The following is a 59,425-nucleotide window of genomic DNA, read 5'->3' as shown; positions in this document are numbered from 1 at the left end:
CGATAACCAATTTTTTACTTTATTAGTTGATGCTGCAATAGACCTCTTGAGGAATCAGTATATCAAAGGACTTGGGAAGAGAGTTTTGGCAAAAGACTTGGGTTCCTCTCTCACCTCTTTCATTTACTAATTTTGGTGTTGGCCAGTATATTTAACTTCTCTGAATCTAGGTTTCTTTATTTGAAATTAAGGTAATATTAGTGCCTACCTCATAGGTACCGTGAGGAGTGAATAAAAATAATACATGCAAAATGCTTAGCACAAAGGCCACAAAACAAGAGCAAGTAACATTAGCCATCCATTACCAGCACTCTGAGTACAGTCAAGCCTTGATGACAGAGTGGTTTAGAAGGTGTCTTTGAAGAGTTAACATCTCAGTTGAGAAGGGGAAGACTATTCTAGGCAGAGCACACAGCATGTGCAAAGGTCCTGAGGTGGGTACTACAAAGAGGGCTTTCAAAACCTGGCAGAAAAGGGTCTCCAGGGGTTGTAAGTTCAGACAGCCATTTCAGACTGTCTTGAGCAGTGGACTCTTCCCTCCATCTCAGGCTGATTTTTCTTATAAGTTCAGCTACACTTTTCCACCTGTCTGCTGGTGGATGCCACAGAGTGGTCACCTCAAAGTCATGTGTCTTCCCCAACCAGCTTCCTAGTTCCAATTGTCCTTCTATTTCTCTACACTGTCCCAGGCTGTTGCCAAGCTCCTTAATTCTTCCTTCTTCATTCTCTCACTTCTGTCTCGTCTTTGGTCACCTTCCTAGACCAGGAAAGCAGCCGGATTCTGTGGTCCAGTGGGCCATACATAGCAAGCACTTTGGAAACACACAGATCTGGGTTCAAATCCCAGCTTTGCCATTTAGTTAACTTCATTGGGTCTTGGTTTACTGGTCTCCAAAAGGGAGTTATACCTTGCTGGTAGCTAGGGAGTCAAATGAGATGATGATGTTAGTGACAGTAGCTAGCACATAGTAGGTATCTGATAAATGATAGTGTTTTATCTTTGCCCTAACAATCTTGGGAACTCTTGTTTTCATACCTTGGCTCTTCATATTTGGGAAACCAGAGAGTTGGTAAAGTTCTGGAGTATCCACTGGCTCCCTAAATATCTTTCTGGAGGGAACCAAATCCTCAAGTATCCCCTTTCAAAATTATTTTAAAAAAATAATTTTACAAGTTTAATGTGAAATTAAAAAACCCACAAATAGAAAGAAGTCCACTTTATTTAATGTACAAAACCGTACGAGTGGAAACAAAAGCAAGTTAAACATTATCGTATTTGTTTACACCACTATCTAGTTCTTCATATCAACATTACTATTCAAACAATAGCAAGCAGGTGGCAATTTAGGCGTTGGGAGAGAGATAAAACAAAACTTTTCTACCATGTTTATTCTATACGGTGTAGAGCTGTGCTCACAGAGACGGCTTCTTTGACTTCTCCATGAACCTGCTCAAAAGCTGAAGCAGACTAGAAATGATGGATCTGTGTCCTGGTGTATTGTCATACAATTCTAACAATGGTGCGGCTACCAGCTTGTAATTTTTAGGGATTGCAAACAAGGCTTTCTGTTGAAGTTGAACTGAAAACAACTTCGTATGTTCCTTTGGTTTTGTAGTATGTGCAGGAATATATGGATACTGAGGAGGTTCAAAATTCGGTTTCCACTAGTTACCAATGTAGTCATCAATGACCCAGTCCTGTAGGACTCCGCCATGATGACCAAGTGTCTGTCACTAAGCATTTCAGTCCTTCGACTTCATCTTCGGGGTTAAATTCACCATCAGGTAGTGTGAAGAAAGTTGTTCCCAGCTGTAGCAGTAACACACGGGGTAGCCAGTGCTCATGTACAATCAGAACCCCTTCCATAGTCCTTCTTATTCCAACTTTATCAAATTCCTCCCTCATGCATTGACACCTGGCTGCAACAGAGCTGTACTTCTCAGAGAAGGGCTCTTTGTACCCAAAGTATAATGGGTAAGAGGGTACAGGGGGGTGGTTCGCTCCAAGGGGAGGGGCTTGGTTTGTGGGATGTATTGTTGCCAAACTGGTTGATACCCCTCTGTCCTCCCCCACCGCATTCCCCCTGGGCCAGCTGGTCTGTGAGTGATTGGGTGGCACCATGACAAGTTGGCAAGTACTGGCAGCTAGCAGAAAGGGGTGAGTCAGGGAGACTTTCTCTGTGCGGCAGCGGTTATCTGCAGCCTCCACCTGTCATTAACATGAGAACCTTATAGTATTTTAAACAGACTTTGATTTGTAATCGTAATGCCGTTCATTACCCGAGGGTCTACTGCGTGCTGGTTACTGTGCAAGTGCCTTATATGCACTCTCCTTATGACGATCTTGTGAAGGTGTTTCCATTGTTACCCCATTTTATAGTTCAGGAAATGGAGATTCAGAAAAGTGAAGTGATTGGCTTAAAGTCGCACAGCTAGATAAGGAATGAAATTGAGACTTGAGCCTACGTTTTTCTGGTACCAGAAACCTGTGTGTGTGCCCAACCGGCAGGCCATCCTGCCTCGCAGCCCATTAGCAACATGGTTCATTTCCCGAATGACAGGAAGCCCAGAGAGGGGAGAGATTTTCTCAGAATCCGATAATGGGCTGGACCCTAAGCCAGGCTGTGGTGGGCCTGCCACAGACCCCAAACTTGCCCCAGAAGAGCAAACTAGGAGGCCTGAGACCTCCTCCTGGCCCAGACCTTCCTCCCCAGAGCAACAGAGTCATAAACACTGAGCCTGAGTGAGTCAGGGAGTATTTATAGATGAGCCTCCTCTCTGCTCCTCAGCTTCGCCAGGATTTATCAGGTTTATTCGGGGCTTGGAGGGTGACAACTTGTTTATCATCCAAGGTGCCCAAAAGGCTGTTGGGACATCCTCTGAGAAGGAGGTCTGGAAGACTGCCCATGTTTAGACCTGACCTGACCCCCGCCCCCCCTGCCCCCAGGCTGAGACAACTCTCCCTACCCCAGTTGTCCCATCTTCTCCCAAATACCACCCCATCCATACACCAGCCCCCACCACAACCACACACACACCCAGTGAACTCACAGTCTCAGGCTAAAATGGGACAGAAATGCTGCTTCTCTCAGGAATACCTCTTGGGTTGATCTGAGAAGTTTAAAAACTTTCTGTATCCCCACTATCTTCTTTTTTTTAAAAAAAAATATATATTTTTATTGATTTCAGAGAAGAAGGGAGAGAGAGAGAGAGATAGAAACATCAATGATGTGAGAGAATCATCCATTGGCTGCCTCCTGCAAGCCCCCCAACTGAGCCAAACTGGCCAGGGCAACATTACCTTTTAAATCCTCACAATTTTATAAATTGGATGTTAATTTAATATGATTTTTATAAATAAGGAAACTGAGGCTCAGAGAGGTAAAGTAACTTGCCCAAGACCACACAGCTCATACAGGTCTAGGTTAAAAATCAAGCCTTCCTTGGTTCCAGAGTCCAAACTGTGGGCGACCTTGAGCAAGTTACTTCCCCTTCTGATCTTCAGTTCCTTTATCTGTAAAACGAAGACACTAATACCCACCTTTCACCATTGTGAAGACTGATTAAAACCGGTACACAGTGGGCTCCCAGCCACTGCTGCCCCTGACCCCCAACAATCAGCGTCTTATTCTAAGCTGCTTAGGACAGTCAGCCAAGTCACAAGTCACAACTGGCTCAAACTTCAGGGACTTGAATCCAGGACCCAGGCTGTTCCAACCACACTGCCTGCTGCCCCGCCCTTTGTTTTTTTCCAATGGCCAGGCTGCATGTCCCCAGTGACTCGGAACCCAAGGGCTGGCGGGGGAGGGAGGCAGCTGCGAGAGTGAGGGGTGGAGGGGGCGTTGGAGGATTAGGCTTGGTGGATGTGCCCAGAGGCACAGTGGACTGACCAGGCGCTCACTCCTGGGATCTATTTTGGATGGTGCCCGCCTCTAGGCTGCCAGCAGCTGGAACCCGAGGTGTCGGTGCTGAGTTAACAGAGCGGCCCCAGGAGCCAGATTTAGTGGTTGAGCCCTGACCCCAGAAGGGTGGCCTGGCTGCAGGCACAGGGTAGAGCCTGCTTTTGTGATTCCTGGTAGGTTGGGGCGCCTGAGGCTCTGAGCGCTGTGGACTGGGTCTCTGAGTCTTTACTTAGGGCAGCCTGTTGTTCCCTGCAATCGCCATCCTCTCCCTCCCCAGCCCAGTGCAGAGCCGATAACTGGAGGTTCAGACAGATATGGATTCAAGGTCTGGCTGTTCCATTTACTACCTGTGTGATCTTGGGCAACATACTGAACCTTGGCATCCTGATCTAGAAATGGAGACAATCATAATAACCTTATAGGGCTGTGATAATTAAGTGGGGTTCCTGGGTAGAGGTGTGTTCCCTTTTCTGCCCCTCCACCACCACCACTGGGGCCCATGAAGGCAGGGCTGTCCTCCCCCTGCTCTGCAGGGGCCTTTAAATGCACTCCCCCAGGTGTTGACCTGGCTATTCAGGGGTCCTGAGGCTGCTCACCTCTCACAGTGTTTCCAGAAACCCTGGTCCTAAGTCCCCTCTGGCCTACTGGCCAGGGCTAGGCTCTGACACAGGTGAAGGCCCAGCTCACGAAGCTGTAGCTTAAATTTCCTCTTGGTTTTCAGTAGAAGGCCCCAGTAAGGAATCCCAGCTCTTTGAGTTCTAATCCATAAAAATAGTGACTTTTAAAAACTCGCCCGGCTGGCATGGCTTAGTAATTGAGCCTTGACCTATGAACCAGGAGGTCATGAGTTCAATTCCTGGTCAGGGCACATGCCCGGGTTGTGGGCTCGATCTCCAGTGTGGGGCGTGCAGGAGGCAGCCAACAATGACTCTCTCATCATTGATGTTCCCCTCTCTCTCCCTCTCCCTTCCTCTCTGAAATCAATAAAACTATATATATATATATATATATATATATATATATATATAAAAATATATATATATAAAAATATACATTTTTTATTGATTTCAAAGAGGAAGGGAGAGGGAAAGAGAGAGAAACATCAATGATGAGAGAGAATCATCGGTCAGCTGCCTGCATGCCCCACACTGGATCTGGGCATGTGCCCTGACCGGGAATCAAACCGTAACCTTCTGGTTCATAGATCGACGCTCAACCACTGAGCCATGCCAGTCAGGCAAAAAAAACACCAGTGATTTTTAACCTGGGGATTTTCCCCAGCCATTTTCTATGCCAGTATAAAATTTTTAATATATAAATTTATTTACATACACACATATATAATTTTTTCAATAGAAAATAATCAGATTGCATATAAATGACATGTACTTTTCTTTTTGTGCCTAACAATATATTGCTGACATCTTTTCATATTAAATTCAATAGAAAGTGCAATGTCTGTTTTTAATTGGAGAAATATTTATGTATGTATGTATGTATGTATTTAATTGGAGAAATATATGTGTATATATTTATGTATATATATATTTATATATATATTTATTTAGACATTTGGAATGCTTATTGGGGTACATTTTTGCTTTATTTTTTAGTAAACTTTTTCTTTAAATGTAATATGCATTCAGAACAGTGCACGATTCATAAGTGCACAGTTCAAGGCATTTTCACAAAGTGATATGCCTGCAAAACCTGAACCCTAGTGAAGAACAGATCATTGCTGCCTGGCTGGTGTGGCTCAGTGGTTGAGCGTCAACTCATGAGCCAGGAGGTCATGCACGGTTCAATTCCTGGTCAACACACATGCCCGAGTTGCAGCAGACTCAATCCCCAGTTGTGGGTGTGCGGGAGGCAGCCAGTCAACGATTCTCTCTCATCATTGATGTTTCTATCTCTCTCTTCCTCTCCCTTCCTTTCTGAAATAAATTTTAAAAAAAAGTATATATTTTAAAAAGAACAGATCATTACCAGCAAGCTCAGAACCCCGCTTTTTCCCCCTTCCAGCTCCCTACTGAATTAACAGGATCCTGACTTCTACCAGCTTAGGTTAGTGTGAGCTTTTTGTGAACTTTATAATGACAGAATTATATAATACCTACACTTTTGTTCAACATTCTTTATGAGATTCATCTATGTTGTTGCATGTGGCAATATTTACTCATTCTCATTGCTGTGTAGTATTCACTATGTGACCGCAGGATGATTTATTTGTTCCACTGATGGATGTCGGGGTTGTTTCCAGGGTTTGCTACTATAAACAATATTGCAAAAAAATGTTTGTATGTGAATAGATCTACTATGTTGTACACCTGAAACTAATGTAATATGGTATGTCAACTGTAATTGAAAATTTTTTTAAATTATAAAAATAATCTATATATCTGAATATCTATTTCTAGCTAGCTGACTATATCTTTTTGTCATCTTTCTAGTTTTTAAAAATATATATATACTTAAATACATTTTTATTGATTTTTAGAAAGAGAGAGGAAAGGAGAGGGAAAGAGAAACATTGATCAGCTGCCTCCTGCATACCTCCTACTCTGGATCAAGCCTGCAACCCAGGCATATGCCCTGACCGGGCAGGATCAAACCAGCAACCTTTTGGTGCAAGGGATGATGCCCAACCATGTACCAAACCACACCTGCCACGCCTCTAGTTTTTTTAATAAGATGAATTTCTCAGAATACAACTACTAAGGCACATGTATGAATATTTTACATTTTGATTTTGTCAAATTGCACTCCCCAAGGTCAAGTGTAGTAGCAGTGTCTGTTGCCCTACACCTTCACCAACCTTGGCTATTATTACTGTTTCCTATTTTTGTCAATCTGATAGAAGAAAAATCAGATCTTATTGTGGTTTTAATGAGATTTTTAACATCAGTGAGGACAAGCACCTTTGTTTTGTTAGTTTTTGTTTTGGGGGGAGGAGGCACTAGCATTTATTCTTTTTTGTGAATCGCCTTTTCTGTATCCTTCGCTTGGGTTTTTAAAACGTTAGTGTACTGTGGGGATTGACACTTGGTCTTCACCAGTGTTCCTACTGTTTTCTCCCAAGGGTCACTTATATGTCTTTTAGCTTTGTTTATGAAGCAACTGCCAGTTTAAATATAGTTTGTTTTCCTCCTGCTTACTGCTTATGATCTGGATCGTCCAGTGTGTGTGTGTGTGTGTGTGTGTGTGTGTGTGTGTGTGTGTGTGTGGTGGCAAACCTGAGGTTCAAGCTGGTGGGGGTGGGGAACAGCAGGCCAGGTGGGATGGGCAGCTGGCCCCCAAGACTGTCTCTCTAGGATACAAGCACCTGAACCTTCAGGTCAGTACTGAGCCCGGGGCTTTGAGTTTGCCATGCGGCTTCCTCCAGTTTCTTTTGTGTTTTTGAAATATATTTTTATTGATTTCAGGGAGGAAGGGAGAGAGAGATAGAAACATCAATGATGAGAGAGAATCATTGATCAGCTGCCTCCAGCACGCCCCACAGTGGGGATCAAGCCCACAACCCAGGCATGTGCCATGACCGGAAATCAAACCGTGACCTCCTGGTTCATAGGTGGACGCTCAATCACTGAGCCTCGCCTGCTGGGCATCCAGTTTCTTTTCCAAGTTTCCCAGTGCTGACTGGCCCCATGTTATTAAGAGTCTCTCCCCAGAGCCCAGGGGCCAGACAGCTGAGTCAGGACCACTGTTCATAGGGCCATAGAGGGAAGGAAAGTTTAAGAGTGAGAGCTAAGATGCCCAACTCTCTGAGTTTAAGGCCTGTCTTAGTCTGCTCAGGCTGTCATAACAAAATACTACAGGCTTGAGACTTAAACAACAGGAACTTTATTTCTCACAGTTCTGGAGGCTGGAGGTCCAAGATCAAGGTGCTGGCAGGTTTCATTCTTAGCCTTTTTCTCTTGGCTTGCACATGGTTGTCACCTCCTGTGTGCTCACATGGCCTTTCCTCGGCAAATGTGCACGAAGAGAGAGAGAGAGAGAGAGTAGGCTCTCTTGTGTCTCTAAGGACACTAGTCCCATCAGATGAGGGCCCTACGTCATGACCTTATCACTGAGTTACCCCCAAAGGCCCCCATCTCCAAATAATATCTCATTAGGGTTTAGAGCAACATTTTGGGGAGACACAATTCAGTTCATAACAATGCCCATTTCCTAGAAATGTAACCTTAACCAATTTACCTAATATCTTTGTGACTCAATCTGTAAAATAAGGATGATAGAAATAGCGCCCAGCCATTATAGCTCAGTGGTTGAGCTTGGACCAGGAACCAAGAGATCATGGGTTTGATTCCCGGTCAGGGCACATGCCCTGGTTGTGGGCTTGATCCCCAGTGGGGGGCATGCAGGAGGCAGCTGTTTGAATATGTTTCTCTCTCATTGATGTTTCTATCCCTCTATCTCGCTCCCTTCCTATCTTTCTAAAAATCAATAAAAAACATATTTAAGAAAGAAAGAAATATTGACCTCATGAATTAACAAATAAATCAATAGCTATAAAACACTTAGAGCAGACTGTGATAACTGGCCTCCAAGATGGACCTCAATAATTCTTGCCTCCTGTTATTCATGCTCCTGCGTGCTCCCCTCCACACTTCATCAGGGTTGTTCTATGCATCCAGTAGAATACAATGGGAGTGATAGTGTGTGATTTCTGAGGCTAGGTCATAAAAGACATTGCCACTTCTGTCTTGCTTTTTTGGGTCACTCTCCAGCCACCATGCTATGAGCATGCTCAGGCAGCTCTATGGAGAGGTATGTGTGTTGAACTGATGCCTCCCACCAACTGCCCACCATGTGAATAAGCCACCTTGGAAGTGAAGCCTTGAGATGAACTGACTGCAGCCCCAGGCAACATCTTCACTACAACCTCCTTGGAGATACTGAACTGAACCACCCACAGAAATGGGGTGAGATAATAAATGTTTATTATTGTTTTAAACTGCTAAGTTTTGGGGGAATCTATTATGCATCAATAGCTAATACACAGGTCATGGAGTTATCCATAGTAACTTTTTAGTAAATGCCAGCCCGGATTATTCCCCTGAGTGTGAAAATATTTTTAAAATATATTTTATTTATTTCAAAGAGGAAGGGAGAGGGAGAGAGAGATAGATAGAAGCATCAATGATGAGAGATAATCATCGATCGGCTGACTCCTACATGCTCCACTGGAGATCGAGCCAGAAACCCAGGCCTATGTCCTGACCGGAAATCGAACCTCAACCTCCTGGTTCAACTGAGCCATGCCGGTTGGGTTGACTGTGAAAATATTAACAACAATGTTTGCTGAGTGTCTATCATGTGCCAGATATGTGCCATGTGCCTGGGCAAGTGGACTCCCACCTCTACCATCAATTTTCTGCAAGGGATAGAGTGTTGGGGGCAGTCACTCAAAACCTAAGACTCTCAGGGCTAGAAAGGTCCAGAGATATCATTACTCTAGCCAACTCTCATTTATAGATGAGGAAACTGAGACACAGTTAGGTAACCTTCCCAAGGTAACAGATCTGATATGTAGAGGAACCTAAACTTGAACTTGGATTCATTAGTGCCTGGGCAGCTTCTTTGTTGTTGCTTTGCACTCTTGGGGCCTTATAGTAATGGTTTATTATATCTCAGTCTATAAAGCACTTTCAATACTCTGTTTCGGGATCATCCTTGTAGAGCCCCCTCCAGACCTTGTTGACACCCCATGTTCCCTGGACAGTTCCTTTCTCTAAGGCCACCCATTCCCCAGAGCCCTGGTAGCTGTCCACAACAAGTGTCTGGACTAGGGGACAGAGGAAGGAGGCTGAGGGGCTTCCAGTCCTGAGTGCTGAGTACCAGGACTCTATGTTCCCCTTCTGTGGCACATGGGCCAGGCCCAGGGGACTTTGCCCTGGCATCTGGGGCACTACATCATGTCCTAGACCCCATGGACCTACCTCTGCCAAGTGTGGCTTTAGCCTCTGGATCAAATGACCTATTGGTTGATCCCTTGATTAAGGGTGATTCTTTTATGAGGATGACTTTGATCTCAAACTATAAGGAAATAAGATCTCCCCCCACCTTTCTGAGGCACCACAGAGGCTCGAGGGGAAATCCAGAGGAAGAGGCACGGTGGGCCCCACCCTCCGAGGGAGGTCATGGGGGCTGGAGGGAGAACAGCACACACGTGGAAAGGAACACCGTGATGTACCAAGGAAACATGTAAGCAAGCCCAAGCTATGCGGAAATGAAAGGGGAGACGGAGGGTGGTTCCTCTCCTGCAGCACATCCCCCAGGCCTGTTGGCATCACGGGGAAGAGCTCCTCCGAGAATCCTGCTACTGGGGACGGGGAAGGACACTCAGGGATCATCTCTCTCAGTTGCTCCATTTGGCAGATGAAGAAACTGAAGGTGGGTGTGGCTTGCTGGGCATCACATTGCTGGTCTCTGGCAGAGCTAAAGATGGAGCCCAGGTGTCCAGGCCCCAGGCCATGGCTCTTTCCCCCAACCAACAGGCCTCAAGATCTCAGGTTTCTAAAAAGTCCCCTCTCTAGTGACAATCAAAAAGAACATAGACTTTGGGGATAGGCTGTGGGGTTAAATCGGCTTATTCCAGCTCTGCCTACACTAGCCGTGAGACTTGGGGCAACTCCAATCTGTGCCTCAGTTTCCTTAGCTCTAAAGTGGAGATAAGTATGACTTACTCATGTTTGTTGTGACAACTGACTGAAATAGTGCCAGGATGCTCAGCCACCTGTAAGCATTAAATCAAAAAATAATGCTGTACTGTAATTGCTGTTGTCTTCCACCTCTCTCTTTTCCTTGTCAAGCCAGACCACTTTCCCTGCTGCTTTTCCTGCCCTCTTTTTTTTTTTTTATTATTATATATTTTATTGATTTTTTTACAGAGAGGAAGGAAGAGGGATAGAAAGCTAGAAACATCGATGCGAGAGAAACATCGACCAGCTGCCTCCTGCACACCCCCTACCGGGGATGTGCCCACAACCAAGGCACATGCCCTTGACCGGAATCAAACCTGGGACCCTTCAGTCCGCAGACCGACGCTCTATCCACTGAGCCAAACCGGTTGTGGCTTTTCCTGCCCTCTTAATCAGCTGAGACCTGTCTCAGACAGTAAAGCTCCTCCCATTAGTAACACAGACTTTTTGGGACAGTACCAAATAAGAAGTCTGTCTCTTAGCTGTGTGATATTCCACAAGTCACTTAGCCTTTCTGAGCTTCGGTTCCTGATATGTCAAAATGGGAATCACAATGCCCAGAATCATTCTCTGACAAATCAATGGCATAGAAGGATGGGAGGGAAGGCGATTGTTATAGATTAAAAGAGACTGATGAGACAAAATCAACAATATACCCTGTCTCAGACCTTATTTGGATCAGATTTGGCAAACTAACTGTAAAAGATATGTGAGACAATCAACAACCTCTAGAAATGGTTTGGGATTTAGGTAATATTAAGAAATTATTGCCCAGCCGGTGTGGCTCATTGGTTGAGTGTTGACCTATGAACCAGGACGTCACAGTTCAATTCCCAGTCAGGGCATATGCCCAAGTTATGGGCTTAATCTCCAGTGTGGGGCATGCAGGAGGCAGTGGATCCATGATTCTCTCTCATCATTGATGTTTTTATCTCTCTCTCCCTTCCTCTCTGAAATCAATAAAAATATTAAAAAAAAATTATTGTGCCCTGGCCAGATAGCTCAGTTGGTTAGAACGTTGTCCTGATATGCCAAGGTTGAGGGTTTGATCCCTGGTCAGGGCATATACAAGAATAAACCAAGGAATACATAAATAAGTGGAACAACAAATCACTGTTCTCTCTCTCTCTCTTTCTCTCTCTCTCTCTCTCTTTTCCCTTTCTCTCTCGAAAAATCAATAAAATACAAATTAAAAAAGAAACTACAAAACTGTTATTCTCCAGAGCATTTGAGATCTTGCTCCCTGGCATATGGTGTCAGTTTGGCTCAAATAAACTCTTGGGGGAGGGAGGAAATAATTGTTATTTTTACTAGGTATGATAATGGCATGGTGATTATGAAAGTCAATGATTATCAGTTAGAAATGCTTACTGAAGTATTTATGAGTGAAACGACTTAATGACTATGCCTGGCTTTAAAATATTCCAGAAAAAAAGAATTATGTGTGGGGAATTATAGATAAAGTAAGATTGAGGAAACATTAAGGATGAAAGCTGGGTTTGGTTACATGAGTTCATTATACTATTCTCTCTACTTTTGTATGTTTGAAAGTTTCACTAATAAACAGTACAGTGAATAAATAAGACTTGCAGAAAGGGAAGCAGTAAGATGTAGTAGTTAAAAGCTTTGGGCTCAGACATACCACTGAGATTCTGAATTTGTCTCTTCATCTGTCAGTCTATAATTTGATAGAATGTTCTAATAATTGGTAATGATACTGATTTATAAGTTCCTACTTCTGGTGCTGGCTCTGTCACTCACTGGCTGGGGGACTTTGGCCAAGTGACTTAACCTCTCTGAGCTTCTGTAGCTCAGCTATAAAACAGGGAAAAACATGACCATTCCTGACTCACTGAGCTATTTTGAGGATTGAACAAGAGGATGAATGGAAAGAGCTTTGCACAGTGCCTGGAATGCAATAAGCACGCAATAAATGCTCCAGTGTAAGGAGTACAGGTTTAGGAGTCAGGCTCCCTTGGATGTGAACCCCAGCTCAGCTCTGCCAATTGTCACTTTGGCCAAGCCATTACTTCTCTGAATCTCGTTTCCTCCTGGGAAAAACGAAGATCATAATACCTCCCTTGCAGGACTGTTGTGAGGATTAAATGACAGGACATGTTTTGATGCCCAGCATGACCCATGTGGGAATTTCCCTTTCCCACCCCTTGACTTTCAGCAGTGCCAGCCTTGCCAGCTCCCAGGCTGGAGTTGATCCCACTGTCCATTTGCTTGGGTTTTGCACCTGGGCTGCCAAGTGTGGCTGGAGAAAGTCAACAGAATCATGTGAATGGCTCCTCACAACTGGCAAATGTGTGTTCGGAAACATCACCGAGGCTCTTCTGCTTCCAGACAGTCCTCCCCCCCACCCCCAGGGCACTTCCTCCTGTGTTTCACACTGTCTGGTCCAAACTTTTTCCACCACCCACTCATGCTACCCTTCTCCCTGCCTCTGCCTCAAAAGTTGACCTCAACTCTCTGGACTGAAGTTGTCAACATGAGCACCTTTCTCTCAACTTTCCAACACCTCTGATTCTCACCTCCATCTTTTCCTCTCTCTTATCCTCCCATCTCAACAGTCAGATTGTCCTTCTTCTTCCAAAAGCTTCAGAATTTACTCCATCACCCTCTCCCCAATCTTCCAGTACTTTCTTCCCACTGGCTGCACCATCTCAGATAACACATAGACACACACACACACACACACACACACACACACACACACACACACACACTTAGTCAAGTACCTTGATCTCCCCCAAGTCTGACAGTGACCCTGCTGCTCCCTTGTTTAATTCACACGTTCACTTGTTCACCCATTTAAGAAACATTTGTTAAGTGTCTATTATGTGTCAGGCACTGGAGGTAAAGAGATGAATAGACGCAGTTTTTGCCCTTAAAGTCTTCAAAGTCCAAGGGAGAGTCAGACTCACAGATGGGAGGATGCACAAGTGAGATGTAAAGATGGACCCATGCTTGATGCTGAGATTGACTGAGTGTGCAATGGGAGAGGGGGGGAGCTCAAGGATGGCTCCCAGACATCTGGTCTATGCAAATGGGTGTATGGGTCCTGAGACATGAAACAAGAAAAAGGGAGGCTGTGTTCTGCTTGGGATATGCTGAGTTTGAAGTGCTATTGGGACAACCCAGTAGAGATCTCCAAAAAATCTTCAGTTTACGTGAGAGAGCAGTATGAACTGGAATCTGAGATTTGAGGATCATTAACATATAATAGTTGGAATCATGAATGTATATAGAGTGCTCTCTGCTGCAAGTAACAGAATAATTATACTATGAGGACATTTGTTTTTTTTTTTTTTTTTTTTTTTTTTTTTTTTTTTTTTTATGAGAAAGTAGTAAGGAATTTTATTGTCAAAACAAGTAAGAGATACGAGCTTAACAGAAGACACAATAAATTAATTGTTCTCATCCTTTGAGATGCCAGGGCCTCGCTGTGGAAGACTCAGCCCAGCTCCCTATGCAGACACGACCCCTCCAAAGCAAGCACAGCAGGGATCTGAGCCAGCGCTCAGGACAAGGACCGAGCACGCCCGCGGGGAGAATGAACAGGTGCTTTCCCTGGTTCCTGTCCCCGTAAGCTCTGTGCTTACACAGGCCTGAGGCTCGCCGAGGGCAATGGTTGCGTGTAGAACCTTTTTTCATCCTTCCATGTGGCTCTTAGAAAAAGTTGCAGGTCCTGGTGACACCTGTTTCATGTGAATGTCTGGACTAGAATCTACATCTAGTTACCACCATTTTATTTTTAAAAACTTTAACATCCATTAATCTATACCAAAGCAGTAGGCTGACTTTTCTCCCTTAGAAACTTTTCTACCAAATTGGAGTTAACTTAATCTCACTTTAAAGTGCAGCAGAGGATATGCGAGACTTGTTTGTTGACAGGTGAAGAGGAGCCCTGCCCAGAACTGCCGGAGGCATCCCAGTAAGACCTGGCGCTGCCCGACAGCTACAGCGAGGGCTCCGTCTCCACGCAGGAGAAGGGTCCCTGCCAAGTCTGGCTTTTCTTCGTGCCCAGATCCCAAACGGATCGTAGGTCCCCATGCCAACAAGGATGGGCACACAGCTCCAGCCGTCAAGAGGGCCAGAGACTAGTCAGTGAGCACCCCTACTCCCCGACTTAGCCATGCCCTCGCTGACCCTGGTCTCTAAAGGAATCAAGAAGTCTTGGTTTGGGAACAACGTAAGCATTATCTACCTCGTAAGCAATGATCGAGTTCTTGTCTAGGCTAAATAATGCAAAATTAGGTGCTCAGGCCCCCATCCATCACCGCTGAGAGTACTTAGTCTAACTTTAAATTAAAGCACAAGGACAGGCTTTGCACTCACGTTTCTCAAAAACCAATTATGTCTCCAGTTCTAGCCTCAGGTTAAGGTTTAAAACAACAACAAAAGAAAACCAAACCATTCCTATGTCAGAGCCAGGGTAATAAGGAAGTGGGTGCAAGACACTCTATTCAGTCATTGGAAGAGAACGCTCTAGAAGCCGGTGGGTGTGAGCACATTCAAGTCCCGGGGTTTGAGATTATGGGTCCGAGGCGGTGGCTTCTTCCCTTCCATCACTGGGAGGTCCATCCTGGGCGGCTTGAAGGCTGCGGGGTCTTCGGCCATGCGGGTGGCCTGCATGCGCATCACTTCCATTGGCGAGGGCTTCTGGGCTCCTCTGTAGGGCTGGGTGGCAAAGCCGCCCGAATCAGACTTCTGGATGGATCTTGGTCCGAAGAGGCTCCATTTATCTGCCGAGTTCCTGTCTTTATCCCCGCTGCCGGAATCCATGGTGCTAAAATGTGGGCCAGGTAAGGCTGTGGACGAGCCCGAAGAGAACCAGCCTCTCGGCTTCTGCTTAGGCGAAGAGTGGGGGGTGCTGCTGGGGGTGGACTGGGCGGAGGCCGGCTGCTTCTCTTCCCTCGCAGTCTCTCCGCTCTGTAGTTTTAGTTTGTGGAGTGCCTCTGCCACGCGGAGGTACTTGGTCTCCTCGGTGGTAAGGCCCTTGTGAGGGGTGTAGCCAGCGTCTCTCAGCCCTGCCTGCTGCTCAAAGCGCTGGATGCTCTCCTGGGTCTGTTTTGTGATCAGAGAACTCATGATGACACGGGTGGCTTTGGCCTTCACCACTGGGACCTTGTCCATATTGTCAGTGGCCGATGACAGGGTCATGGCAGGGGAGGAGACACTGGCCTCTCCTTCCTCCACCTTGGCGAGGTGCTGATACTTGCGCTCTGGAATCACGGGCTTCCAGGGGATGCTGCCCATGTCCGATGGAGGAGGAGTCATGGGCGTAGGGTCCTCCAGGGCATCATCATAGCTGAATGCCCGGCGGCACATCCCGATGGGCAGGGACATCTTGCCTAGAGGCCCACTAGGCTCAAGAGCAGGCACTTCTGATGGTCTCGAAGCCATTGAAAGACTGGATCCGGGTACTTTTTCTATATAGATTTCAGAGCTGAGTCCCTGCCACCGGAGTGAAATGACGTTTACGCGGCCAGAGAGGTATGAGTGGGGAGCATGGTCCAGCTGCTGGGCATTAGCTAAGGCGCTCGGGCAGGGTCCATCCGTTCCAGAGAGTCTGTTTTGCCGCTGCGGAGCTGCCGACAGCCCGTGCTCCGGGACTAAACAGGCTCCGAGGACCCGCGTCTCTCTAGAGGTTGTGCCGCAGTCGGGATCCAAGCCATGGCGTGAACGTGGTGGTGTCAATCGCGACTTAAAACCCTGGGGAACCGACCAGGGAGCCTCAGGACATTTGTTAAGTTACATCTTAAATAACCAAGAAGTGGGCAGTTCTAGGGGTGGGTAACCTGGCCACACAATGACACCATTGCTTTCTCTAGTCCTTCTTTGTCCTTCTTAGGGAACTGATTTCTTCCTGAGACTTGTCCTGTCTTGGTTGAAAGACTGGACAAAACTGAGGTCATGTGAGCAACGAAGAAGCTGGCACCGTTGGGCTCCTGAGTCAAGCATATCTGGGTTCATGTCCTAGAGCCACTTCTTGCAAGCTGTGTGACCTCATACAAGTTATTTCACTTTTCTGTGGAATGAGGATTTGTGATGTTGTGATTTAAATAAGAAATATGTGTTTGATCTTTGCCCTGTTTCTGGCTCATAGCTCCCTAAACCCTTGGAATTTCCCAAGTGCTGAGAGTGATGGAGTTGTGTTTTGTTCTGTGAATGAGGTGACTTTACTTGGAAGCACCAAAGCAAGGGGGCCGGTTGCCAGGAGAACCCACCATGTGATTAGTGGGTTGGAACTTTCAGTCCCCTCTACCTCCCACTCCGGGCAGAGGAAGGGAGCTGGAGGGTGACCCAGTCACCAATTGTTAATGATTTCATCAATGTGCTTACATAATAAAGCTTCCATAAAAACCCAAGAGGGTAGGGTTTGGAGAGCTTCCAGACTTATAAAGAGGTGGAGATCCTGGAAGTGTACGCGGACAACCAAGGGGTCCGTGCTGCCTGTCACTACTCCAGCCGATTACGCAGAGACAGGGTTGAATCATATATGAGCGTTTATTCTAATCCTGCCGGCAATATGGGAGAGCAGCAGATCGTCCACAAACGTCTACTCTGCAGCCCACTATAAGCCAGCTGCTTGCACAGGTAGAAGTACAAAGGAAAGTAGGCAAACGGGCAGATGGCCAGTTTACAGATATGCAAAGGGGCTTAGTGATATGCAAGGGCTGGGCTTACATGGGGAAATAGCCAAAGGGTAGGCCAAATGGTCAGTTAACAGGTAAGCAGCCTGGCGACTTGCAAAGGCCTACAGGAATGCAAAAAGGCCTGGGGATCTTAGTGATTCTGATTGTTAATCTTTCCATGATAATGGGCAGCTCCAAATGGGGAGGGTAGGCAGCATTTCCCGGTGAAGCTCCCAGGTCCTGAGTGCAGCTTCTAGCCAAGTAAGAATATGCCTTCTCTAATCAGAATAAAACAATCACGGTTAACAGAGCATGGTTAATATTTCTTACAATACTAGGTGGTTCCCCAGCATTCTGTTTCTGCCCCCTTTCAGGAGAATGGTGCCCCTGGAGAGGGCATGGAAGTTCCATGCCCCTCCCCACATACCGCAGATCTGACGCAGAGGGATGGGCTCAGAGAGAGGGGCTGCCCTGCCCCTATCGTGGGAGCTGCCCAGGACTCCAGAGGAGGGATGGACCTGATTGTGGTCGGTGAGGGGGTACTGGCTATTAACCCTGACAATCCCATTGGCCCATTCTCGGGGTCCCATCCCTGGCTCACCAGCCTGATGTGGGAGGAGACTAATTTCTGGAGGAAACTCTGGGTCCCCAGTCTTCCCCCAAGTCTGCCCACGAACAAGCTGTTCTTGTTTACGACCCCCATCTCAGGGGAACAGTGATTGCTCATCCCTACATGTGATTTGAGAGGCCGCTCTTGCAGGCCTGGAGGAAACTCAAGCCCCGCCAGCCGTGCTGGCACCGGAATGCTCAGCTGGTCCCCTCCTGGGGCTCATGTGACCAGGGTCCGGCTATAAATATCAGAGGGGCCTCAGACCAAGACAGAATTTGGGCGCCAGGAGAAGAAGGTCAAGAGGCTCCGGGCGGGTGTTTTGTGACAAAGGCAAGACCCCAGGTCTGCTTAGAGCGAGGCAGGTAAAGGAGGCAGCCAGGTGGGCCCCACGCCGCTGGACAGTATGGATTATAAATCAAGCCTGATCCAGGATGGGAACCCCCTGGAGAACCTGGAGAAGCAGCTGATCTGTCCCATCTGCCTGGAGATGTTTACCAAGCCGGTGGTCATCTTGCCATGTCAGCACAACCTCTGCCGGAAGTGTGCCAACGACATCTTCCAGGTCAGTGCTGGGCATGGCCTAGTCCTGGGGGCTCAGAGGGCTCCTCAGCTCTCCTGTGATGAAAGCTCTTTTCTCTCAGCCCAGGATCCTCCTAAACCACGGCCGGGCAGGACCTTTCCCCTGCAAAGGCCTCTGGACTGGGCTGAGGGGGCTGGGGCGGTGGCTCTGGCTGCCCAATTCCATTTCCATGACGCACGTTTCCCCTCCCCACCCTGCCGGCAGCTCTGCCACCCGCCACCTCTGTCCTGAGCACCGCAGTTGACTCTTCAATCAGGAGTCAAATGCCACAAGTGATAAGTGGGGGAAGCAGGGGAGAGGAGAAAGAAACCAGACCCCGGGGGCTGGAGCCAGCTCCCTGGTGGAAGGGGGCCCAGAGCTGTAGGAGGAGGGAGGGTGGGAGGCACTGAGCAGTAGAGGCATTTTCCCTTTTGAGGCTGTTCCCTCAGATATAGGGCAGGAGGGGCTTCCTCTCCTAAGGAAGGAGTGAGAATGGATGTCCTGGCTGGGAGGCAGGACTCCAGGTTTCCCAGAAGCACTTGATCAATGTTCTCTCACTATTTTATCTTTAAAGTAGCGGCCCTAATCACTAGCTCTAATTAAAATGCCCATTCGATGAACGGGCAAACTGAGGCTTGGAGGGATAAGGTTGCTTGCCCAAAGTCACTCAGACAATAACCGTGACTTGAACCCAGGCCTGCTGACTCTCAAACCTGCTGATGGCTTAGTGCTTACCAGGTGCTCCCTGTGTGAGTGAGCTGTCTCTCATCTCAGGACAGGGGGCTGCGGTTCATGATTTGACCAGAGAATGGTTGGGGTAAGCAGTGGGGAGGATAACCTGGAGATTAGAAAGGGCAGGGGCTGAGGAGGGAGCCCAGGCCTCACCTCTGCCCTTGCCACCCACAGGCCGCAAACCCCTACTGGTCCAGCCGGGGTGGCTCGATGTCCATGACTGGAGGCCGTTTCCGCTGCCCGTCCTGCCGCCACGAGGTGATCATGGACCGCCACGGAGTGTACGGCCTCCAGAGGAATCTGCTGGTGGAGAACATCATTGACATCTACAAGCTGGAGTGCTCAAGGTCAGTTCGCCCGCTGCTGGGAGGCCGGCCTCCTGCCCTAGCTGCTCTGTGCCCAGCTCTCCCAGGCTCCTTCCTCCTTCATCGGCTCCAGATCCAGTCCCCTGGGTGGACGAGCTAACTAGCCAGTCCAGAGAGTGTGTCCCTCACCCTCAGGCAGGAACAGAGGCTTACCCTCTCCCCCAACCCTGGTTCTCCGTGTCACTCAGCGAATGGGAAGGGGCCCAGGCTGTCCTCCTGAAAGATACGGTAGGAACCAGAGGCCAGACAAGCTGTGAGAGGGACAGAGAGAGGCACTAGGGACAGCTAAGTGGCCCCGATAAGCAGAGAAAGCGCCCAGTGAGAACACAGTCAGTTTCTCCATAGCAGCGACTTTCAGCTGGTGTGCCATGGCACACTGGTGTGTCACAAGAATTTTTAAGACATGCAATACCTGACTACTTAGTCAGGGGCACTGACCTCTTTTCCCTTAGATTGTCAAATAAAAGATAATAGCCAACACAATAGCCATCTGGTGTTAATGAATCAAAATTATACCTTTTTTTTTGGTCAGATTATAAAAAATATATATTTTTTTATGTGCCACAGAATTTTAGTAATTAATTTACATGTACCATGAGATGAAAAAGGTTGAAATCACCCAGCCAGTGTGGCTCAGTGGTTGAGTATCTACCCATGAACCAAGAGGTTCCCCGTTTGATTCCCGGTTGGGGCCCGATCCCCAATGGGGGGTGGGCAGGAGGCAGTTTCCATCTCTCTATCCCTCTCCCTTTCTCTCTCTCTAAAACACACAAACACACACACACACACACACACACACACACACACACATATGTATATGAAAAAGGTTGAAATCACCGTTCTATAATGATAGCAACAGCTAAGGTCCCATGTGCTGGGAGGCACAGCACCAGGCGGCACTGGGAATGCTTTTTCCTGCTGCTTCACACCACCCCTATGGGTCAGGCATGACTGTTTCACAGATGAAGAAGCTCAGGTTCAAAGAGGTGAAGTCAGTTGTCCAAGGTTGCCCAGCTGGGAAGTGTAAGAGCTGGGAGTGGGACCAGTGACGGAGTTCTATGTCTCCCTAATTTTAGAATAGCGGTTCTTTCTCAGGCAGAATTTGTGAGTGGTGGAGGTTGTGTGCTGTTGGGCCTCAGATTGGAGAGAGACGCAGCTACAAGGGAGATCTTTACCAATCAGGACATCCTGACAGCTTCCCGGCTGCTGACCTCACAGCCCTGATGGTCCTACAGGCAGTGTCCTGCCCAAGGAAAGGGGACAGAGCAGTCCTAGTGAGAAAAGGCCCGGCCTGGGGACTGTTTGCTAGTCTGACTGTTACTAATGCGTTGTAGGATCCTGGGTAAGTCTTTGGGCCTTCATTTCCCTTGCTTGCAGAGGGAGCAGTAAGATTTGTTTTGTGACTGTATAGGATTTTGATGGGAAATGTTACAAATATCAAATATTTACCGAACACCCACTGTGTGTAGGCTCTGTACTAAGTATGTCCCATGCATTATCACTATTTAATTCTTACAATAATCTTGTAAGACATTCTTACCCTCATTTTACAATAAGGGGGCTCAGAGAGGTTCAGAGATTTGTTCAAAGCCACTCAGCTTGCAAGTGGTGAAGCTGAGAGGGAGTGTCCCATGATGAATACTTCTAACTGCTATTGTCTCTCATGTTGCTAGGGCTCAACACTACAAAAATGCAAATATATTTTTGATCATTATAATCATAACAAAATCAACATTGCACCAAAATATTAGCCCACCCAGTGTTGACCTATGAAGTGCATGTTCTGTTTGAAACCTCTGAGGCCTTTCTACATAGTTGGATGACAATGCTAGCTGCCCTTGGGGGGGCCTGCCCTGTGCCAGGCACTACACATTCATTCCAGACAACTCCTGCCATGATCCCAGTAGCTCTGGGAGGAAACCAAAGCTCAGAGAAGTGAAAGCAGTTGTCCAAGGTCACAGAATGAATACATTCAGGACAATATGGATTCAAACCAGGATGCGGAAGCTGGGCTTGGGAGGTGCCTGCTATGTTAGGGGCTGGGAAGTCAGAGGTAGTACAGACACGGTGTTGACTCTAAATGAGTGCGGGGTATAGGGGAGGTAAAACCTAGACTCTCCCCAAATGAATCTCGGGTAGGAGGTAACCAATGTCCTGAGCGAGGCACAAATAACATGCCAGAGACCCTGAATGGAGAGAGAGAAAAAAGGAGAAAGACATTCTAAGAATGAATGTTTGGGAAGGAAGAGACTAGACCCTGGAAACAATCTCTGGACTAGAAGTCCGGCTTGTGCTGGGCTGTTGGACAGCCCTGAGCTGCCCATTAATGGCTGTGTGACTTGGGACACACACACTGCTTTCTTCTCTGAGCCTCGGGACACCCTCCTGGGATGCTTGCTTATCTACTCCCTCCTCTGCGCAAGGCACTGTACACTGCAGATTCAGGAGTGAAGAGAATAGGCAAGTTCCCCTGCTTTAATGGAGGTTACAGTCTGGTGGGTTAAATATAGAATTCAATGAGGCCATGAGAGTAAATTGCTTCACTTAGAGCCCAGCCTGCAGAAACCGAGAGCTATGGTGACTATAATTAGAGCAAATGAACTTTAGCCTCCCCTACCCTGACTTGCTGAGTGACCTTGGGCAAGTCAATTCACCTTTCTGGGGCCCAGTTTCCTCTTCTTGAAAATGTCTCTAGATCTGATGACTTTGAGATTCTACCACCCTTCCCATGTCCAGGCCAACTCCATCACCGGGGTTTGAGCCCTAGTCTACGGAGACAGCCTTGGTGTCATTGGCTTCCCTGGTCCTGGGTCCCCGGAGGATTAAACAAAAAGGATTAAGGACATCTAACCACTGAGAACTTGGGTCATAGATCTGAGGAGGAGCTGTGATTGGCGCTGAGGGAGGAGGCAGAGACTCGGACCCCGCCTTATGACTTGTGTCTCTTCCACTTCAGTAGGCCCCTGCAGAAGGGCAGCCACCCTATGTGCAAGGAGCACGAAGATGAGAAAATCAACATCTACTGCCTCACGTGTGAGATGCCCACATGCTCCATGTGCAAGGTGTTTGGAGCCCACCAGGCCTGTGAGGTGGCCCCGCTGCAGAGTGTCTTCCAGGGACAAAAGGTACTGGCCTGAGCCACTTCCACCCCCAGCCTGGGCCTGTTGGGCATGACCCCATGATTCAGGCTGTGGATTTGATCCCTGCAGATCTGCTGAGCCGGCCTTTCAATAATGGTCCTTCTGAAGGGACTTCCCAGGCTGCAGGGACAGCAGTTCTTGCCTTCCTGGGGGAGGTGGCTGAGCTCATGGGTTATACTTAGAGCCACTTGAGAGCACCTGGGTGTGGCCACAGGGGAGAGACCAGACCCCAGGGCCAGGCCACCAGGGAACGTCTCAGGCCATGAATTCTACATCCCAGTGTGCTCTGGGCCCCGGTCCTCTCCTCTGGAGGGAAGGCCATCCTCTTGGATGGGAGGAGGGGGACACCCGTTTGGCCAGCCAGATCAGGCGAATCAACCCTGGCGATCAATGGGGTGACAGATGTCGCAGCCAGATAGCCCTCACACCTGATCTCTCTATTTTAGAACTCCCAACTGTATTTCTTTTCTTCATCCCTCCCTTCTTAGAAACAAGCCCCTCCTCTACCAGTACCTTGCTGTGTATTTTAAGCAGCTCACTTCCCCTCTCTGTGCTTCATCTGTAAAATAAAGGAAACAGTATCTTATATTCTCTGCTCTGGACCTCAGAAAGAGGGGCCAGACAGCTACTGCCGGCTCTTTCTAGCAGAGAGGGGAGTGAGGGTGCCATTGTGCTGCCAAATCCCAAGAGGGCAGGCCCTGAGACTATTTCTGTCTCTCCTCTCCTGACCCCCACCCCTCCTCCCATCTAGACGGAACTGAGTAACTGTATCTCCATGCTGGTGGCGGGGAACGACCGCGTGCAGACCATCATCACTCAGCTGGAGGACTCCAGTCGAGTGACCAAGGTGAGGGGACAGAGCAGCTCTGCCTGGGGTTTGAAGCCTCCAGTGCAGCCTGGTCTTCGGGGCAAAGGCTCACCCATGGCTTGTGACTCAAGGTTGGGGCCTGGAGTAGGGTGTTCCAGCAGGAATGGTGAGGAGGGGTGGACTAATCCACTAATTCACTAATCCATTGATTCGTTATACATTGATCCATTAATCCACTTATTCAGCAAATGCTTCTTGAGCACTCCTGTGTCAGCCCCTGCCAAAGGATCTGGGGATGGGGTGGTGAACAAGACAGACCCCCATCCCACCAATAATTCCCAGTATTCTTTTGTTAGCATTGGTAGTTTTAATTTTTTTAAATTGATTTTTAGAGAGAGGAAGGGAGAGGGAGGGAGGGAGGGAAGGAGGGAGGGGGAGAGAGAGAGAGAGAGAGAGAGAGATTGATGTGAGAGAGAAACATGGATCAGCTGCCTCCTACATGCCCCCTTCCAGGGATCAAGCCCACAACCGGGCATGTGCCCTGACCAGGAATGGAACCAGCAACTGTACTAAGCATGGGATGATGCCCAAGCAATTGATCCACACCTGCTAGGGCCAGCATTGGTAGTGTTTAGGCCATTGTTTTCTGTGTGCTATAGACCAAGGTTTTAAACCTTAAAGTACATACAAATCACCCTAGGGCAGTGATGGCGAACCTATGACATGCGTGTCAGCACTGACACACGTAACCATTTCTGATGACATGCGGCCGCATGCCGAGGATGAAACATTTGCTGCTCCTGAGGATGAAACATTTGTGACTAGAATCTTGGAGTTAGTTTTTTCCTCAAAGTGACACACTACCCAAGTTATGCTCAGTTTTTTGGCAAAGTTTGACACACCAAGCTCAAAAGGTTGCCCATCACTGCCCTAGGGTCTTGTTAAAATTTAAGTTTTGATTCAGTAGGTCTGGAATGAGGCATGCGATTCTGCTTTTCTAACAAACTCTCAGGGTTTGCCCAGGTTGCTGGTCCATGGACCACACTTTGAGTAGCAAGACTGTAGAGGCAGAAGGAAACTTCTGTTTCTACAAAAGCATCTATGATTTTTTTTCACTTGGGATGGGGCCCTGGAAATCAGACAGGGGGGAGGGATCATTGTATTGTTGATAGACAAAGAGTGTGTGTTAGGTAGGTTCGAAGGAAGGAAGGGGACATTATTACCACCCGTGATGGGACTCCCAGACTGATAAGTAATGCTAGAACCCGAGTCTGATGAGATGCTATTATTATACCCATTTTACAGATAAGAAACTGAGGTGTAACATCTGTGTTGATGAGAAGAGGGCTCAATGAGGAGGTCATTAGGGGAGGAGCTGCTTCTCCTCCTCTACTATGACCAAATGATGCAGAGCTGCTTGAATCCAGTCTTGGTCCTAAAATGGGAGGAAGAGCGAGATTTTGGAGACACACAGGAGCGCCAGAATATATATCATTTCATTTGACCCTAGAGTCTCTATTTTTTGAGGAAGAGGGTTGCTTTCTCCATGACCCTAGACTCCAAACATGTACCGAGTAGCTATGAAAAATTAGTAAGTGCTTTCTTCTTACTAAGCCTTCATTTTATCTGCGTAAAACGAGGGTGTAGTAAGACCTTTTCCAGCTTTTAAAAAATATTTTTTATTAATTTTTAGAGAGAGACAAATATCGATCTGCTGCCTCCTGCACGCCTCCCACTGGGGATGGAGCCCACAACCTGAGCATGTGCCCTGACCAGGAATTGAACCATGGCCTCCTGGTTCACGGGCCTGTGCTCAACCACCGAGCCACACCAGCCAGGGCTGACCTCTTCTCGCTTTAGAGCCATTGTTCCTAGTACATCCATCCTAGAAAGGAAGTGTTGGGGATAGGGAGGACCCCACAGGCTGTGACTCCCAGATGTGTCCCCCCAGGAAAACAGCCACCAGGTGAAGGAAGAGCTGAGCCAGAAGTTTGACGTGCTGTATGCCATCCTGGATGAGAAGAAGAGTGAGTTGCTACAGCGGATCACGCAGGAGCAGGAGGAGAAGCTCAGCTTCATTGAGGCCCTCATCCAGCAGTACCGGGAGCAACTGGACAAGTCCACCAAGCTGGTGGAGACAGCCATCCAGTCTCTGGACGAGCCTGGTGGAGCCATCTTCCTCTTGGTGAGTAGGACTAGGAGGGTGTGTGCAGAATCACGTCAACTCAACCGCTCTGTCTAAAGTTCAAGTCATGCTCCTCCACTGACCATCCATATGCCCTCGGGCAAGTCACTGAAACCTCCCAGAGGCCCATTTTCCTCATCTGTAAAATGAGCCTGAGACAATCCCTATTTAAGCCTATTAATTGAGCACCTACTATAGGTCAGCCACTGAGGGAGAGACACAGAGATGTATGAGACGCAGGCCTGCCCTAGAAGAGCTTATTGGGGGAGACAGAAAAGGATCAGCTATAAGGTCCTACAGTTCAGTTCTTTTATAAAAATTTCCTAAACACCTACCACAGGCCAGGCTTTGTGCTAGGCATCGGCTATAAAAAAGTGATTAGGATAAGATTCTCATCTTGGAGAGTCCAGGGATTAAGGTGTTTAGACTGATATCCCTAAAATCCAAGCTTCCTGCCAGGACAATGGGAGGGGCCTAGAGCAGCGGTCGCCAACCGGTGGTCTGCGGACCACTGGTGGTCCATGAGGTCCGAAAGGTTGGCGACCACTGGCCTAGAGTGATCACCAAGACCTGTGCAGACCACGGACAGAGGAAAGATGCACGTTCTGTTCCGCTCAGCGTGGGGAGCAGGTCACGGCGAGGCTAGGGAATGGCACCAAGGCCCATCTGCAGCAGCCAATCTCTGGTTTTGCTGATTTCCTGGAACTACCCCTAATGCAATCCTAACCCTTTGCTCTCTCTCCCCCACAGAGTGCCAAGAAACTCATCAAAAGGTCAGTCTCTCCCCAGGGCTGTGATCCAAGGCCCTCGCTCCCACCAGGGCCTCCCGCTTTGCATTAGGGCTGCTGGGAGGGTTTCAGCCCAGGCTGGCTTTCCTGGCCTTGGTGTGATTCCCTGCTTTCTTGCACCTGTACTTGCTTGTGACTGGAGAGGAAATACTCCACCACTCCAGGGGGAGCCTCTGGGTGCAAGGCCTGGGTGTGGGCATAGCATGTGCACTGTGTGCTTGGAGCTAAAACACCCCATCCCTGCACTAAACCCCCTCATCTCTCTCTCTTTCTCCCTCCACCCTCTCCACCCCACATCCCCTACAGCATTGTGGAAGCTTCCAAAGGTTGCCAGCTGGGGAAGACAGAGCAGGGCTTTGAAAACATGGACTACTTCACTTTGGATTTAGAGCACATAGCAGACACCCTGAGGACCATCGACTTTGGGACAGGTGAGGGGGGAGGTGACTTGTCTATTTCCCTGCTCGACCCCTGGAAATCAGCTTCCCTTCCACTGCATCCCATGTGGAAACAGATACACTAGCAAAGATGCCCAGATGTCAACCAACTTCTGGAGGCGCTGAGAGCTGAGCACAGTGCCTGCTCCATAATTGTTGCTCAATAAGTGATCCTTGCAGGGAGGTGTCTTGGGCTGTAGGAAGAGCATGGCGTCTGGAGACAGGCAGACCCAAGTTTGAATCTGGAGCTGCCATTTGTTATCTGTGTGACCTTTGGCGAACCCCTCCACCTCTCTGAGCTTCATTTTTTCTAACTTTAAAAATTAGGTTAGCCCTAGCCAGTTTGGCTCAGTGGATAGAATGTCAGCCTGCGGACCAAAGGGTTCCAGGTTCAATTCTGGTCAAGGGCACATACCTTGGTTGCAGGCTCTTCCCTGGCCCAGGCCTTGGTTGGGGCTCATGCAGGAAGCAACAAATCAATGTGTTTCTCTCACATCGATGTTTCTCTCTGTCTTTTTCTCTCTTTTCCACTCTCTCTAAAAATCAATGGAAAAATGTCTTCAGGTGAGGACTAAAAAAAAATTAGGTTAGAAGTGGGCCTGCTAATAATGACTACCTCTTGGTGCTGTTGCAACAAATTGTAAGATATTGATAGAAAAGAGTTTGTAGAGTACTAAACATGTCCTAGTTAGTGCCTAAAGCCAGCCTTAGCTTCAGCTTTTTCATGCTATCATCTATGAATACTCAGGTACCTTAATTTATCTATACCATGTCCTCATTTCTGTTTATAATTACTCTTCCATAGAGTACCTATAATAATTGTAACAATGTAACCATAACAGTAATAAGGGGAAACGGAGGCAACCCGATGAAGAACAAAGATGTTAATAATTTGCTTAAGATCACAGTTGAAAGGTAGCTATTTAGCGACAGAGAAAGAGAGAATGGGATCCAATTCTGCCGAATGTTGCATTGCTCTGATAGGTGATGCTTCAATGACCAGGGCAGAGAGAGGTGTCAGGAATAGGGAAGAATCGTACATGGGCTGGCATGAGAAAGCTCGGCTCTCCCACAAGCCTGCGGAATCTGGTGTTGCATCTATTCTCAGAGCACCAGATGCACCTCGTCTGTGGGTGAGGACAAAAATGCATCCCAAAGCTGAGATGTTGGCAGATGTGGGTACAGCCATTGCTGTAGATCACCTGTTCCGCTTTACCCTCCCGAAGCTAAGATATTCAAGAGGGGATCATGCTGTGCGAACAGCATGGCCTTGTGAAGACCTGCATGGCCTTCTGTCATCTCCCCAAGCCTCAGTTTCCTGAGAGGAAAACGGGGAGAGAACCACACCAATAGCTACCATTTATTAAGCACTTTCTTTGTCCCGGGCACTAGGCCCTTGACATAAATTCTATCATTTAGTACAGCTTCATGAGGTAGTTTCTGTGGTCATCTCCATTGTGAAAGCCAAGGCAGGGTAAGAGTCTCGTGGAGGCCACACAGCTAGTAAGTAGCCCACGAGGATGCCACCAAGAGCCATCTGGCTCACAAGGCCCTCGTGAGGATTATATGGGACAATGCGTGTCCAGCGCTCAGCACAACTTTTGGCACAGAAAGTCCTCAGCAATGCTGCTATCAGTAGTTGTGCATAGGTCCTAGGTAGGTGGCTGAAATTTTGAGCATGTCATTTTGGAGGCATTTACTCCTTCAAGCCTCTTCCCAGACACTCTGGACAAATATTCTGACTCTGTGGTGACCCCCTCACAGCCCCAAAGGATTAAGGACTGGCTTTGGAGAGGGGGTGGGGAGGAGGCATGTTCCCTGCTGGCAGAGCTTGAAGGTGATATCCCAGGAGGGGAAAATAAGGGCACAGGTTGCAGCTCAGTCAGTCTGTCTGGGGCTCAGCTTCAGAGAGCCCAGGAGCACGAGGCCCCAGAAGTGTTCCCCACCCCCAGCCACTCCCAGTAGGCTGAGGAATGAGGAAAGGGGGACAAGGAGTGCTAGGCTAGCAGATTCCAAAGACTGGCAAATTCCTTCAAGACAAGGACTCTGCTTGCTGAGAATTAAGGTGCTCTTGTCCCGTCTCCACAGGTGATGTTTACCTGTCTCGCTGAGAGGTGGGCAGAAGTCCAGGGTGCCCACCAAAGTCCCCTTTGGTCACAGGCAGATCAGGTGACAGCAGCTGCTGCAGCTGTTGGAACAAAGGAGCCTCTTGAGCCTCCCTCCCTGGAGGTGCAGGAGGGAAGGGGCGGGAAGAGACAGGAGGAAGCCCACCTCTGTGCAGCTTGGGTTTGGCAAGCCCATCACCTCCTGGCCTACTGATGTCATGGCATGGCCAGTTGATCCTGAGTGGGCATCAGAAAGGGTTGGGATGGCCCTAGCTGGTTTGGCTCAGTGGATAGAGCATCGGCCTGTAGACTGAAGAGTCCAGGGTTCAATTCTGATCAAGGGCACATGCCCAGGTTGCAGGATTAACCCCCAGTGGGGGGCATGCAGGAGGCAGCCAATCAATGATTCTCTCTCATCATTGATGTTTCTATCTCTCTCTCTCCCTTCCTCTCTGAAATCAATTAAAACATTTTTTTTTCTTTTTTTAAAGAAAGGATTGGGATCAGTGTTGTCTCCAGCCAGTCCCCCTCTGAGCAGCTCCTCTGAGAAACCAGCCTATCCTAACACTGTTGTTCTTTGTCACACACAGATGAGGAAGAGGAAGAGTTCATTGAAGAAGATCAGGAAGAGGAAGAGTCCACAGAGGGCAAGGAAGAAGGTAAGAAATCCATCTTCATTCATCCATTCATTCAACATGAGATGCTGACTGTGTGCAAAGTGCTGTGCTGGACATTGGGGATGATGCCAATATATGATGATGATCCCAATATGTGTAAACCTTTTAAGGATTAAGTCCTGCTCCCTATACCCTTAGGAAAAAAACCTCCAAACTATTCATAATAAAAAGCTCCCAATTTTATATATAATGACCTATATCTAGCTTGGCCAGTTGGCTCAGTAGTTGAATGTCGACCTCTGAACCAGTAGGTCACAGTTCGATTCCTGGTCAGGGCACATGCCCAGGTTTCGGGCTCGATCCCCAGTGTGGGGCATGCAGGAGACAGCCAATCAATGATTCTCTCTCATCATTGATGTTTCTCCCTCTCCCTTCCTCTCTGAAATCAATAAAATTATATTATAAAATAAATGAATAAATAAATAAAATGACCTATATCTATATGCAAAGCAGTGCAGCATAACAGACATAAATGACAGAGCACTCATGAGCCAAGCTTGGTCCACTGAGGTATTTTGTTTGGCCAGCACAATGTTTAAATTTTTTTAAATCAGTTACCCACACTTAAAAAATTAGGAGATTATTTTAAAGGATTGTTTTATTTTATTTTTTTATTATTTATTTATTTTCATGAATCCTCACCTGAGGATATTTTTTTCCATTGATTTTTAGAGAGAGTGGAAGAGAGGGGGAGAGATATAGAGAGAAACATCGATTGGTTACCTTCCACATGCACCCTAACCTGGGATTGAACCCACAACCTTGGTATGTTCCCTGACTGGGAATTGAACCCACCACCTTTAAACCAAAAAATTTTTTATTGTTGAAAGTATTCCATATGTCCCCTTCCCCGCCCCCCATTGTCCTCTTCCAGCCTGCCCCTGGCCCCCCACACCCACCACCTTTTGAAGTACGAGAGGACTCTTCAACCAACTGAAGAGTCACACCAGCCAGAGCTTAAAGGATTTATTTAAAAGGAGACTTCAAGGCAGGGGAGGGTTGGTGAGTGGGATGAGGTCAACCAATAGATTTGTGTGCACACATGCATAACCCACGGACACAGACAATAGGCCTGGGCTGGGGGTTGGGGTGGCTAGAAGAGATCAATAGAGGAAAAAAGGGGACAAATGTAATGCTTTCAACAATATAGTTTGTTGGTTTTTTTAAAAAATAAATTTCAGCTGAGAATCTGGATTTCCACCTCCTTGTAAAGTTTTGGAAAGAGCTAACAATGTTGGGCGTGCCCTTCTCTCTCAGTCCAAGAGTTGGCGCTGGGCAGTGGCTGCCCCCTTTGCATGGGGCATGCACTTGCCAGTTTTCCCAGACCACCACTGTCAGCCTTCCTGCTCTCACTCATGTCATCTGCTGGCCCCTGTTGGCACCCGAGTTTGCCAACCTGGAAGACTACAGTTAAGAGTTCTGAATTGCAGCTTTCTCACGGACTGGTGGTGTGATCTTGGGTAGATCACCACTTTTCTGGGCTACTCATCTTGGCACGTGGGCATAATAGTACTGACCTCAAAAGATTATAATGGAGAGTACATTAGAGAATCTTTTAACACAGTGTCTGTACATAGGAAGGACATGTTTGCTAATTAACGTATGTTTCCTAATGTTACTATTACTATTTTTAAACATATTTTTATTGATTTTTTTTTTTTTAAATTTTTTTTAGAGAGAGAGAGAGAGAAAGGGAAAGGGAAATAGAAACATCAGTGAGAGAGGACATGACATTGATTGGCTGCTTCCCACATGCCCCTCACCAGATATCAGATATCCAGCTGTAACCCAGGCATGTGCCCTGACTGGGAAATTGAACTGGTGACTTCTTGATGCCTGGTGGATGTTCAACTACTAAGCCACACTGACTGGGCTAATGTAATTATTTTAAAAGCCAGGTTATTATTGGAACTAAATTCCAATCCAGTTGAAACATACAGAGTAGTCTTTTGGAATTTTGTATTGAATGTGCAATTCAGTTTTGTTTTGGCAACTAAATTCTATTTTTCTTTAAAAAGAAACAGGCGCCCTGGACAGTTTGGCTTAGTGGATAGAGCGTCAGCCTGTGGATTGAAGGGTCTCAGGTTTGATTCCAGTCAAGGGCACGTGCCCTGGTTGCGGGCTTGATCCCCATTAGGGGGTGTGTAGGAGGCAGCCAATCGATCAATGATTCTCTCTCATCATTGATGTTTCTATATATCCTTCTCCCTTCCTCTCTGAAATCAATAAAAAAAATATTACAAAAAAAAGGAAGAGGCCAGGCAGGAATTGGAGTTTGATCATTTTGTCACTACAGCTTATCCCCGAGTCCCCGTCTCACTTGGTGTTTCTTTTTCTTTCAGGACACCAGTAAGGAGTTGGATGAGGAAGAGACCTCTAGATGCAGAGAGACTGGGAAGGGTGGGATGGGCCCAGCTGCCTTGGTGACAGGCCCAGGGTGGGAGGGGTCGGGGCCCCTGGAGGGACAATGGGGAGGTGTGTCTTCTCTCTGCTCCTGAGAGCAGGGACTAGGAGTAGGACCCCCACCGCTGTGTCCAGCAGCCACTGAAGCAGAGTTGGAAATGTGCTTGAAACAACCACACAGGACACTTTTCTACATTGGTGCAAAATGGAATATTTTGTACATTTTTAAAATGTGATTTTTGTATATACTTGTATATGTATGCCAATTTGGTGCTTTTTGTAAAGGAACTTTTGTATGATAATGCCCGGTCATTGTGACTGGTGATTGTTAGATAGAGGGTAATGTACTGTATTTCAGTGTCTATTCCTGACAGAGGGGATGGTAACTGAGTTTGTTATATGTTGTTTCAATAAATGCACAGTGCTCTCTTCCTGTTATTGCCAAAGGAGTTGGGGTTTTGTTCAGCCTTTTTTTCTGGAGACTTCAGATGGACAGAGGCCTGATAGGAAGTGTGTGGCCAGAGGGAGCCAGTAATGGCAAGGCTAGGCTTCTGTCCCACCCAAGAAGAGCTCTTTACATCAGCATTTCCCAATGGAAAACTGGCCCTGAGATGGTCCCCAAGACACAGGGGTGATGCCCGTTCTCTGCTCTCTGGGAAACAGAACCTGGGGCAGAACTTCAATGTTTTAGTCTAGATACACTCCCAGGGCAGTCCGATGAGGGAAAGTGGAAGCAAGGCAGGACAGGAGAGAAGCAAAGTGTCGCAGAGACCCGGTCTTTGCTCAGTCACATGAGATATTTCTAGCCGGTCATAAAGAGCACAGCCAACCCAAAGAGTTCCTCAGAGGGAAGAAGGGAGATCTTTTATCTGCTGGCTCCTTTCATCTCTTGTCTCAGAATTGAAGTTTGTCTCCCAGAGTGTTAATTCCACTTCCAGGTTGCATCACTTGGCCCCTTTGGGCAGTTGCTGGGGAAGCTAAACTAGATGGCACACCATCAATGGACTATGCGGGGAGTGGGAGGAGTAGAACCTCTGTGGTCCAGTGGGTTGGGCATGGGTGCTGGAGTTGCACAATGGATGCACTGCTGGTTCCCAAATTTACTCCAGGAAGGTCACGATGGCCACCAGTTCCAGCGGATGAGGCGATGGCCAAGGCCAAAGTAGCACCAACGCTTTCCATGAACAAGGAACCAAGGGGCTGGGAGAGAGATGAAACTGATTGAATCAAAGACGGTGCATTCATTGGGTCTGAGACACCTTGGACTTATACATTTGAGGAACACTGCAGAGTCTGTCCCACCTTTTTGACATTCAGAACACAGTAGAACGTTAAGGGCTGTGAGTAGTCCTGCCATAAACAAAGCGATGTGACTTTAGACAATGACTGGTCCATCAAGTTTATGGTGTTTGGAATACTGCCTGATCTTTAAGGCTCTTCGTAGTTTCTTGTTGTTTTAAAGAATATATTTTTATTTATTTCAGAGAGGAAGGGAGAGGGAGAGAAAAATAGAAACATCAATGATGAGAGTCATTGATTGGCTGCCTCCTGCACACCCCCCACTGGGGATCGAGCCCGCAACCCCAGGTATGTGCCCTTCACCGGAATCGAACCCAGGACTCTTCAGTCCACAGGCTGACACTCTATCCACTAAGCCAAACCAGCTCAGGCAGGCTCCTAATAGTTTTTGGTGGATTGAATATTTAACCAGCTAGGGCTGTTCTGAATAATTTTTAAAAAATTTATCCATTTCCCAATTTATCCATTTATGTGACATCCTCCAGAATTAATGATCTATAGAACTCATTTTATGAAAGTGCTTGAAACTGTTAATGTAAAAAAAACCATTGAAACCTGTAAAGAATTTTTGTGAGTTTATTTGAGCCAAACTGTGGACATATGCAGGGAAGCAGAACCTCAACGAATTGAGATAATGCTCCGGAGAATGGCGGGTTACATCTGTATTTATACATTGCCATCAAAGGAGGGACATAGGTGGGTTACGTGAAATCCATTGGTGATAGATTAAGGAGGTGGGATAAAGCAAAGCAGGAGAAACCCCTGGGATTGGATAAAAAGTAAAATGATGGACACATACGTAGGTGGGTGCAGGAACAATTAACATAACAATGAAGGAATTTGTGATATCTGTCCTGGCGCCCAGGCACATTAGGTTGTGCCCCAAGGGGTCCAGAAAAAGGGAAGTTACAAGTTACCCAGACATTTCAAGGGTATGTTATTATAGATGCAAAAAGACAGGTAGGCTCAGTTAAGGTAAAGGTTGACCTTGTTAGTGAAGATACCAGCCTAGGATGTAACTGCCCACCATCACTGCGTTTAGGTAAAGTTTAATTTCAGACCACCCTTTGTGGTTACTTTAGGTCTCTGAGTTTGCAAGACCGCCATGCAGGCCTCCCCTGAGCTTGTCAGGTCAGCACGTGGCCCCTTTCGTCCACAAAACCCTCACACCTCGGCCCACTTTCACTCTGGTTTTTCCAAAGCTAACTCAGTCCCTAATTTTGAATTTCAGTGAATCAGATTTTTGTTCTCATTTCTAGTTCTTTCTCAAGTTCTGAAGCATTTTTTTCTTGTTAATCCTCACCCAAGGATATTTCCCTGTTGATTTTTATTTACTTTTTAAAATATATTTTTATTGATTTCAGAGAGGAAACAAGAGGGAGAGAGAGAAAAACATCAATGATGAGAGAATCATTGATTGCCTGCCTCCTGCATGCCCCCTACTGGGGATCGAGTCTGCAACCCAGGCATGTGCCCTGATCAGGAATCGAACCCTGGTTCATAGATTGATGCTCAACCACAGAGTCATGCCAGCCAGGCCCACTGAAGGGAGGGAGACAGAGAGAAACATCAACGTGAGACACATTGATTGGTTGCCTCCTGCACTCACCTGACCAGGGCTGAAGATCCAGCCTGCAACCAAAGTACGCGTGCCCTTCAGTCCAAGGGCTGACGCTCTATCCACTGAGCTAAACCAGCTAGGGCTGTTCTGAATCCTTTTTTAAAATTTCTTTTAAAATTGTGTAACATATTACACACAAATATACGAAACCAGTTATAGAGTTTGATAAACTATTGTAAAATGAAATCTTGTGTTGTTACTATGCAGGTCAGGAAGTATCCTGTCTTTTTTGATAATCATACACTTAAATTTCTTTATAGTTTTACTTTTTTAAAATATATTTTTATTGATTTCAGAGAGAAGGAGAGGGAGAGAAACATCAATGATGAGAATCATTGATAGGCTGCCTCCTGCACACCCCCTACTGGGGACTGAGTTGGGGGATTGAGCCTGCAACCCAGGCATGTGTCCTTGACGGGAATTGAACCCAGGACCCTTCAGTCCGCTCTGTTCACTGAACCAAACCAGCTAGGGCTATAGGTTTACTCTCTAAAGTATCCTCACACAGTTCTGTCCAGTGTGGCTCAGTTGGTTAGGAGTCAACCTGTGCACCAAAAGGTTGCTGGTTCGATCCCCCCTCAGGGCACATGCTGGTGGCAGCCCATCGACTCACATCTCTCTCTCTCTCCCCCCTCCTTTCCTCTCTCTCTGAAATTCAATAAAAAATATTTAAAAATAAAAAAGCAGCCCTAGCCGGGTTGGCTCAGTGGATAGAGCATCGGCCTGCGGACTGAAGGGTCCTGGGTTCAATTCCTTTTTAAGGGCACTTACCTCGGTTGCAGGATCCTCCCGGGCGGACCCTGGTCAAGGCATGTGCAGGAGGCAATCAATATTTCTCTGTCTTTTCCTCTCTCTTCCATTCTCTCCAAGAAATCAATGGAAAAATATCCTGGGGTGAGGATTAAAAAAAAAAAAAAAAAAAAAAAAGGACAGTATCCTTCGATAGAAGACTGCAGGAATTGGAGGACAGAAAGCGAGAGGCGGAACACCATGCGTGGCACCTTGCGGGGGCTCCTGTGCGCTGCTGGGCGGGGGAAAAGAGATGGTGGTGGTGGTGGTGGTGGTGGTGCCAGCTCTGCCCAAATGGAGACTGACGCCCAATGCGACGCTGCCCAGTGAAGGGAATGAGATAAAGCCGGTCACTCCAGATTGTAATCGGAGCGCGCAGCCGAGGAACCGGAGCTGCTCCCGGCTAGGGTGGGTGGGGCATCCCAATCAGTCCTAAAGAGGGCCAGTGCCGGACCGGAGGGAGGCAGATCCGGCCTCCAGAACCCTCCCCAGCCTAGCGGAGAGCAGCCCACCAGGTGGCTGCCGCCTGAGGGCAGAAACAAACCTGTTTCAAAGGCGCAGGCGGCTCCCGCCGGAGGCGAGGACACCACCCTAGCCTCAGGAGCCACATTCCCTCTCCCCGGATCCAAAGCTCATTCCTCCACACCGCGAACTTCTCGGCCGCCCACGCCCCGCGGGGAAGAGCGCACGCAGCCGTCGCGCAGTCCCAACTCAGCAGAGGCTTTTAATCGCAAGCGACGTGGGCTCCCGGGGTCCCAGGGACACGGGGATGGGTGCCGGGCGGGGAGGGCGGGGAGGGGGCGGCAGCTCCTGGGCATCCTTTGCACCCGGCCACCCCATCCCCCTTCCCCGAGGGCTTTTGCACACGACGCACGGCGGGCCGCTTCACACGGGGTGGCGAGGGCCGAATAAAGGGCTCGGCGCGCGGGGCCGGGCTGAAGCGGGGCGGCAGCGGCAGCGGGACGGTCCCGGCGCGGCGGAGCGGGCGTAGAGGGGCGCACGGGGAGGCGGCGCGAGCGTCCGGCGGGGCTCTCCGCGCAGGTGAGCGCGCCCCGCGCAGCGTCGGGCGCAACTTCCAGGTCCCACTCCGGGGAGTCGGCGTGCGGCTCCCGACCCGGCGCGGGGCCGCATGAAGACCATGGACAAGCAGCACCTGTTGGACGCCAGGTCCGGAGCGCGGTAAGGCGAGCGCCTGGGGAGGAGTGGGAATTGGAGCCGCTGCAGCCGCACCTCCTCGTTTGCTGGCTGGGATGGTTGGAGCGGCAGCTGGGACTGGGCGCACACGGGAGGGGGGAGCGAGGGGAAGGAGAGGGGAAACCCGGCGGGGCGCTGGGATCAGCCCACCTTGGCGGCGGAGCGCGGAGCCTAACCACTGCCCCCTGGTTCGGAGTGCCTGGCCTAGAGCCCCGCCCACGGCCGGGAACTTTGCCCCGGGGCAGCCTGGCCCAGGGAGGGCCCGCGTCCCCAGGTGCACAGATGGGGGTTTGCCCATCTGCCAGGGCCTGAGCTCTGTTCCTTCTCCGTGCTCCACTGGACTGGTTCCGCCCCTTGGCCAGTTCCCAAGGTCTTGGCCTCCTCCAGGCCCTGGGAGGGATGGGGGAGAAGTGAACATCCGGGCCACCGCCCTTAGACTCCTGGAGACTGGTCATTCCCCCAGCACCCACCTGCGGACTTGGGCCTCTGGTCCCTCCTTGGGACTGTGGAGCTTGGAGTGTCCTTAGCTAGTCCCCTAATTGTACACCTGGGAACGCCCAGGTCCCACGGAGAGAGAGGATTGGGGTCAGCCCTCCTTGTCCCCATCTCAGCGCTGAGCCTGCTCTTTCCTCTCTGGCTAGGTCTTACATGGGGTCTCTGTGGCAGAATGGGCCTGGCTGGATTTCCGTGTCACGACCTGAGCTGGACTTGCCATCCGTTGAGCTGAGCGTGGAGAACAATCACTACTGCCACTCCCAGAAGGGTCCTGGCAGCCACTGTGACCCCAAGAAGGAGCAGGCCCGGCGCCAGCTCTACGTGGCCTCTGCCATCTGCCTGGTGTTCATGATTGGGGAAGTCGTTGGTAAGGACTCGTGTGCTGATTAAATGAAATCGGCACGTGGATAGTCTGGATGATCCAAAAGGCTTTTCTCCTGAGTGTGCCAGCAATATTAATACACTTGAACAGTGGGGCCGGGGTGGGGGGTTTGGGGCAACTACCCGCACAGTTGAAAATCCAGGTGTAACTTCTGACTCCCTGAAAACTTAGCAACATTTGGCTCCTTCTCATCCATGGATTCAACCAACCGCAGATGGAAAACCGTGTTTGGGAAACCGTGTTTGGGGATGTGAAAGTACTGTTTTCCATGGGGATGGTTGAATTAACAGGTGGGGAAGCCTTGGATATGAAGGGCTAATTGTATTTATTGAAAAAATTTCACATAAGAGTAAATCCCTGCAGTTCAAACCTGTGTGTTCAAGGGTCATAGTTGAATATTGAAGACTCTCTATGTTCTTTGTAATTTTTTTAAGTTAAGAACTTTATTTTTTTCAATTACTATAGACATACAATATTATATTAGTTTCAGGTGTACAACCTAGTCATTAGACTTTTATGTATCTTACAAAGTGATCACTCCGATAAGTCTAGAAGCTATCTGACACCATGCATAGTTATTACAATATTATGGACTATATTTCCTATACTTTGTTAAGTCTTTTAAATACACGTATCTCAGGCAACCCTCATGGGTGCTGTTAGTCTCCTGATTTTATAGACTTTGAAACAGGTACATTTAGGTTATGTAATTTGCCCAAGATCACACAAAACTGGTAGGGAAGGGAAGGTCTGAATGCCTAGAAGGAAGGAGCACTTATTGAATGTCTACTGTACTTTCTGGGCCCTATTTGAACTTGATTTTCACATTCACCCTGTAAGTAGATGTTGTTAGTCCCGTTTCACAGATGGTAGAAATTAAGGCTCAGAGAAAGTACTTGCAGCGATTATACAGTGAATGGGTGAAGAGGTCACCCCGTGTCTCCTGGGGGAGCTGTTGAGGACCCTCCATTCTTATCACTGCCCCTGCAGGTGGGTACCTAGCACATAGCTTGGCAATCATGACTGATGCAGCCCATCTGCTCACCGACATTGCCAGCATGCTCATCAGCCTCTTCTCTCTCTGGATGTCCTCCCGGCCAGCCACCAAGACCATGAACTTCGGCTGGCAGCGAGCTGGTGAGGGCCCTGGTTTGAATGGGGTTGGGGTTGGAAGAGTGACAGGTCAAGGTATGGTTTCTTAGGTGGATCCCCTGAGTGAGGCCGGGAGAGCAACTTTCATGGAGGATGATAATGTCCAACTTGGCTTCTGTCCTCTGGGAACTCCCAGTCGGGCGGGGGGGGGGGGGGGGGGGGGGGTGGAGGGAAGGATAGTTCACCTTCCAATGAAATGAAGTGGGCAAACTTCAAGAACAAATCCGGCGGTGGGTTGGGGGTGGGTTGGAGGGCGGGAGGGAGGGGAGGGATGCAGGAAAGGCCAGCAAAGCTTTCTGGAAGATACAGGCTTTAAACGGGTATAAAGTCTTTTTCATTTTTAGAAAGTAATTTTCATTACATGTAAAACACAAAGTCTTGAGCCAAATGACTTAAACTCCTAGCTCTGATATTGTCAGACGTGTGAGTGGTGGGATAAGGTGCCGTCATGCCTGCAGCAGAGCCCAGGCAGACCCAGGCCCTGACTTGGGACAGAGGTCTCCTCAGCCGCAGGGCTCCGTACTAAGATTGGTGCTGGGGTTGGTTTTTCCTCAGAGATCCTGGGAGCCCTGCTCTCTGTGCTGTCCATCTGGGTGGTGACTGGGGTGCTGGTGTACCTGGCGATAGAGCGGCTAATCTCTGGGAACTATGAGATCCACGGGAAGACGATGCTGATAACAGCAGGCTGCGCCGTGGCTGTGAACATCATGTGAGTCTTCCCTCCTCCCAGTTCTCACGTGCTTACCTGTGTGCCTTCTGGTGGGAGCAGGGCAGCCTGAACTCCAGCACAGGAGTTCAAACTCAAAGGCCTACACGGGCCACATAGACAAGGTGTAAGTTTGTGTGGGCTGCAAAAAATCAAAAGCTTCAGTTTTCATAGAAACGTAGGTTCATTTTGATAGAGACATGCTGGATACAAACAGTGAAATAAATGAGTAATTGTTAACATAAAATAATAGAACATTTTAATAAAAATTAATATTTTTTCTTGAACATTAACTTACCAGACACTGAATAACTGCACAAATTAATAAGCGTAATGCAAATAAACCTATTTTTCTTATTCTCCACAAGCAAAATATTTCCTGTTGCGCACACCAAACGAGTCAGTACAAGACTAATTAATGTCGTGGCAATCAGCTGCTAAAATATTCGCTGCTAGTATTAGTGGACAGAAATGGTGCGCCTTCGAATAAGGCACATAAAGGAAATGAATGCAACACGATTATAGTAATCAGTCATTAGCAAATGTAGTTTGTTCATTATTAATAACTAGAGGCCTGGTGCATGAAAATTCATGCACTGGAGGGGGGGTCCCTCAGCCCGGCCTGCCCCCTCTCAGTCCAGGAGCCCTCAGGGGCGGGAGGCAATCCGGTGATCAGGGAAAGGCGATGCCCCCAACACACCTCTGCTGCTGCCACTGCCGGCAGCGCAAGCCTCGGCCGCCCCGGTTACCTGAGCCTCGGGTCGGGGGTGGGGGGGGGCCCTTGGGTGGTTGGGCAGCCGCCATCCAAGGCTTGCCTGCGTCTTGGGCCGGCCCTGGGCAGCTGGGGGCTGAGGGGACTGGGGGACTCTGGAGGCAGGTGCCCTGGCGGGGCTGAGGGGACTGGGCACCTCCATCTTGTGGCTGTGGGTGCCTCCATCTTTGAGGGCATGGCAACAATTAGCATATTCCCTCCTTATTGGCTGTGGGCCCTGCCATCTTTTTGACAGTGTGAGGGTCAATTAGCATATTCCCTCTTCATTAGATAGTATTATGTATAACAAGATATTGTAAAAATTAAGTTAAAAAATTTTATTAAAATGTTTCTTACCGTTATATTGGCTGGGCCACAAAAATATTCATTGTGGGCCACAAGTTTGACCTGCTTGGGCTACAGGAACAGAATTTTCCTAACGGTCTGAGCTCTAGCAGCTGGAACACCTGGGTTCTGCCTTAGGCCTGGGCCAAGTCCATCAGGAACTGTAAATCTGGGGCAGCATCAACTCCACCCCACTCCCACCCCACCACACATGTTGGTGAATAACCTGGGAGGCTTCATACCTGAAGTGGGAGGGATTAGTCTCGCTCTTGCAGGAGCAGATGTCCCTCGGAGAAGATTCCAAGTTCTTTTTCAAGCGGATGTGGTTGAAGTTGGTCTCAGTGAGAGGCAGGGTGTGGAGAGCGTCTGTCTTATTTGGGTTCTCTCTCCCTTGTTCAGTGGCCTAGAGCAAGCCGCTCCTCTACGACTCAGCTTCCCTGTCTGTGGCCTGGTGGGGGGAACTGATGACTCCATGGTGTTCTGCTCTGAGACGTGGCACTGGGGCATCTTTGTGCCCAGATCCAGCCTGGCATTGGAGTTGAGCCCTTTCTCCTGTGGCACACTGAACCAAGGCCTCGTGGGTCTGGGTCAGGCTCCTCGAATAGCCAAAGGGATCATGCAGTCTGGGGGTTTGGGATTTTAGCCCCACGGGGAGGCCAGCCCTAATGAGTAGCCTTTACCTGGCTGATCTGAAGCCGCTGCCCTCGACCTCAGTGAGCCCTTTGGCTTTGTCTCCACTTCCGTAGAATGGGATTGACTCTTCACCAGTCTGGCCACGGACACAGCCACGGCCAAGGCCATGGACATAGCCACTCCCAAGGCCAAGGGCACAGCCAAGACACCATCCAGCAGCAGGAGAACCCCAGTGTCCGAGCTGCCTTTATCCATGTGATCGGAGACTTGCTGCAGAGTGTGGGCGTCCTGGTGGCAGCCTATATTTTATACTTCAAGGTCAGAGCTGGGGACAGAGGGAAGTGGGCTGGGGAGTGGGGTGGGAAGGGCAGGGGGTAGGTCATCTTGGGGCTCCTCTCTGCACAGGACCCTTTCCAGATTCTAGCCCCCTTCCTAGCTCCTGGCAAAAGGGTGGGGAGAGGGAAGGAACGTCTATCTAACTTCTGGTGCTTTCTGCAGCTCAGAAAGGTTCAGTGACTTGCACAGCATCACATAGCTGGTAAGTTGTGGAGCCAGATTCAAAGCCAGCACTGTGTGCTGCCGGAGCCTGGGCATTGCCCGTCACATACATAGAGGCAGTGCAGTGCCTTGGAAAGAGCTGGGCATTGAGTTTGAAGCCTGGCTCCACCCCTGGCCAGCTGTGTGATGAAGAGTGAGTGCCTTGCTCTAACTGAGCCTCAGTTTCCCTAGCTATAAACTAGGGGTGATGGACTACATGGTGCCTAAGATTCCACTTAGATCTGTCCATGTTTCAGCCCCTTGGCAGGGAGGTGGGAAGGCACTGTGCCTTATCTGAACTGTGGTCTGGCGTGCCCGTCCTTCTGGGTACGGAATAAACTGGGAGGCAGGGCCAGGGTAAGGCTCATGCCACCTGCAGAGAGAGCCCCTCTTCCCTACGCACTGTGAGGCTGAGGTGTGGATGTTGGACCCTAGCTCTGCCTTCCCTCTTTCCTGCAGCCAGAGTACAAGTACGTAGACCCCATCTGCACCTTCATCTTCTCCATCCTGGTCCTGGGGACAACCTTGACCATCCTGAGAGACGTGATCCTGGTGCTAATGGAAGGTAACCGGGCTCGGGGCTCCCTTTTTGCTCCTTGGCTCTCCAGCTCTCGTGGAAGTTCCAAGGTGGGGGTTGGATCCCAGCACATTGGTGGGGAGCCAGGGTCTGGAGCCCGGCATAGCCTAGGGCCCTAGCCGGTCTTGGCATGGAGCCGGGCCCTCCGGGTGGCCGTTCCTGGAAATGTCGCTTGGATGGTGCCTTCCCTTCCCCCTGGGCACAAGGGTGCCTCCTCCCTGCTGAGATGCGTCCTTCTTGCCTAACCAGGTGGTTTCTGGGTTAGCCCCTGGCACGCCAGCCCCTCCCCATACACTTCCTCCGTCTCAATTTGCCTTCCCTCAGGCAGAGCGAGGGTGGAGGATCCTGCTTCTCATTGCACAGGGGGATAGACTGCGGCTCAGAAAAAGACGCTCAGTGTTGAACAGGGCTGCTGAGAATGTGAAGCCGTTCAGGCCGTCTTTTCCGAGGCCCCTGCATCAGCAGGATGTGGCTGGACTTGGAGGGGTGCTAGGGAGAGGCAAATGGTCTGCCCTGAGTTGCCACACTATTCCTCCGGCTTTCTTGTGCTCCAGGTCTTGGGGTCATGGGTCTCTGTGTGGGAGGGTCATCTGGATCCTGGTTTGTGGTCAGCAGGAATGTCCAGCTGCAGGTCAGCGCTTTTCCTCCAAGAAAGTGACTGACCCAGATCAAAGTGACAAGGATGCTGCCCCACGCAGGTGCAGCTTTCCACGAAAAAAGGAAAACCTACTGTGGGCTGGGCACTGTTCTAGACACTGGGGAGGGGAGGGTGGTAAAGAAAACAGACCATGCTGCTCTCATGGAGTTTCCATTTTAGAGGGGGAGACAGACGAGAAACCAACAAACAAGATAATTTCAGTGTTAAGTGTCAAGCGGAAAATACAACAGGTGATATGATGGAGGTCACGTGGGAGGTGGGGGTAACAGCAGATCTGCTGGCCAAGGCGCTCTTCTTAGATGACACTGGAGGAGCAGGAACCAGCATGGGTGGAAGGGAGCAGTTTCCCTCAGCCCCATCCCCGCTGTCCCCAGGCACCCCCAAGGGCGTGGACTTCACAGCTGTTCGGGACCTGCTGCTGTCAGTGGAGGGGGTAGAAGCCTTGCACAGCCTGCATATCTGGGCCCTGACTGTGACCCAGCCTGTGCTGTCTGTCCACATCGCCGTTGGTGAGTGGTGGGGACACTTGGGGTGGGGGGAGGGAGGGAGGCAGCCAGAGACGCCTGGGCATCCCTGTCGGGTCCAGGCAATCCCAGATGCTTCCAGTGCCCATGCTTTGAACCTGGCCCCAGGCGGAGTGCTTTGTACGCATTATTCCATTTGATCATCACAGTCCCATTTATAGAAGAAGAAACTGAGGCTGGGGGAGTGGGGGTGGTAAGGAAATCCTAAAGCCAGTGCCCTTCGTGTTCTTTCGGGGTGTGGCAGGTGTGGGACCTGGGGGTGGGGGTGGGGCGGGTATCTGGTGCAGGGGTGGACTCTGGGCTTTCCTAGTGTTCATGGTCATGCATCCTGTTCTGCTGTGGGCAGGGCACGAGAGTTGGGCTCCTGGTTGTTCCTAAGGGGCCACGAGTGAGTCCACGTTTTTCTGGTGCGTCCTCTTGCCTCCCAGCTCCGAACACGGATGCCCAGGCTGTGCTGAAGGCAGCCAGCGCCCGCCTACAGGGCAAGTTCAACTTCCACACCATGACCATCCAGATCGAGGACTACTCCGAGGACATGAAGGACTGTCAGGCGTGCCAGGGCCCCTTGGACTGACGGCCTGGCCAGGCGCCACCTGGAGCAGGGACAGGACCTGCAGAGGGCGGGGCCCCGTGCCCCCCAGGCTCAGCCAGGACTCTGTTGACCTTGGCTGTGTCATCAACCAGATCCCTCTTCTGACTTGAGCTCCCTGTTCAGCGCGGAGGAGTCTTGCCCACTCCGGGAAGGGGGCTCTTCCCCTGCCTCCCATCTGACTCTAGCAGCCCCGGGATGGGGACTCGGCAGGTATAACCCCACTCCTCCTGCTCCTGGGTCAGTTCCTGGTGGGGCTGGGTTTGGGCCGACTCCTGCGCCAATGCTGTCTTACCACCAGCCTCAGGGAAAGGCAGTGGGGGATGCTGGAGGGGGGCCTGGCCGCTGCACCCCCTGCCTACCTGCCTCATTTCCCATCTTCTTGGCCTCAGAAACCTATAAAGAAATCTTGGGACTGAGGCCCCTCCCTCGGCCTCTAACTTGATCTGATTTAAGGAGGCCATGGGAGTTAGGGAGTTGTGAGACAGACTAGTAAGCCAGGACAAGTGGAAACGGAGACAGATAAACAAATGGCCAAGCAGGTTCCAGCCAGCCATCGAATAAATCACAAAATCCCACCTCCCCCAGCCAAGGACACTTAAGAGTAAGTGGTTTGCACTTCTCCCCAACCAGAGGATAAATACGTAGCTAAACTCTCAGGAAGACAGATCACAAAACCAGTGAGTGCCATTTATACCAACCACACCAAGGACAGATGAAGTTAGGGGAATCAATCTCATTTTGGTGCGTCAGCATAAAGCTGATGAATAGTCTACTGAGAGCCTCCCCTAAACTCCCAGCCTTTAAAACCCTCGAGATGAAGGACTTGGGAGCCTTTTCTCCTTCCGCTCGCCCCTCCCATCCCCCCATGCATTACCTCTGCCTTTCTCCTAAGCTCCAAGGGCCCTTCTGTAAGTTTCTAAATAAACTTTCTCTGAAAATTTGCGTTCTTGGCTCTGAAATCCTTCTCTGCTAAACTCAAGAACTGGGGTAGTTTCCCTGCCAACACCACCATTAACGCAAGGCCCCAGCCCTCTCCTCTGTGTCCCCCTGAGATGGGGAGCCAGGGGGCACCCGAGGCCCATCCGTGTGGGAGTCACTTCAGCTGTGAGCCAAACGTTTCCCTTTCCGAAGGGAGGGGGCTTCGGACTAGGTAAGGGCCTGGCTGGGTTCCGCTTTGCTTATCCCCCAGCCTCGGAAGCTGTGCCAACACAAAGGCACCCTGGCCACAGCTCGGGGAGGAGCAGGAATGTCACCCTGGGTCCTGCCCTAACCTCCTCACAGCTCCTGGGCCGCTTCGCAGCCTGATCGTGTCCTGAAATCAGACCTGCTTGGGCCAGCTGTTTCCTCTATGACATGACTTACTCCGAACTCGGGGATGGAGGACAGAGCGGCTGTACAATTGGGACAGGACTGGGGTGTGTGAAGGTTCCTGAATTAGGGGGTGGCTTGTGTTTATAAGGTGAAGGGGGAGACCTGTCCCCAGGCTCACAGAGAAGGCAGCGTGCCCTGGTCTGGTGGTCTGTCTGCCATAGCAAGCAAGTGCCCTTCGGCAAGTCAGCCTGGCTGTGCCTCAGATTCTCTGAGAATGTTAACACCTCCTTCCCAGCCTCCCCAGGGGCAGCACTGAGTTTGTCTGGACTCTGTCCTGACCATGGCAGGAGGGTGTGTGTGAGGGGGATGGGGTGGGGAGGGGGGGTCACTCCCCGCCCCTCGGAGCCTCTTCTCATCTGTGAAATGACATCTGTGTGCCTTTCCAGCGCTGGCATCCAGGGTTCCCTGTGACCTAGGTCAGTGGGTTCTTCTGCCCCCAAAATCAGGGGGAGTCACTTTGTGTTGGTTTGGAATCGGGGGTGGGAGGACTACTGATGGCCGTGCTCCATTCCACCCTGACCTCTGGGGAATCAAGAGTCCCTTTCCTCTCAGCCATGGCAGGCCCAGAACCTGGACCCCTCTCAAGACAGTCATTGCAATGCTCCATTTTTAATTTTTTTTATTTTTAAAATGTTTTTATTGATTTCAGAGAGGGAGAGAGAGAAACATCAATGATGAGAGAAAATCATTGATCGGCTGCCTCCTGCACACCCCACACAGGGGATCAAGCCCACAACCTGGGCATGTGCCCTGACTGGGAATTGAACCGAGACCTCCTGGTTCATTGGTCGACACTCAACCACTGAGCCACGCCGTCTGGGCAGAATTCTTCATTTTTACAGAGGAGAAAACTCAGAGAGGTTGAGTCACTTGCCTTAAGTCACACAGCCAGTGTGAGGCAGGTCTGGGGTTTCCGCCTCATTCCCCTAGGCCTCCCCCTACAGCAGGGGCTGGGGACCTGCTCTGAGCTGCATGTTGTTACAGTGTGAGTCCTTGGGCCTTGCATGCCCTCCCCACGGGCAAGGCTATGCCAAGGCAGTTCAGGGTTTTGGTTGCCGCAGCTGTGATTGGGGAGGAGAAAGGTGACTCTTTCCCTGGCTGGGCCTGGCGCTCAGAGCCCTCCACCCTGGGAAGGCTGCCTGGGCTGCAGCTGTGCTCCCTCACCCACTCTCAGCTGTTCTTGATCCTGGGCCAGGCTGCCTCACGCCCAGTTCCCCCTCCACCTCAGGAATCTAGCAGCCCCATGCCTTCCGAGGGAGAGCCTTCTCAGCACCCCCAGCTGTGACTGGCCCCAGGGAGCAGAGGTCAAGCTGGAGGAGGGGGATGGGAAGCCTTGGAGAGGCCCTGGGGGACAGCGTGTTCTGGCCTGCGAGCTAGTCACGGGAGTTTCCAAAGCGGCGAGGCCATCAAAGCAGAAAAACACCTGACACCCTGGACCTGGGCTGGACCCATTGCCCCCACCCCTCTAGAGCCGTCCCCCTCCCAGGCTCCTCCCTCGTGCAGCTGCTGTAGGGGTATTTATAGCCTCAGCTTGAGGGGGCACGGACTGGCGCTGTATTTCGGAAGCGATAATTCCTGTTCCAGGTGGGTGAACCCAGGAGAATTCAGCGTCCCCTCCCCCGCTGCACTTTCACCTACAGGCACTCCAGTTTCTGCTCCCCCCTAGCCCACCTGGAGACGGCCCTGCTTAGTCCGAAGTGTGTGGGCCAAAGCGTAGGCCCCCTCTTTCAGCTGGTCCCCCCTCCCTGAGTTTGCAGACCTCAGGCTGCGCACCACCAAGCCTCCTAGAGCCCAGGCTCGCTCTCCGACCAGACGGGTGTTGAGAACTGCATTCCCTTCCCCGGAGGAGGGAGCGCGGAGCGGCGCTGACCTCTAGTGGTCCTGACTGGTAATGCAGGGCGACGACCGAGCTCGAGCTGAGGGTCCCGGGCCCGGCCGGGGCGGATCGCCTGCGTTCTCCTCCCTTTCTTCCCCTCCCCATTCGCTCCGCCCGGTCGGGAAAGAAGCCCAGAAACTGGCTTCCCGGCGCCTCTTTGCTCCAACGCTGGGACGCGAGGATTGCGCCTGGCAACCCCGGCGTCTGCGGCTCGCTGCCTCCCCGCCGGACTAGGAACCACAGGGATGGGGACGGAGTTTTGTCTTCTCACTCGGCACATCCTGTCCACACTCCCGTCACCGTCCTCACAGGGCAGGCACGCAATTGATGTCTCTTCCAATGATCTTTTCGTCAAATATTCGTAGCGCTACCTGCAAGGCCAGAGAGAGGAAGACACGACCGGGGCGTCCAGGCCGTCCAGGGGCTGGCGGTGTACGCGGCAAGGTAGCTCGAGCAGTGCCGGGACTGCGGGAACACGGGGCTGTGGAAGCGCAGAGGAGACCAGCCGATCCGGAGAGGGGATGGGGGTCGGGCAAACCCCGGGGGAGGCGAGGATTTGAAAGACAAGACGTCTGCTCAGCAGAGGAGTCTGCGGGGGCAAAGGCACGAACACAGGATAACGCCTCGCACCTGGAAACCGAGCCGGCTGCCGGGCTGGAGGTGGGGCGAGGTCCCGCCCCCGGCTCTATGATAGGCCAATCGGGGTCTGACGTATTGGCCACTGGGCGCCCTGATTGGGTCCCTGGAAGTCTCAGGGGCGGGGACACCTGAGCCGAGCCTCCCGCTCCGAGCAGACTCCGCGCGCCGGGTGGTGAGGACGGGCCCGGGGGTCCTCAGGGCTTCTCCAGGCTCCGGTACTTCTTGCGCAGCACGGACACCGGGTCCTTAAAGAGCACTGGGTCCAGACGGAGGCGAGAGGACACCAGGGGCATGTGGCCGAACCCCGCCGCCATCTGGTTGATGCAGTCCGGGGCCGTGGGCTGCGGCGCGGGCCCGAGGCCCCCAGGCGCCTAAGATGGGGAGGAGAAATGCGTCGGAGTTTTCTGTCTTTCCGGAACCAGCCTCTCCCCGCACCCCGCCACAGAAAGAATTCGTGTTGGCCGGTGAGAGGGAACCCTCCCGTCTCCTCCCAGTGCCGACCAGCCCCCCTCCATCCTCACCTGCGGCGGTCCGGCTTCCCCGCGCCGCTTCCCGTAGGGCACCTTGATAGGGGGCAGCTTGGTGGCCGCTGCCACCAGGAAGTTCATCAGGACGTCCGCGCAGGTGGGTGCGGCATCTGCCAGGCTCCTCAGAGCCTTGGGCAGGGCGTGGGTGAAGAGGGTGTGGTAATACCTGGGCGAGGGGGGAAGACAGGGGGGGGCTGTAGCTGAGTCCGCCGCCCCAATTCTGTTCCCCCAGTCCTGACCTCACTCCCCCTTTGACCCCCATCTCCAAGCCTCTGGCTAAAACCCTGCTCCCAGGAATGAACTCAGCCAAACTGGGGGTGGGGGGTGGGGGGGGGGGAGGGAGGATCAGCTAATTCCAAGGCCATCAAACATGGCAGGCCAGAGCCAGCTTCTGGAAGGATGTGGATTAACTAGGCTGAGGCGGCTCCAGATGAGCCCTCCCGCGGCCCTACAGACATGAGGAGTCTTCTTCACTTACTGAGAATCCCCTGCAAGACGTTCCATATTTGGTTTAAACACGTGTAAGGAACTCCTGTAAAGAAGCTCTTCAGGATTCAGTCCCTGCCCCAAGACTGGGGTGCTAGTGCAGTTCCCCAGCTCATCACACACACTTTTTAAAAAATTTATTAAAATTTGTTTTATCATTTGGTTATCAGAGCAGCCCTGTGAGTTGAACACATTATAGAGATGAGGAAGCTGAACCTCAAGAGAAGTGAGGAGACGCTGGCCGGTTTGGCTCAGTGGATAGAGCATTGGCCTTCGGACTGAAGGGTCCTGGGTTTGATGCCTGGGTTGCGAACTCCATCCCCAGTGGGGGGCGTGCAGGAGGCAGGCGATCAATGATGCTCTCTCATCATTGATGTTTCTCTCTCTCTCCCTCTCCCTTCCTCTCTGAAATCAATAAAAGTGTATTTTTAAAAAAGAGAGAGCCCTGACCGATTTGGTTCAGTGGATAGAGCGTCGGCCTGTGGACTGAAGGGTCCCGGGTTCAATTCCGGTCAAGGGCATGTACCTTGGTTGTGGGCACATCCTCAGTGTGGGGTGTGCAGGAGGCAGCTGATCTATGTTTCTCTCTCATCGATGTTTCTAACTCTCTATCCCTCTCCCTTCCTCTCTGTAAAAAAATTAATAAAATATATTAAAAAAAAAGAGAGAGAGAGAGAGAGAGAGAGAGAGAGAGAGAGATGTGAGGAGACTTGCCCATCTCGCAGCTGGGACATGGCAGATCTGGGCCTTGAACCTGGATCTCTGGGCTCTAGGCTGACTGCTGTGTTCACTCCATGCCCCCCTGCTCCTGGTTTAAAGAGCTTCTGATTCCGGTGCCAGGGCTACCCCCTGTACCTGTGGTAGAAGGCCGCCGAGGTGAGGACCACGGAGAAGTCGTTGACCCTCTCAGCAGTATAGCACCAGCCCCCCTGGGCCTCATCCCAGAAGTGGCTCCATGTCAGAAAGCCCACCAGCCGCTCCGGGAAGCTCTGCCACACCACGAAAGCAAAGTCCACCTGGGAGATATGTAAGTGAGGTGTGAGGAGGAACATCCAGAGACATGGAGGCAAAGCCAGCCTGGCTGATGGAGGCCAGGGGTGGGGGGAGGGTGTAGGGCAGTGATGGGCAACCTTTTGAGCTTGGTGTGTCAAACTTTGCCAAAAAACTGAGCATAATTCGGGTAGTGTGTCACTTTGAGGAAAAAACATTATTTCGCAAATGTTTCATCCTCAGGAGCAGCAAATGTTTCATCCTCGGCATGCGGTCGCCTCAGCGGCCGCGTGTCATCAGAAATGGCTATGCGTGTTAGTGCTGACACGCGTGTCATAGGTTCGCCATCACTGGTGTAGGGGAACTTTTTCAGCTGGTAGGAGCTGAAAATAATGTTTTTGAAAGACTCATTAGAAAGCTATTCGATTCCAAAGGTGGAGGCTGAGTGAGTGGCTTGCTGGGGTGGTTGCAAAGGCAAAAGGTGGACCTCGACATCTGGCCTTCCCTGCTCAGGGACTCCGAGGAGCCACCAGGGCCCTCTGGCTCAGTCCCCACCCACACGGGGCTCCTCTGGGGCCCAGTCCTCACCTCACTGGTGGAAAGACTGCTGTGGGCATCAAGGCTGAGGATGGCATCGGTGCTGATGGCACTGTACGGGAAGAAGCGGTCACTGGCCTGCAGGGGAGGGACGGGTGTGGTGTGAAGGACGGGCAGTGAAAACAGCAAGCCGGCGCAGCACTCGGACCCGAGACTCCTTTCACCTCTCTGGAGTTCAGTTTCCTCTTTGGGGACAGTTGGTGACTAGGGGCCCTTTCAGTTTGGACACCTCATGATTCCTCCCTTGTCTCATTGGATGCTGATCTCAACTCTAGAGGGGGTTGTCAGGCATCCTTTGTTTGAAAGAAACAGGTCCAGAGATGAAGGGACTTGCACAGAACCACACGGCAAGCAGGTGACTCATACCAGCCCAGGTTCGCAGAAGACCACCCCCCCATCCACACCCCCCGGCCCATGTGCTGCCATCCGGCTGTTTCCTTGGGATCCCAGGCTTCTCCTCTATCCCTCCATCTGAAACATCCAACATACCCCCAACTCATAAAACCCCAGTTCTCTGGAAGCACAATTCACAAGGGCCAGGGATGGGAGAGAATCGTGCCTGCTAGTTCTGCAGCCAAAACCTCCTGTCTGATTTCTTCAGGCCCAACATGAGGTCCAGCTGTGGCTCAGGCCCAAGGAAATGCCTCCCCCAGTCCCCAGCCTTCCAGAGCGAGCCCACCTCTTCCACGCCCCTCCCCATCTACCTTCCTGTGCCCCTCGATGACTGTCAAGGGCACTGCTGTCTCAGGCCAACTGGGTGGGGGTGGCTTGTCATTGCTCCAGAGGACCAAGATCTAGGAGGAAAGGGGGGTGTTACTGAAGTCTGGGGCAGTAAGGTCCCAGGAGCCATCTTCCTCAGAATGGAGGAAATATGGGTGAGCAGCTAGCTGTGTAGGTGAGTTTGGGAAGAGCCTAGTTGGAGCCAAGGTCTTTTCATTACTGCCCTGTTCTTGCCTCTGGGCTTCTGGAGGGCAGGAATTCCAGTGACATGAAGATAGCTATTAGAACTGGGGTGGTGGTAGCCACTAGCCGGGGTCCTGACCAATGTCCCACCCCCATCTTCTCTCGAAGATTTTCATTCTCCTGCTCCAGTATCATTCCCAGCCCAGGTGTTGCGTCTTTGCTGCCACTCCATCTGTGCCCTGGCTGAGCTCACTGCTTCCCTGCTCTGCAAGGACTCTAGGGAGTTTATCTGCTTCTCTGGAAGGGACGTTTGACAGTCTGTACTAGGAAACGCTAAGCAAACTTCCCTGCTTTTTCTCTGTATCCTCAGCACCAAGCCCAGGGCCTGGTGCTCCGAAAGGGACTGCTGGGTGAATAACCGAGTGGACACAGGTCCATGCCTCAAGAGGCACCTCTTTCCAGATAAAGTCATCAGTTTCCATGGGGAGGTAGAAAAGAGGGTGGGGGGAAAGTGTAAGAGGCCTGGGACTTGCCTGCGGTGTGGCTCAGTGGTTGAGCATCGACCCATGAACCAAAAAGTCACCAGTTCAATTCCCTGTCAGGGGGCATGCCCGGGCTGTGAGCTCGATCCCCAGTAAGGAGGGGGAGGGTGCAGGAGGCAGCCCATTGATCAATGATTCTCTCTCATCATTGATGTTTCTGTCTCTCCCTCCCTTCCTCTCTCTCTAAAAATCAATTAAAAAATTTAAAAAATAGAAACTTGGGACTTACAGAAAAAGGCAGCAAGGGCACTTGAAAGTCCTCCCCGTGCCTCCTCTCCCCAAAATGGTGGTTATCTTTGGGGTCCTGCCCTTTCCCCCACCCTGGATCCCAGGACCCCAGCTGGCAAGGGGGCAGACCTGGGCACAGTGCTGGGAGCCTGCCACTGCCTGGATGAGCTTCAGGGGGGGCTGGCCTGTGGCCCCCACCCAGATGAGGGCGCTGAACCTGCCTGCAGGGCGAGAGCCTGGGGGAAGGATACAGGCTATTAGGGTGGGAGGGGACAGAATGCCCTGGAGAGTGACCTGGGTTGGGGACCCTGGGAGCCAGGAGATGCTGGGGACTTGGGGAGGGCCTTGGTGGGGCTCTGTGGTTGAGACTGGGAGGAACTTGGGGGGAGCTGATGAGGGGACTTCAGGTTGTCCCACCCCCAGGACATACCCTGCTGAAGGTAATAGAAGGGGAAGTCCGAGGGACTCGTGGAAAACGTGGGCAGGGCCAGGAGTGCCCCTGGGGGGCTGTTCCACATCAGCGATGGGTGAGCGGATGCTCCAAGGATCCGGTCCTGAATAATCTGCAAAATGAACGCAGGCTCTGCAGAGGGAGTGGGCGGGGTCTGAGGAAGTGAGGACCTGGCCTTCCCTCTCCTCCCCCTTAAGGCTGAGGGTGGGGGGGGCAGTTGCATCACCTGATCCCTGGGGACAGAAGGGTTCAGAGGCGGAAGTCCGGAGTAGGGGGCACTCAGGGATGGTGTCCACAGTTGGCAGGTGTTGGCGAGCTTGCCCCCCTCTCCTTCCTCATGACATTCTTCCCAGCCCCAGAACCCCTCCCAACACAGCGCCCGGCCGCCAGGACCTATCAGCTGGCGTGGGTACATGCACAGCTGTCCCTGTACGGATGGGGAAACTGAGGCCAACACTGGGGAAGGAACGTATCCAAGAGCTCCAGTCTCAGCTTCATCCCAGGAGCGTCTTTAAGGGGGAAGCCCAGACAAGGCAGAGGAGGTGCTGGGAGAGGGGCGAGGCAGGAGCCCCCACCAGGGGAGTCCCCCTTACCTCGAGGGTGGTACGGATGACCTTCTCCACTGAGGAGAAGTAGGTGTCCCACAGGAACTGGGTCTGCTGGCGCAGGGCGAGGACCCGCGTGGGGGGCATCTCCTGGAGGGCAGCCAGGACCTGGGCCGCAGAGGGAGCAAAGGAGCCGGCATGCGGCCTTGTCAGCCCTGACTGACCCTCGGGTGGGGACAACCTGGGGTGGAGGTCTGGGAACCAGAAGCCCTCTCTCCGTGGGTCTCCAGTTAGCCACCGCCACCCGGGGTCAAGTCCCAGGTAAAGCGTACGGAGTTCACGGGTCACGGAGAGCTGAGTGTAAATGCCATTTAGTAACTGACGGGGACAAGTTACTTAACCTCTCTGAGTCTATTTCCCCGTCTATAAAGTGGGGAGAATCTTTGTACCTGCCTCAGGGGGGTTGTGAGGATTAAATCAGCACCTATTAAGTGCTCAGCACAATGTAGAGGCTCAATGAATAGTAGATGTTATTAACTCTACACCATTCTCACTTCTCAGCAGATTCAAGGCTCACACACGTTTTTCAGAGCTGGGCAAAATCAGTTTCATCAGATGGAAAAGTCACTGTGTCTTCCTTGGCCACCCAAAGCCACATGGAGGCACTCCAGTTCTGATGTGTGTGTGTGTGTGTGTGTGTGTGCGCGCGTGCGCATGCATGGATGCATGCATGCATGCGGTCTTCCCTTAAATTGGGTATTTAAGTAGTCATGGACCAGTGGGGCTGAGCCCATGGAAATCACCTGGTCTAACTTATCCCATTGTACATATGGGGAAACTGAGGCTGAAAGAGGCTCAGGAAGTGCTCTCAGAACCCTCAGAAGTCTGCCTCCTTCTGATCCTATGGAATCCCAGAGGCTTGGTGGGAGGAGGGGGGATGGTGAGAGGGATCATCAGTATACTACATTAGAGGAGGACTGAGGCTAGACTGGGGGCTGGGATCCTGGGGTCCCTCCCATGTCCTGGGTCCAGTCCCACCCCATGGGCAGGGCCCTCAGCTACCTGCAGAGGGAGCCTCTCGTCGGCTACAATGGCCGCCTTGGTCCAATCGATGACCTCCGCGAAGGGCAGCTCCCAGCGAGGGCTGAGAAGCACAGGGATGCAGCCAGCCTGGGGGGCAGGGGTGTCACTGGCGGGCCCAGCCCCACCCTGCACACACTCACCCACCTCCCACTTCCAAGTCAGCAGCTGCTGCTATTGGGGGCAAGAAGCAGAGGAGAAACGTGTTTTGGGGGAGTGTGGGTGCTGTGCAGAGGGTGAGGCGACTATGGACACAGGTGCACCTGAGTCCCAGAGCAAAGAGCAGCTCAGCTCTCCTGCCATTGGCCTGGGGCCCAGAGAACCTGGCAGCTCCGGAGTGTGGGGGGACGGGGATGGGGAATGCTCAAGTTGGGGTTGTACCTGCAGGGCTTGGAGGAAGCGCAAGGCATCAGGACGGCGGCCTGGGATGAGGCAGAAGGTGGCGTTGGGCAGCGCTGCCCCAGGGTGGGTCCTAAGGAGGCACAGGAGGCCTGAGACACTGCCTTCCCCCACCTGGCTCCCTCCATGACACCCAGCCCCACACCAACACTCCCAGACTCCCCATGCACAAACACCCCATCGTGCTCTCATACGCTAACAAACACTCAGCCACACAAGCCCCAGGGGCACACTCGCCCCCCGCCCACACCTAAAGCCCAGGGTTCTAGCTCCACCTCTGCCCCTGCCGGTCTTAGTCACCTCCCTTCTCTTCTCTGGGCCTCAGTTTCCTCATTTGCAAAGTGGGAGGCAGTGGGACCTGACTTTCCAAGGCCCAGTCTGACTTGGACATACATGTGTTAGCCCTCCCACGGCTCTGCCACACGCAGACTCTCAGGCAGCCCTCACCTGAGTGGCTTCCATTCTGCCCCCCTCCTCCCCGCCCCCCGCCCCCCCCCCCGCCCCGCCCTGAGAGCCAGGCCGATGAAAGGCTCCTCTGTCACAAGGTGGGCTGGGCCCCCAGCCTGGAACCACACAGGAAGCTGCTGCCAGAGGCCCCCTCGCCCAGAGGACAGGCCGCCTCTGTTCCTCCCACCTCCTCCCCCAGCTCCAGGGCCACACTCAGGCTGTGTGCCTGTGGGGCAGGGGGCGGCCACAGCCCACCCAGAGAAGTGCCCATGACCTAGCTGCTGGGAGGGAAGGGGCGGTGGGCAGGCAGGACTCGGGTGCACAGACCTCCTCTGAGTAGGACTGATGGACAGGGCCCAGAGGGTCCCAGGATCCCTCTCAGCTCCAGCCTATCTGGTCCTGAGTCTGAACCTTCAGGAAGCAGTCCTGGGAGTCTTTGGTCTCTGGACCAACTCTCATTGAACAGATGGGGAGACGGAGTCTCCGACTCAGAGGAGCTCAGGGTCTCGGCGAGAGTTGGGCAGAGCTGGAACTAGAACCAAGGTGCTCACTCTGGGCCCTGGTGGCTTGAACTACTCAGAGCTGCTGCGAGGGGTCTCCCAGAGACCCCAGCCCTCCTCCTCCAGTGCTAAGGTGTCCGCCAGGCTTTCCCTGGAAGAAGCCTCAAGTTAAACAACAGAACACCCTCCACCTCATTAAAAGGGGCAGCACCAGACAGCTGTAGCCACCCCTCACCCCCCAGTGAAGCCCTAAGGGATTGAAAGTGCCTGAGGTTAAGGCTTCAGAGAACCCAGAAACAAAGAGCCTGCAGAATGAACTACACCCCTCAGTCCTCATTAGCCTCAGCAGTTCCCTCTCTGCACGTCCTTCTCCCTCAGCCTGGAGCACCCCTCCACTGCCTTGCAGCCCAAGGAATCCTACTAGATCTTAATATCTAAGCTCAAACATCACTTCTTCCAGGAAGCCTCCCTGATTTCTCTAGAGATGGCGCCCTCCTCTCTGCCTCACCGCCTCTGTGTGCCCTGGAGTGGTAAGAAGCCAAGCTAGCCTTTATTGAGCACATACTTTGTGCTTTACAGTCATTATCTCAGTTCACTCTCACAGCAACCCTATGAGATGGTAGGTGTGTGATGTTAGTAACCCATTTTACAGGTGAGGAAACGGAGGCCCACAGAGGTCACATAGCTCTGAAGTACAGGAGCCGGCAGGCAGCTTGCACAGCTTCTCTCTGCATAACCATGTGTTATAACCAGGGACCTGTCTGTCTCTCCTACAAGGCCCAACTACGTGAGGACAGGGCTGTGCCTCCCTCAGCTCAGTATCTCCAGGACCTAGCAGAGTGCCTGGCAGAGAGTGGGCACTCAGCGGGTGCTAAATGAATGAATTCCCAGTGTGCCATGGAGGCCAGACCCAGGCCCGATGGATCCAATGCCTGAAAAGTCAGCTTCAACACAAATTCTAGTAACGAGCTGGTTGTAAGTGGCCAGTAGTGGGTGGCCTTGGGAGCTGGTGAGCTCCTCATGAGTAGAGGTAAACAAGCAGAGGCGAGATGAGTGTGTGTGTGTGTGTGTGTGTGTGTGTGTGTGTGTGATGGAAGGGTCATCGTGGTAACTGCCTCTTAGGGTTCTGTGACCAGGTAAGTGCTTGTCCAGGCCTCAGGGCCTTACTGCCCAAGGCTGGCGTCAGTGTGGCTCTACCTACCTTCGGATGCCCTCGGCACTTTGGCCTTTGTGGCCCCTTTGCCATGAAAAATAATTATATTTGGTAACTGTGCTGATATAAAAATGAACATACTCATATTATAAATGAAAATATTTTCTTCTACCTAAAAGTTTATTTTTTTTCTCCTAATTTTTGGGGAAAAAAAATGAAAATAATTTCACAGGATCCCAAAAGTATCATGGGCCCTGGGCACTGCACCCCCTGTGCCCAGCGGAGATGGGCCAGGGGACTTTAAAACCTGCATTGAACTTGTAAATAAATAAATTAAAAACAGGGAGAGCCTGTACACATGTTGCTTGTTCCCACACAGAGCACCTCAGAAAGGACACGAGAAGCAGCGGTGTTTGGTTCCAGGAAGGAAAGCGGGGTGGCCAGACTCGGGGTGGGAGGGAGCTTTCACTGCATGCCCCTTTGTGCCTTTGGAATGTTGTGCCACGGGAATGAATTCCCTATTCATAAAAATAAGTAACAATTTCAGTGGGTGGAGGCTTATTCCAAAGCAACAGGCGTCTGTTCAACAAAGGTGGAAAAACACGGGCTTTGGAGCCAGAGTGCAGGGTCTCACCCCGGTGCCGAGCGCCTGGTCAGAAACGTGAGGGAGGCCGTGGTGAATCAAGGAGCTTGTCAAAAGGCCCTGGGCTGGCTCCCTCCACCTCTCTGAGCCTCAGTTTCCTGTTCCTGGAAATGGGGATACGAATACCTCCCTTGAGGGTGCATCAGAGGGTTGGGCATGACTTACCCACAGCACCAAGCCCAGAGCAAGCTTTCCCCAAATACTCGCTTCTTCCCTCCTCCTCGCTGCTGCCAGCGGAGCTAAAGCGTCTTTCTCTGGCCGGCAGTTGTTTACTCAGGCTGCCTTCCAGGGGCTGACCCCAGGGCTGCAGGCCTCTCTCTGTGACTCTGTCCCTATACTGTCCGGCTCGAGTAGGGAGCTATCTGGCACTTCAGGGAAACTGAGGCTCGAACTACCCCAGAGATTAGAACTCCTGCTGCCTACAGGTGGGCTGAAGCCAAAGACAGTACTTCCTGACATTCCGAGGACAGTATTCGAGCCTGCCAGGCGTCATACCTTGGAAATAAGCTTATCAAAAATGCTATTCAGAGGATGAGAAAGCTGATTAGAAAACGTTGGCCAGTTCCGGCCAATTTTGAATCAATCAGTAAACATTGAGTGAGCATTTACCTACTGTGCGCAGTTCCCTAACTTTCAGTTTCTCAAAGAAGTGGAGGCTGCAATAGCTTTCAGATTCACCAACAACCAATTGCATTCAGCAGCAACTAAAGTCCGCTGAAAGAACTTCCTATAAGCAAGAGTAGCTAAGTGCCGGATCAGAAAAGGGCGTGGGGTATGGTGATGGAGGAACCTTGTCACCTAAGGTGAAACCTGGGCTCGGGGTACCTGGGGGATCCTGACTTTTCAGGTAGCGGCAGGGGTGGCTCCTGGCCGAAAGGAGCTGATGGGGGAAATTCTGTCCTTAGCCCTGGCGGCGGGGTGCTCCCTAGAGGAGGTGGAGGGATTCATTCGCACAAGTGCCCTTTGGCGGAGAGAAGCCCCAAAAGCCCCAAGCAGAGGCAAAAATGGAGTGTGGGCAGGTGAACAATTCCTGGGAGGGAAGTGGAGCTCAGAACAGCGCATGTTGTTCCAGGAGAGGACAGGAGTAAAGGAAGGAGATCGGGGGGACGGGTTCCCACTCAGGTCTGCCCTGGGAGATGGAGAGGGAATCCTCTGCTTTGGGGACCCTGGACAACTTCAGGATTGATATAAAAATGAACATATTCATATTATATATGAAAATATTCTTGCTTGCCCAGCCAGCCTTTGGATACTGCTGGCCTCCTGGGGGTGCAGAGGGGTTAGGGTGCTTAGGGGTTAATTGCTCTATCACCTAAGGTATGTCACCCCAAATAGCCAGGTAGAGAGAAGTTTCTAAGAGCTCTCCATGACTCTTAGGCTCTGGTGCTCCTTATATGTACTGGGACTCTCACTAGCAGGAAGTTCTTCTGTAAGTCTAGCCTCGTTCACATTTTTCCTGTAACCAAAGGCTGTTTCCTGGAGAGGCTAATCCCCCAAATTAGACATAAGAGCAGCTTCCATTTGTGACTAATCTCCATGGCTTTGAGGCATTTGAGGTGGAAAAACACGGGCTTTGGAGCCAGAGTGCAGGGTCTCACCCCGGTGCCGAGCGCCTGGTCAGAAACGTGAGGGAGGCCGTGGTGAATCAAGGAGCTTGGGGTTGATCATAAACTCTTCCTTAAAACTCAGGATTCACCCTAACCGGTTTGGCTCGGTGGATAGAGCGTTGGTCTGCGG

The 59,425-nt window shown here is 50.9% G+C and overlaps 4 protein-coding genes and 1 pseudogene across 6 annotated transcripts in view; 2 read left to right on the top strand and 3 right to left on the bottom strand.

Moving 5' to 3' along the window:
* Positions 1-1,413: 1,413 nt before the first annotated feature.
* On the bottom strand, positions 1,414-2,362 carry LOC103292064 (cleavage and polyadenylation specificity factor subunit 5-like; annotated as a pseudogene).
* An 11,587-nt stretch (positions 2,363-13,949) lies between these two features.
* LOC129147061 (putative monooxygenase p33MONOX) lies at positions 13,950-16,344 on the bottom strand. Its single transcript, XM_054720432.1, has one exon. The coding sequence runs from the start codon at positions 16,013-16,015 to the stop codon at positions 15,098-15,100; it is 918 nt and encodes a 305-aa protein (XP_054576407.1). The 5' UTR covers positions 16,016-16,344; the 3' UTR covers positions 13,950-15,097.
* Positions 16,345-18,143: 1,799 nt separating this feature from the next.
* On the top strand, positions 18,144-32,506 carry TRIM63 (tripartite motif containing 63). Of its 2 annotated transcripts, none has more exons than XM_028155276.2 (9): positions 18,144-18,419; positions 19,323-19,495; positions 22,473-22,638; positions 23,405-23,500; positions 25,413-25,646; positions 26,397-26,419; positions 26,741-26,865; positions 29,567-29,635; positions 31,996-32,506. In XM_028155276.2, the coding sequence occupies exons 1-9, from the start codon at positions 18,261-18,263 to the stop codon at positions 32,004-32,006; spliced, it is 1,056 nt and encodes a 351-aa protein (XP_028011077.1). In that variant the 5' UTR covers positions 18,144-18,260; the 3' UTR covers positions 32,007-32,506. The 2 variants fall into 2 exon arrangements, with proteins under 2 accessions (XP_028011077.1, XP_028011076.1); XM_028155275.2 differs by having other exon boundaries at positions 22,470-22,638.
* A 4,388-nt stretch (positions 32,507-36,894) lies between these two features.
* Positions 36,895-44,374, top strand: SLC30A2 (solute carrier family 30 member 2). 2 transcript variants are annotated; one of them, XM_008148217.3, is made up of 8 exons: positions 36,895-36,944; positions 37,601-37,821; positions 38,827-38,973; positions 39,544-39,697; positions 41,537-41,741; positions 42,420-42,525; positions 43,570-43,704; positions 44,148-44,374. In XM_008148217.3, exons 1-8 carry the CDS (start codon positions 36,895-36,897, stop codon positions 44,291-44,293), a joined length of 1,164 nt encoding a protein of 387 aa, XP_008146439.2. In that variant the 3' UTR covers positions 44,294-44,374. The 2 variants fall into 2 exon arrangements, with proteins under 2 accessions (XP_008146439.2, XP_054577101.1); XM_054721126.1 differs by lacking the exon at positions 38,827-38,973 and having other exon boundaries at positions 44,148-44,371.
* Positions 44,375-48,379: 4,005 nt separating this feature from the next.
* EXTL1 (exostosin like glycosyltransferase 1) overlaps positions 48,380-59,425 on the bottom strand; it is a 12,480-nt gene continuing 1,434 nt past the window's right edge. Inside the window, exons 2-11 of the mRNA XM_054721125.1 lie at positions 54,928-55,018; positions 54,529-54,636; positions 53,515-53,634; positions 52,901-53,033; positions 52,600-52,706; positions 51,502-51,591; positions 50,789-50,875; positions 50,066-50,226; positions 48,719-48,890; positions 48,380-48,568 (exon numbers count right to left, since the gene is read on the bottom strand). Of these exons, the coding sequence (XP_054577100.1) occupies positions 48,392-48,568; positions 48,719-48,890; positions 50,066-50,226; positions 50,789-50,875; positions 51,502-51,591; positions 52,600-52,706; positions 52,901-53,033; positions 53,515-53,634; positions 54,529-54,636; positions 54,928-55,018 (1,246 nt within the window). The 3' untranslated portion in view covers positions 48,380-48,391. The remainder of the gene's footprint in view (positions 48,569-48,718; positions 48,891-50,065; positions 50,227-50,788; positions 50,876-51,501; positions 51,592-52,599; positions 52,707-52,900; positions 53,034-53,514; positions 53,635-54,528; positions 54,637-54,927; positions 55,019-59,425) is intronic.

Source organism: Eptesicus fuscus, chromosome 9 (genome assembly GCF_027574615.1).
Source record: "Eptesicus fuscus isolate TK198812 chromosome 9, DD_ASM_mEF_20220401, whole genome shotgun sequence".
NCBI lineage: Eukaryota > Metazoa > Chordata > Mammalia > Chiroptera > Vespertilionidae > Eptesicus > Eptesicus fuscus.
The sequence above is the reverse complement of the archived record's forward strand: the minus strand, read 5'-3'. Positions and strand labels throughout refer to the sequence as shown.

Coding starts and splice junctions, on each gene's coding strand:
- TRIM63 (XM_028155275.2), top strand. CDS start 18,261: ATGGATTATAAATCAAGCCTGATCCAGGATGGGAACCCCCTGGAGAAC. Junction 18,420..19,322: donor GTGCCAACGACATCTTCCAG/GTCAGTGCTGGG, acceptor TGCCACCCACAG/GCCGCAAACCCCTACTGGTC. Junction 26,420..26,740: donor GCCAAGAAACTCATCAAAAG/GTCAGTCTCTCC, acceptor CATCCCCTACAG/CATTGTGGAAGCTTCCAAAG.
- SLC30A2 (XM_008148217.3), top strand. CDS start 36,895: ATGAAGACCATGGACAAGCAGCACCTGTTGGACGCCAGGTCCGGAGCG. Junction 41,742..42,419: donor CCTATATTTTATACTTCAAG/GTCAGAGCTGGG, acceptor TCTTTCCTGCAG/CCAGAGTACAAGTACGTAGA. Junction 43,705..44,147: donor GTCTGTCCACATCGCCGTTG/GTGAGTGGTGGG, acceptor CTTGCCTCCCAG/CTCCGAACACGGATGCCCAG.
- LOC129147061 (XM_054720432.1), bottom strand. CDS start 16,015: ATGGCTTCGAGACCATCAGAAGTGCCTGCTCTTGAGCCTAGTGGGCCT.